General features: G+C 38.4%; 4 protein-coding genes across 9 annotated transcripts in view; 1 reads left to right on the plus strand and 3 right to left on the minus strand.

Annotated features, from left to right (window-relative positions):
* Positions 1-10,757: 10,757 nt before the first annotated feature.
* On the minus strand, positions 10,758-20,446 carry cep57 (centrosomal protein 57). Its single transcript, XM_061720333.1, has 10 exons — positions 20,061-20,446; positions 16,849-17,043; positions 16,617-16,735; positions 14,004-14,132; positions 13,314-13,391; positions 13,058-13,153; positions 11,704-11,784; positions 11,364-11,593; positions 11,146-11,290; positions 10,758-11,052 (listed from the first exon to the last, which is right to left on the minus strand). Exons 1-10 carry the CDS (start codon positions 20,290-20,292, stop codon positions 10,879-10,881), a joined length of 1,479 nt encoding a protein of 492 aa, XP_061576317.1. The 5' UTR covers positions 20,293-20,446; the 3' UTR covers positions 10,758-10,878.
* Positions 20,447-20,979: 533 nt separating this feature from the next.
* Positions 20,980-29,238, plus strand: mre11a (MRE11 homolog A, double strand break repair nuclease). Of its 2 annotated transcripts, XR_009782548.1 has the most exons (21): positions 20,980-21,004; positions 21,408-21,489; positions 22,397-22,529; positions 22,676-22,836; positions 22,946-23,033; positions 23,657-23,798; positions 23,926-24,040; positions 24,548-24,733; positions 24,858-25,029; positions 25,112-25,192; positions 25,277-25,406; positions 25,599-25,699; positions 25,795-25,965; positions 26,046-26,105; positions 26,172-26,349; positions 27,744-27,830; positions 27,907-27,968; positions 28,203-28,264; positions 28,535-28,631; positions 28,934-29,046; positions 29,080-29,238. XR_009782548.1 is itself a non-coding variant. In XM_061720334.1 (20 exons), exons 2-20 carry the CDS (start codon positions 21,470-21,472, stop codon positions 28,973-28,975), a joined length of 2,088 nt encoding a protein of 695 aa, XP_061576318.1. In that variant the 5' UTR covers positions 20,981-21,004; positions 21,408-21,469; the 3' UTR covers positions 28,976-29,238. The 2 variants fall into 2 exon arrangements, 1 of the variants encoding a protein (XP_061576318.1); XM_061720334.1 differs by having other exon boundaries at positions 20,981-21,004; positions 28,934-29,238.
* A 2,302-nt stretch (positions 29,239-31,540) lies between these two features.
* On the minus strand, positions 31,541-49,148 carry tmprss4a (transmembrane serine protease 4a). Of its 5 annotated transcripts, none has more exons than XM_061719372.1 (14): positions 48,973-49,148; positions 42,528-42,629; positions 39,728-39,782; positions 39,328-39,468; positions 39,035-39,187; positions 38,813-38,939; positions 38,587-38,706; positions 35,439-35,482; positions 34,769-34,931; positions 34,491-34,657; positions 34,012-34,107; positions 32,965-33,107; positions 32,703-32,855; positions 31,541-32,492 (listed from the first exon to the last, which is right to left on the minus strand). In XM_061719372.1, exons 2-14 carry the CDS (start codon positions 42,543-42,545, stop codon positions 32,481-32,483), a joined length of 1,392 nt encoding a protein of 463 aa, XP_061575356.1. In that variant the 5' UTR covers positions 42,546-42,629; positions 48,973-49,148; the 3' UTR covers positions 31,541-32,480. The 5 variants fall into 5 exon arrangements, with proteins under 5 accessions (XP_061575356.1, XP_061575355.1, XP_061575358.1 ...); XM_061719371.1 differs by lacking the exon at positions 48,973-49,148 and adding an exon at positions 44,368-44,834; XM_061719374.1 differs by lacking the exon at positions 42,528-42,629 and having other exon boundaries at positions 48,973-49,146.
* Positions 49,149-59,599: 10,451 nt separating this feature from the next.
* il10ra (interleukin 10 receptor, alpha) overlaps positions 59,600-60,177 on the minus strand; it is a 4,327-nt gene continuing 3,749 nt past the window's right edge. The window contains exon 7 of the mRNA XM_061720335.1: positions 59,600-60,177. This exon is cut by the window's right edge and continues 838 nt beyond it. Coding sequence (XP_061576319.1) covers positions 60,098-60,177 — 80 coding nt within the window. The 3' untranslated portion in view covers positions 59,600-60,097.

The following is a 60,177-nucleotide window of genomic DNA, read 5'->3' on the forward strand; positions in this document are numbered from 1 at the left end:
TCTACTGATTGGTCAGATGCCATGATGACACTGCCTGTGACAAAGCATGATCTGTGCTGATTGGCAGGATTAACTCACATGACTTCAAGACCTCACTGAGAAGTTTGGGGAAAGTAGTTTTTCATGTCCACGGAAATTACCGTATATGGTAACTCGCCCTATATATATAGACTTTATTACAGGCTCATGGCCCACATGGTAGGAACAATACAACACATAAGAGAATAAAAAAATAAAAGAATAAAATACAAATGCATATATAGAGAGACAAATATAAAATACAGTTTACAGTTCAAGAGAGACACTCATTCCACCGTCCTCTAATGGTGGACGTGTACCTGACAGAGCTACGGCTGGGGTCCGTCATCAGCCTAATTAGACCATTCAATGACGAGTCCAGTCGGCACATGAACTTATATGTCAGGTTCCTTAAGAGAGCCTTAAAGGTGGTGAGACCCAAGGAGCAGAGGAGCTCACTAGCTCTGGTGCTCCTAGGTTTATGTAACAGGATTCTTAGACAATCGTTGTAGGCTACTTGTAGTTTTTGTAGGCTCCCCCTTTTATAGTTCACCCACAATGGGGCTGTATATAGGGGGGTGCAGTATGTTCTAAACAGGTTTACTTTTACCTCAGTAGTACAATGATGAAATTTTCTAACCAACATATTTGCTTGTATATAAAGCATTCTCCTCTGTCTTAACATATCTTCATCATCCTCAAGGGTATCTGTAATGATGTGACCAAGATATTTTGTACTTTTAGCCACACATACTGTTTGCCCAGACAGGCGAAAGTTTGGGAATCTGAGCTCCCCATCTTCCTTAGCTCTACAGATTAAGACCATGCTCTTCTTAGCATTATACTTGATGTTAAAATCTAAGCCATAGTTCGAACATATATTTAAAAGCTGTTGGAATCCACTGCTACAGGGGGAAATGATGCTAAGGTCATCTGCATACATGAAGTGATTAATTAAAGTATCACCCATCATACAGCCTGTCTTACATTCTCCCAGCTGCTTGGATAGACCATCCATATATAAGTTAAAGAGGGCGGGGCTTAAAATCCCCCCCTGACGGACGCCATTACCCACACGAAAGGGGGTGGATAATGTGCTCCCCCATCTAACTTGCATTTGCTGGTTTGCATACCAGTAGACTAGGATGCGAATTAGCCAGTTAGGTACACCCCTAAGTTTGAGCTTATTGAAAAGCTTATAATGGTGGATGAGATCAAAGGCTCGAGAAGCATCAATGAAACCCACAATCATACTGGAACCTTGACTTCTGTATGTCTCCACTGCCTCTTTCAGAGCGTAGATACATTGGTCGGTACTGTGTTTAGGCTTAAAGCCAAACTGATTATCTGTAGTGGTTATATATACACTTAAATGGTCAAGAAGAAGTCTTTCTAAGACTTTAGACAATATACTTGCGAGAGCTATTGGTCTGTAATTATCAATGCTTCCAACTTTACCTGCTTTGTCTTTTATTACCGGGACCAGCACAACAGACAGCAGGGAGTCTGGAAGGGTACCATGAGTCAGCAGCCCAGAGAAGCAGATAGACAGCAGTACTGCCAATCTGGGCCCAGCTAGCTTTAAATGCTCTGCTGTTAAAGTGTCCAAGCCACTGGATTTTCCATCAGCAAGTTTCCCTATGGCATTAAAAACCTCCTGGGTGTTGAAAAAGACATTGTTTTCTTCTTCAATTATGCCTACTTCATAAGGCTGTCCTTTGACACAATTGAAAAGTGTTGCATAATGCTGCCTCCAGAGGTCGGCGATGTCTACAGGATTTGTTACCCCCTCTACATTGCATGGGAGAGGTGCTTGGGCCCTATTAATAGATTTGACCCCTTTCCAGAAGTTAGTGTTGTCATTGTTAATAAGATTTTCAGCCATAGAGTGGGCACTTAGTGCCTGCTCTTGTTTGTTTATATATCTTATTGCATATTTATACTTAGCATTTGTTTTTTTCTTGTGTTCAAGGGCAGGTCCCTGTCTGGGCCTCCCTGCTGTTACCCAGGCCTTATGGGCTTTATTGGCTTCTTCATGGTGGCCAGCTACGAATTGATTCCACCCAGGCCTAGTGTGCTTGGCCTTCCTATTACGGGTGAATAAAGACCTGCTAGCGTCCTGTAGGGCTCGCACTATTTCATTATACAACACACACAAGTTTTCACCATGGGAGGAGTCAACACAATTTACATTTGTGCAACATATGGCATTCATAGGCATATTCACTTTACACAATAGTTCATTAGAGTAGAATGAGTATTTGAGGATATCATCTTCAGTTACTTTGCTCCAATTTATTTTTGCCTCTCTGTTCTCATTATTCTTAGCAAGTGTGGGAACATTGTTCACATTTAAAACCATAATAATTGGGATGTGGTCAGATGTGGCTAATCCATAACAGATCTCCATACATTCAATTGAGGCATGAGCATCCACAGTTGAGACAACGTGATCTAGCCAAGAGGTGGTGTTCCATGCTTCACTAACGTAAGTAAAGCTCGAGTCTGGCAGGAGCTGCTTGCTAGATATTACTAGGTTGGCATCGTTAGCAAAAGTATTCATGTGATTAGCAAATAGAGATTTTTTGTCTGTCAAGTCAGCATTGTAGTCTCCCAAAATATAAATGCATGAGGAGTTATTCTCTTCAATAAATGATACAATAAATGCAAGTCTGCTCACAAACTCATCAACATGTTCATAAGATTCATATGGTGTATATATATTGAGAATAATAAAATTCTTTCCATCACAGTTGAACTCAAGACCTATTGCCCAGTCAACATTTAAGCGTATAACTTTAACCATTGAGTCATATTTTATATTCCATAGGATGGCGACCCCCCCAGCAATCCTACCTCTGAGTATTCTCGTGCTAAGGTCGGTGGTTGACTCTCCAGCACCATGGAATTCTGAATGCAAGGTGTTCAGGCCATCCAAGTCCTGCTTGGCCAGCCAAGTCTCTTGAATACACAAGAAATCGCAGTCTTCAAGCAGTGAATCAACCACCAGCCGCCTCGCTTTGTCGGCTGCAGTTTGCCCTACTCGTAGGCCCCGAGTGTTGTAGGATACAATCTTCATTATGCACCAGTGTTATTCCCGTCAGGGCTGGTGGTCGCCACGTTGTCCCCCGGCAGGGCTTGCAGCTCTCCTACTCCTGGGAGCGATGACTCCCCTCCGCGCCGGGAAGGGATCCTCTCTGGTAGTCTCTCCACCACCGCCGCTCCTCTTGGTCGTCGAGGCTCGAAATATTGCCTGACCACTGATCCAGCAGGCCAGAACTGGGGGTCATACATATCTTTCCAATCATTCCATTCTGCAGTGATACAGAACGAGCTGAACCTGCTGTAAGGTGTTTCGATTTTTCTGCACTTCACTTCTCTGTTCATCTTAACTTGTAAAAAGTCACGGAGTCTGTCAGCATCTAAATCCAGCGTGAATTTCGTGGCGAATACTCTGACCACCTTTGTATTCACCGTGGACAGTTTGTCGTTGTTAATCACCGCCGTCCCAGTGATGCCGGCTTTTTTCCGTGGATGTTTGGCTGCGTGGTTCCCAGCTGAGCTCTCTAGGGCTGCCGTCCGAGTATATTTGGCTGCGCGGTGACCAGAACTCCCAGGGGCTGCTGTTCGTTTGAGTCCACGCTTCGCCACTGTGCTCCAGCTGCGGGTCTCCGTCGTGCCTGGGGCCGTTTCACTGCCATGAGCGGGGGACACGCCAGGGGGTCCAGAGTCAGACAACGCTGACCACCTCCTTCCTCCCTTCGGGGTTTTTCGGGCAGGGTGGAGCAATACCCGCTGCCCATCCGCCGTCACACCAGCTGTTGCCGAGCTGAGGCTCTGTTCCGACCCGCTGTTTGTGGCGTCTTCAGTCTCAGGTGTAAGAGTAGCATGCGCCACCTGGTTAGCAGCATTAGCCGGGTTAGCAGCCACGGAGGAGCTGACACCACCCCCCGCAGCAGCAGTAGCTGTGTTTTCCACCGCCACCAGTCGCTGGTTAATGGAGCCTGTGGCCTCCAGCAGCGCCTCACAAGCTGTTGCCTGCGACGTGAGCGAACTTTTTAGGAGTTCAATGTCGGCATTAATCTGCAACATTCTCCCAAGTAGGGCAGACACATCCACATGTTTGAATGAGATGGGTGGAAGTTCATCAATGAAGTGGGACACAAATCGTGGTCCAGACTCACTGCTTTTCTCCTTAAACACGGCCAGGCACATTTTGATGTATAGCTCGTCTTTTTTCTCTCCTCGGTGGGAAGACCAGCGTTTTGAGTCAGGGAACAACGTCGCCATTACTTCCTTGGAGGCTTCAATTCTCTGTGAGCTGAAGCTTGTCTTAACCAGCTTGATGATGTTGTCTTGGTCAAGCGTTCTTGATTTAATCAATAAGAAGTTTAGAAGCTCATCTTCAACAATGGTATCACCATCTGTGGTATGATATATAGTAGGTTTGATTCGGGCAAACGCTCCCGCATCACACCGACGCTGCTCACCGTCGGCCATTTTTTTTTTTCTTTTTTTTTTCTTTTATAAAGGGTTAAACTTAAAGAAATGTGAACTTCTGGCTCTCCATGACAGCGATCTAAACAACACCGGTTAAAAATAAGGTAAAATACCCCGGTTTAGTAATAACAAAGAAATGATTTGAATATTACTCCCAGATTGAAAGCTATTCAAAATTTCTTTAACAAAGGTAAACCAAAGCCTTAGCTGCTGCCCAGATTTCAATGTTATATACTGTGTAAGTAAATATATATATATATATATATATATATATATATATATATATATATATATATATATATATATATATATATATATATATATATATATATTTACTATTTACTTTGTGGGTTTTGTTTTTAGAATCTGTCTCTACAAGGTGCCTAAGTCCGGTGAAATCAAAGCAAACCCGGATCATCGAGCAGCCTCAAACTATGGAGAATGCGCTTTTTTGCATGGCCCAATTAAGATTAAACTTTATAAACTCTAGCGTATGTATTATAAATATATCTGTACAGTCCACTGTGCCCACAGTTAATGAATCAGGGGCATGGTCTGCAAAATTGTTGCACATGGTATGAATTGTGAGTTTTGTAGGGTATAGTATATTTAAACATTTCCTTTTTTTTTTGCTGTTGCAAAGTCTTCATCTAAGGTGTTTCTGTTTTAATGTTACCTCATACGGCCGTAACACATCTTTTCATCCATCTGTGAAGTTTAGTGCTGTGGATTATGTTGTTTTTATGAACGTTTCTATCTGGGTGTATATGGAGTTATGACTGTAGGTATTTAATGGGATAAAATGCAAATGTTTGATTTCATCGGTGAAAGTGGCATGTTATTTCTTTTTAATGTACAAATAATGTGATTATTTTGATTTCTGAAATACGACAGCCTTGTGTCACAAGATAACTGTAACTATAACTACAAATAGACAATAAGGTATCTTATATGATCTATGCCAGACAGATGACAGACTGAAAAATGGATTTAGTGACCCTGTGGATGACAAAAAGGTACTTGAGGTGAAAAGTACAAGACTGCACCTACAGAGTCTACCGTTTGTTGGATAGCACAATAGTTTACCAGCTTCACCCATTTCTTGGATCATCATCACTATGTCAAGAGGAGAGAGCCGATCCTAAACCTAAATCTTAATGTCGAGGACAAAATTCCCTTTCCCAAAACTGATATAAAAATATTTGAAATTGATATTTTCTTTTCACTTTTCCATCTGACTTCAATCCTAATTGAAATTTTGATTTATTTTCATAATTCTAGCCCTTTAAGTGGCAATTTATTTTAAAATGTCGCTTTTTTTAATGACATTAAACAGAGCAACATAAAATTTGTTATTTTCCATATAATCCATGATATGGGATGGTATTTTCTTTTTCTTCTTTCTCCATTTTTTTAAACAATCCATTTTCAATATATCAAAGATTAGTAATAAGATTGATTTTGTCACATTAGGTGCTTTTTTCAGTGTCAGACAGAGTTACGTGTACAGTATGTGTTATAATGTTTTTGCACAGGATTATAAGAGAGGCCGTTATGACATGAGGATAAAAATGGAGGCAAAAATGAAGGACTTGGAGGAAAAGATGAGGACCATTGCTAAAGTTATGGTCCTCAAGGAGAGGGATGCCTGGAGAAATAAAAATCTACAGCTTACTCAGGAAAACAAAGCCTTGGAGAAAAAGTTGTTTGTCGCTGAACACGAAAGCAAAGAACTGAGGTTCGATCTCAAAAAAGCAAAAAAGGACATTGAGATAAGAGATGACAAGATCATGTATCTTCGTCATCGTCGGTTTGATCTGGAGGAAAACCGAGCTGAGGGGGTGAGCTCTCGTCAGCAGAGCCGCTTTTCCCACAATCAGACTGAGAGGGCGAGCAACATCACGGAGTCCAGCAGACTCAGTAACACAGAGAAAAGGTGGAAGGATAAAGTTGCTCAAATGCTGCTCCGTGAAAAAGACCAAGAGATAAGCAGGACCATATCAAAGAGGCGTAGACGCTTACAAGCCCATATTGACACCTTGGACCAGCTGAACAAGACGGAGACAGCCCTGAAAAAGAGTGAAGTGGCTTCCAAAGGCCTCACAGAGAGCCTTCAGAAGAAGCAGCAGAGACAGAGGGCTGCTGTCAAAAAGAGCTCAAGATGAAAGAGCAGACGTCCCAGATGGAGTTCTCGGCTGCAGCCCACAATACTGGGAGAGAGCTTTCCATGGACGCAGCAGAGCCACAGCACAGCAACTGGAAGAAATAGAAATAAAAGAGATGCCACTGGCTAAAGAGAAGTGCTGCCTCCGAGGGGAAGGTGAGCCGGTCGGCATCAAGATGCAAAAGCTCCTGCTTCAGGTATTCTCACACTGCTTTGCTGATTCAAATTTTAATTTGACTTTAAACCTCAAGATGTGAAAAACATGTCTCTTTTTTTTTTTTTTTTACTTTTCAGAATCTAGAAACGGGGAAGTTCGTCTACAGGAAGACACTGTTGAGGAACTGTGGTAGCTTGTCTGCCGTTCATCCAGTTTAGGGCGGGAAACATTCGCTCATCAGTCATTTTACCTGATATGTCCAGCCCCTCCATCCCTCCATCCCTCCAAACCTCCCACCTACAAGTTTTTTTATTGTGTAATAGTTCTTCAATAAATTTCATTTTCTTTCATTGATTCTGCATCTTGGCTCTTTGTTTTTGTTTGTTTGGGCTTTTAGTTTTTTTTTAATGAATAATGACGTGTCAGATGTCGTGTTGTTTTTCATCCGAGGCTGTATTCACCCTATATGCCTAATTTTGAAGACGTCAAAACTCCAAACATTTTCTGAGGTATTTAAAAAAAGAATCTTCGACATATTTTGGTAAAGGTCTGCAGTATCAACAGGAATCCAGTACAACAGCTCCGTATACAACCATATCTTCACAGCTCTCCTCGAAGGAGTTGGTTTTGGCCTGTGCGGTCAACAACTCAACTCCAACCGAGGGCCTAAATCCAATTTTCTTTGACTGACTCAAATCTGGAAGTGGAAAAACAGCTGTTCTCCCACTGATCACTGGAGTCCAAAATTGAGTCCATTTCATTTCACCCCCATGTTAAAATATTTACCTTTACAGCAGAAATAAACATATAAATGATTTCGGTCTCCATGGCCAGATTTCACATGCGTGACACCTGTACCTGTACCACATCATTTGAAATGATATAAAGCAGCTAATGTGTGTATAGAGGGCGAGGTCTTGTGATTGGCAGCTGGCTGAGTTTAATGGCTAGTTGTCACCACTTAAGCTAAAGCTTATAAATTGTGAATAATGGTGAATAGTTATTCTGTTAAGACTACAACAATGGTCTCACTTTTGTTTATGATTTACTAAACTAACTATGATGGATTATTGCTGTCCTTCGAATGTTTTAAAAGGAAATTTAACACATCTATTTCAAGAAAAGGATATGACAATATCTGCAAGGCAATTCCCATTCCTTTACTTCACTAAATAAGATTAGCATGCAATATTCTTTTGTCTCTCCTTTTTTTGCCATCCTTAAAAATAGGGGATATAAATCTGTTAGATAAAAAGTCTGACAACAGTATATACTCAAAAAGTATACTTAAGTTCGGCACATTTTTGAGTAAATATCAGTAGTATGCATTAATTTGGACGTACTACTCAGAGCCACACGGCACTTCCTGCCGTTGGGAGGAACCTGCGTTGCTCCTCTCACAGCAGCAGCAGCAGTAGCAGCACACCGCTCCGCTCTTTCCCGTTTATCCTGGCCCAAACAAAATTACATTATATACCAATATTATAATATTAATATTATATAATAATATTATTATACTTCATATTATACTTATGACATATATGTATCTGCGCAGCACTTAGCAACCAAACACCGCTGCATTGCATTGTGGGAAGTTTCTGCTTAGCTAGTGTCCATCAATCCATACTAATACATTTCTCTGGGAATTAGTATGGATAGCGCATACTATTGAGTACGTATTAATGTTTCGGACGCGCTAAAAAATCTCACATACTGTTTTTGCTACTCATTAGGGTGGAAGGATGGACCAAACGCGTGACCAAACGCTATGTCCATTGTTACATACACTGGAAAGTTGGACAGAAATATAACACAACTTGCACTCACGCAGCGTGAGGGTTGCCACCCGTCCCTTAAAATACGGAATCTTTATGTAATTGGGAATTAAAAGTTGCGTTCCATATTGAACCAATACAGACATATATTATGCTCTTATATATTGATGTCATAATAATAATTTTGATGATTATGGCTCAGTTTATGAAAACCCCAAATAAAAAATCTCATAAAATTAGAATATTTTATGAAATCAATAAATAATTAAATCATCAAAATTATAACAAATAAAGGTTTAACATATCTTGCCTTGCATGTAATGAGACTATGTAATGTATTAGTTTAACCTTTTAAGTTGAATTATTGAAATAAATTAACTTTTACACCATATTCTAATTTTCCGACCATCCGTGTAGGCTATATTCTACATCTGGGCTGATGTGGACGTACATAGCACAGGAGCATAGACTATTTCAGTTGCTAGTATGGTTGCCTGTCTGTACAGTCATGCAACTTAACTGTTTCAACTGAAATTTTCAGTTGTGTTTGTGAGACGATTTCACCAGTGTGTGTATGAGGGAAACATTTTCAACTGTATACTGTATATGAGCAGTTTTCACTTTGTGAAAGTGTTTGTGTAAGAGCGTTTCAGTAGTATCTGTCAGCACATTTCAGTTGTATATGTTAGTGGATACATTTCCAGTTGTATGTATAAGAGCATTTCACCTGTGTGTATGAGAGGTTTTCAGTATAGTGTGTAAAAGAGTTGGATTTCATATGTGTTTATGAACGCTAATTCAGAATTATGTCCCTCACGGCACCTCATAGATTTTCAAATTTTTTTTTTCAATTTATATATTATCATTTACCCAATTGAGCTTGGTCCACCTTTCCTCTCCAAATGTTTTGACAAACAAAAATCTCAAACCAGTGTCCTTCTTTTCAAGGGAGGCTCGTAATCAAGGAATGACATTTGACTTGAAAGTTTAAAACAGTTTGCCCACCTGTCAGTTTTGAAACAGATAATACCCATTGACAAAATTAAGCTCTTGGCCAATATTCTGCAAACAGACTTTATTTCTCAATTAAATGCATTTTAACTCCAATCTAATTACTTTTAACTCTGAAAACACTACACACAGTCTCAGCTTTGGAAGACCTCCATTTGTTTGTAATTGAAATTTAAACTCAAGTAGCAGTGTAAAAATGTTCAGTTAAAGCAAAGCAGAAAAAGTGAAAATCAAAAAAGGAGCATCAAATATTCTTTTTAAACTGATATGTTTGTGTCTTAGTCATCAGTCCAACACACTTATGCAATCTCTCTACAACAGAAATTTAAGTGCAATAACTGTCTTAATACAGCTGTAGTTTGCACAGATTTATAAGGTGAACATGCAGCTTCTATCCGAATATTGCCCCCAAAAGGTTCAGTTAATTTGTTTCAACACTGGATTTGTGCAGATAGGGATTTAAGTTGTGCCCTGACATTGGGGTATGTAAACCCATTTGCATTAACTTCCCAAGCTTTATTTTCCTCCACTACAGCAGGAAACATTTCTGAAAGACATGTTTCCTTTGAAATTCACCAAATGGTCCTGGTTTTATTGTAGACTACCTCTTACCTTTGGACCACATGAAGTAATTTTCTTACTTTTCAATGTACACTAAAAATAGGGGCATCTCAAACCTTTGAACTAAGGTGTATAAAGAGATCAAAATGTGTCACATAGTAGCAACTTGCTGATGAGAAACAACAAATGTATACTTTTTTGAAATACTATACATCTCACCATTTCATTTCTGCAGTTTTGTCACACTATAAATTACATCAGCACCCTAACTGATCTTCATTAAAATTAGGAACTGAATGTCAAAGAAACCTAGAATTTTTTTCAGTACCATGTGATTTAAGTTTCTTTAAAAAAATGCTCCTTCTTCAATGAGGAAACAAAAATAGTTTTCAAATTAGCAGAGCAAGAAAACCAAATCAAATGTTATTCTTTTTTAGAGAAAAAATAGGATTTCATAAAACTTACTTTGCTTACTAAAATCAACTTAAATATATTTCAGAATACACTCAATCTCCCAGTTATTAAAATAATAATAATAATAATAATAAAAAATAAAAAATAAAAATCATACAACTGTGGATCATGATCTCATGAACGTCATGCCGTATCCTTCAGTTTGTGGCAGGAGGTAGGTGGATAGCACCAGAAGAGGAAACTTAAGACGATGGTCTGATGAAAGGATGAGCTGAGCTTTACGTCTGCAATGAGGCCTGCAGAGCCTTCATGTCCCTCAGCAGCACCAGATTCCTCTTGCTTCTCTCTCCAGGTTGAGGTCTGATGGCCCCTGCGGAGCACCCTCTGCTTGAAAGTCTCACTTCTTTTCCACTATTTTGCCTAGATTTAGTTTTCTTCCTCAACTTCTTTACCTGGATAAGAGACAATAAAATGGGGGAGGAAAAAAAAAGTATGAAATGAAAGAAAAAGGCTCATCTGTGAAAATACACTTTATGAAAGCCTACCTGTGATTTGTGCTTGTAGAGTTTACTGATCTGCTCTCCTTTCCTCTCCATTTTCAATAACAGCCTTTCCTGTTCTCTCTGAAGCTCTTTCCTTTTCTCTTCAGAGACACTGTGCTCCACTTGCCTCCTCAACTCATCCTGCTCCCTGCCACAAGAGTAAAACTTAACTCTGTCAAAAAACATGACTTGAAATAAACCTCAAGTGTAAGCTCACTCACCCATTCATGAGTTGCAGCTCCTCTTGTAGTCCTCGCAGTAGCTCTGACAGCTCCTCTCCGCTGGCAGACGACAACGAGGAGGAACTATCTGAACGCCTCAGACCACCTGCCTCAGGGCCGTTTGGGCTGCAAGACAGCACACAGCTGTTGCAGAGGTGTGGTTGGTGTTTTTTCAGGAGAGAGATTACTGCTTGAACGTTGGCTCTGACTGAGTGGCTGCCGGCAACTGACTGAAAACCATGAAGAGAGCAGCGTCAAAGACGTTCAGCGTAAGGAAGGTAACATGCATACAATGTTTAGTCGTGTGTTACAACTACGAAAGCACGGATGTCCCAAATACCGTTCCAGCAATAAAAGGTACATCTTTGAGGCTCAGTCTGTAGTGCGGCTCTACGTAGGACGACTGGTGTGGTGAAGATTTCTGGAAAATAACAATTACCAACAATGGTCAGAACCACAAAAACATACTAACTGGAAATGAAGTAGGCCTGTAATAAATAACTGATTTTATTTGTTAATTCAATAAATAAAAAACACAATTTAGTGTACAACATTTGTTGTTACAAAACAACTGTTTTAACATTGTGCAGGGACAAGGAGATGTTGAAAATTTTTTTCAAAACATGCAATAGTGTCAAGAACAACTTTCTTCAAGGTTGTGATCAGATGGATGTTTTAAAAGAGAATAACATTTTATGTTTATTACACAACTGGTGAGTGTCATCACAATCTGAGGATTGAGTGATAAAATAATCCACTCTCTATCTTTATATCCAGATCACACCTCCAATTTGTGTTGTTCAAAACCTGCGAGTTGGAAAAGGATGACTTTGAACCAAAATATCAGGTATACCGTGATCCAATCAGAGGGCTGGATTTAGATTGGTATGAATGAACTAAAGAAAATTAGAACTGATAAACAGTTAATTAGATTGATAAACTGCATATCAACAGCCATTTTCACAATTTTTATTAGGTAGCATATATATATGTAATAACACATTTTACACTTCTTTCACACGTTTTTTAAATGATGCAATGTACAGTATTTCATACATGCAATATTCCAGCCAACATTTGTATGTGGAGCCATCTGAGACACAAATGGGTTAAAAAAAATGGGGTCCAATGTACATGTGCCCATGGGTGCCATGTTTACTACTACTACTACTACTACTACTACTACTGTCATTTAGCCTATGGTTTTATCCAAAGAGACTTACATCTGAGAGAACACAAGCAATCAAGCAAGCAAATCACATAGGTTCCCATTTAAATCTCAGATGGGCCCCACAGACAATTGTTGACTGGGACATATTTAAAAACTTGAGTTTTGTAATTATCTAAAATCCTTAAGAAAAAGAAATATACATTGAAATGTATGCAATCAGATACATTCTTAATGACGGTAGGTCTTACAATTTTCTTTTGTGCACGCGTGCCTACTCCCGCCTACCCCCCTACCACCCCCAAAAAAACAAATACAATGTTTAAGGTATTGCAGATATTCCTCAGACGCCACATAAATATTTGAAGTCCCATTTGAGAAATAACCGAAAAAATTCAAATTATAATCGACTTTAGACAACTTTAACCAAACAACTTTAATAATTGAAAAGAACCTGCACGTCTTAAAGTGCAACAACTCTTGTTTTACATTCTTATTATTAGAACAACTGTATCAAGCTCGTTACCTTTGAATTCACTTTCTTCTCTTTGGTCTGTCGGAGGGACAGGCGAGGTGATACTGACTGCAGCAGAACCCGATTGGCCTCCAAACCGGTCTGAAGCTGCGAAAGAAAAAAAAAAAATAGAGGAAAGAAAAAAAGCTGAAGCCTTCACTTATTAAACAACCAGAAACGAAAACAAATAAAAAAAACACAGAAACATCAGTGGTACGTGCTTGAAAATAGTTGTAGACAAGCAGGAACACCATTGAAGTCTTTCTACCTGGTTGGTTTTATCCTGGATAAGCTTCCTCTGGTGTTCTTCTAACTGTAATTTCCTCTCCAGCTCACAAATCTTAATCTGAAATATTGGAAGACACAATTATCATTAATGTGTTTATCATGAAATAAGCAAGACACATTTACTATCCATTTTATTGCACTTGTCGTCAGTGCTTCTTGGGAACCGAAAAAATTGACTAGTTTTAAAGCGTTCCCACTCTGGAGATATTTCTGAAGTAAACCATGATTTCGTCGATCTTTTGACACGGGATTTAAGTTTTAAAATTAAAACCTCAGCTTTTAAATTGTGAATTTCTCTATGGAGAGAGTGGCTCTATTCACACGTAAGAGCTCTTAATACAGACACACTGTAGAAAAGGTCAAACCATTCCGAGTCTCAGTGGTTTTTCAAATTTTTTTAGAGGAAATGTCTGAAAACTGAGCAGGTAAAAGTATCCAGTATCTCACAGGGAGAAGTGAAGAAAGTTTTATAATGTGCATTTTCTTCTCTTCAGTCAACTTGTAGCATTTTAAATGTATCTTACCAAAGTCATTCAAAACTTAGAAAAAGGTGTGAAAACAATAAATTAATATATACGCATCATTTTGTCTACAAATATGTGTTGACCATATCGACACCAAGTTCGGTTAAAATCTTTTAAACTAACAGTTTATTGATCAATTAACGTACGTCTGCATTTTTCTGTGCGCGTTGAAGCTGGCGATAGCCCTGCTCAAGTTGCTCCAGCTTCTCCAGCTGGACATGATCGGACACTGTGTCAGACTTTTGATCAGCTGAACAAGTTTTCTCCACGGAGCCCTACAGGGGAAAATGCAAAAGAGAAAGAGAGAGGAAAAAATAAATAAATAAAAAAATATCACGACAGTAAATGAGTTTTTTGTGTAATTTCCACCACTTTTGAATGAAAAAAAAAAAAACAATTGGAAAGCCAACATTTAAGTACGGAAGAGTATTAGGGCCACTTAAAAAAAATAAAAAGAATTCTGAGAAAAAAGTCAGAATTCTGACTTTAATCTCAGAATTCTGAGAAAAAAGTCAGAATTCTGAGAAAAAAGTCAGAATTCTGAGAAAAAAGTCAGAATTCTGAGAAAAAAGTCAGAATTCTGACTTTAATCTCAGAATTCTGAGAAATAATAATAATAAAAATAATAAAATAATAATAATAATAATAATAAAAACAGCAAGAAGGTCCCCGGTTCGACTCCCAGGCCCGGCAGGGGCCTTTCTGTGTGGAGTTTGCATGTTCTCCCCGTGCTTGCGTGGGTTTTCTCCGGGTACTCCGGCTTCCTCCCACAGTCCAAAAACATGCACGCTAGGTTAATTGGTGATTCTAAATTGCCCGTAGGTGTGAGCGTGAGTGTGGTTGTGAGCATGGTTTGTGTGTTTATATGTGGCCCTGTGATGGACTGGTGACCTGTCCAGGGTGTAACCCCTGCCTCTCACCTGAAATGAGCTGGGATAGGCTCCAGCAGACCCCCGTTACCCCGCAAGGGATAAAGCGGGTATAGATAATGGATGGATTCTGACTTTTTTCTCAGAATTCTGAGATTAAAGTCAGAATTCTGACTTTTTTCTCAGAATTCTGACTTTTTTCTCAGAATTATTATTTTTTTTTTAGTGGCCCAGAATTCTGACTTTTTTCTCAGAATTCTGAGATTAAAGTCAGAATTCTGACTTTTTTCTCAGAATTCTGAGATTAAAGTCAGAATTCTGACTTTTTTCTCAGAATTCTGACTTTTTTCTCAGAATTTTGACTTTTTTCTCAGAATTCTGAGATTAAAGTCAGAATTCTGACTTTTTTCTCAGAATTCTGAGATTAAAGTCAGAATTCTGACTTTTTTCTCAGAATTCTTTTTATTTTTTTTAAGTGGCCCTAATACTCTTCCGTATTTAAGGTAATAAACGATTGTCTTGCTTATAACTATATGGTCGCCAAAATCATAAGCCATGTCAGATTAACAACTATGTAACTGCTCAGTCTGCCATTGACAAAATGGACAAACAATGCCACCAAGTGCCCTGAAGTGTCATATCCTGAGATCTGCAATTAAATTATTGAATCTCCAGGTGATGCTTAACATCAGAACCAAATACTATTAGTATCTATGTACTATGAGTTATCTGTGAATTAGGGCTGTTCGATTTTGCCCAAAAATAAAATCTCGATTCTTTTCTCTCAAAATCCGATTTTCGATTACGATTATTTTGTGAATTGACAGAAGGCAAAGAAATGATTTCAAATATGCTGTTTTTTTATTGAACATTTGCCCCATTGGGCTTTAAGTGCAAACTTTGCTCTTATTAAACCAAAAATGAATGAATAAAGTGCAAAACTCTGTAAAAAAAGTTGAAAAAAAGTTTTAAAAAATATAACAAAATATAAAGTTTTATCTCAGAAAAAAAATAAATCAGCAAATAAGCACTTGCAAACATACAGTAAGTTATATTTCCAATTAAATAAAACAAGACATTTTCTAATTAAACTAAACTGGGTCTTTGCATGCTAAATAATAATGCAACCCATGAAGGAGGTAGAGGTGTGTAATGTCAGTCATTACATTTGCTGTTCACATTTGCAAGTTTTTTGCAAGGAACACGAGCTGGTCTACCGCATCTGGCTTGAGGGATGCCCGGTGGCATGTTACAACGCCCCCTCCTACACTAAAGAGCCTCTCCGATGGGGCACTTGTGGCAGGTATTGAGAGGTATTTCCATCAATCATTAATATGGTATCAATCATTAATATGTGTGCAGACAAGGGGAAAAAAAAAATAAAAAATGTAAAAAAAAAGAAGTGAAAAATCGATTTTACGAGTTTCACGTTTTAACATCGTTCTAATTACATAATCGCGATTACGATTTAAAATCGATTAATCGAACAGCCCTACTGTGAATAAGTGATTATCATAAATATATATGTTATGACTGACTACCCAAGTCCCAGTTACCTATTGTCATTCTTGCTGTTGACTGCCTGAAGCCATAAATCTCTCATTTTACCATCTTTTCATTCTTCAATTATTTACATAAAAAGAAAAACTGTGATCTTTACTATAAACTGATGAGCAAATACCTACGTAGCAGCTTTTAGGCATGTTACTGCTGGTATTTCCAACTTGCCTGCAGTAGTTTTACAGAGTTTATTTTCCCCTCGAAAGGCGGGGTAGTCATCCCGATAAAAGGGATATTTTGTAATACAAATCCCCTCCACACGTCAGAGTTTTGTGTATTTTTGGACAGGAGGTCTTATTGACTGTTTTCCAACCTCAAACATGAGTTTACCTGCTTATTGAGCAGGCTAGTTCTATCCGTCCTGCGCAACATCCCTCTCATGTGGTCCAGCTGTTGCTCCAGCTTTGCACAGCGAGATTCTGAAGTAGCAAGGTGGGTGACCAAGTCTCCTTATAAAAGTATACATGAATAATTAAACATAAACAAGACAAAAGAATCCCCCCCAAAATATGATGCAATAAATGGGCACATACAATACTGTATAAGTAAGTGATATGCTCACCTTTATTGCATTTAGTCTGGCCACTCGTCTCTTTTTCTGTTTGACTGTTTACTAGTCTCTGTGCAACTCTGTACCCCCGAAGAGGTCTGTGCGATTCATCTTTCCCCAAAGAACGCAAACTACGCTCTGCTTGTTCCTTCTCCAACTCCAGCTTCCTAATTTTCTCCTGGAGGTTCCTCAGAGCAGATAAGATCGCTACACGTGCACACACATAAATCAAGAGTATATTAGAAGTGCAATGCACATGATGAGATACAGATTACATCACATTAAACTACACTTAGCAGACACTTATCCAAAGTGGCTTACAGTAGAGGAAAACGGGTTACAGAACACACAGTAAATTACAGAGTCAGTGCAGTTTAGGGAGCATGGAGGTGTGGGTTGAAAGGACAGTGAGATAGGGTGATTAGGATAGGACGTGGTCCTGGAAGAGAAACAAAACAGAGGGATGACCCTTCTCCTGGAACAACTGTAAGACTGTTTCACCACCGTGGAACCATGACGGAGAACGGTCTCGACAGAGGTCGCTTTGTGTAAGAGAGGACAAGGCCAGTCAATGTTCTTGTGATGAGCACAATGTCCAGGAAGAGGCATAGGCCTTTCCATCTGAGCTGCACAACCTAAAGTCAATTTGTAGATAAACACAACCTGTGTGCATCCTCAGGCGTGACCATCAAAGATTAATGAACAGGTGTGACATGCAACCTTTTAGGTTGACTGAAGACCATACCTGTCAAGTCTCCCGTTTTGGCCAAGAAAGTAAATGTAAATGTTGCACTTGAAAACACTACATTTTTATATAAACTGAAAACATTTCAAATAAATGTGTGTTAATTCCCCTTTGTGTTTTTACTCAGGCTCTATTATGGGAATTGCATACATTGTCCACATCATTTCAGTGTCAACAAAGGTACATAAAGACAAACATAAAGACAGTGTCAACAAAGGCACATAATTGTAGTTTGTAAGTGATTGACAGGTAGATATTTTAGATTTCTTGTAAACCTGTCTTAAAATGTAAGACAGGTTGGACAGCGGGTGGCGGAAGATTTCCCTTATTTTTTAATCCAAAACTTGACAGGTATGTTGAAGACCAGATGTATCAGGGAATTTAGGACCTTTTGTAGAGGTTTTATTAATCAAGCTGGTAGGCCAACTAGGAAGGCATTGCAGTTGTCAAAGTGGGACATAACCAGGGGTGCACACAAGCCGGTACTCCAGGGCTAGTCTACTGCATGTTTTAGATCTGTCCCTGTCTTCAACACACCTGATTCTAACCACTGGTCGTCATCAACATGTCATCAAGGTTTACACAACTCTGTTGGTGACACAGCCTTGTCTATCAGTGTTGTGTTGAGGGAGGGAAACATCTAAAACGTGCAGTAGATTGGCCCTCGAGTCCCGGCTTGTGTGCACCCCTGGACATAACTATGGCCTGCACCAGGAGTTCACTGTAACACGGATACATTTCAAACATAACTGGATTTGTGTCTTAATTATTCAATCAAAAAAAAGATTGCTTCAATCAAAAAATACATTTTCAATTAAAAGGAGCATGAGGCTCCTTTAAAAAAAATTAGACTCTCTAGCGCCACCCTTCGCCACGACGGCCGTCGGGGGTACTGCAGCCAACAGCGAAGCCGGCACGGGAGAACAGGGAGAACGTGCATGCAGCGTTTTATGACCTCACATCCGCAGGACAGCGCAGGAAATTCAGCCCCCGAATTGCAGCACATTAGCTGTGTCCCAATTCAGGGGCTGCGTCCTTCGAGGGCTGGATTTGAAGACCGATTGCGTCACAGCGGCGCGCCGAAGGCTGTCCCATTTCGAAGGTTCCTTCAAATGCAGCCTTCTTTTCCCGCTGTTTTGAAGGATCCATCGGTTGTATCCTCGGCGGCCCACCATATCCCAAGATTCATTGCGCACAGTCAGAAAAATATTTATTTTCAGAAAAATATTTTCAGATTCAAATTTTTTCAGAAAAATATATTATTTCCGCCGGCGCTGGCGGACACGCCTCTCTTCCTCCTCCAACAAAATGAAAAACAAAAAAAACAAAACTTCTGGCTCCATTTCTTTCTTTCTTTCTTTCTTTCTTTCTTTCTTTCTTTCTTTCTTTCTTTCTTTCTTTCTTTCTTTCTTTCTTTCTTTCTTTCTTTCTTTCTTTCTTTCTTTCTTTCTTTCTTTCTTTCTTTCTTTCTTTCTTTCTTTCTTTCTTTCTTTCTTTCTACTTTGTTTAGTGACGTAGGACAAGGGCGGGAACAGCTGGTGACGCAACCAGGAAATCTCCCACAGGCTAGACCGTCTCATTTCACTAGCGTCCGTCCAGCCTTCGGTATGGCCTTCGCGGTCTTCGAAGGCGTGGCCTACGAAGACCGCGTCCTCAGAAGGACCCAGTCCCTGAATTGGGACACAGCTATTTTGCAGCACACAGCCTGTTCAAGGCTACGGAGAGATACGCTAGAGGGCTCATTCTTTTTGGTTTGGAACGCTTCATCTGACATTATTACTACAAAACTTAAAACGTGTACGAATTTTTTTCATAAATCCTGCCTCATGCTCCTTTAAAAAAAAAAATCACTTTGATCAAAAAAAACTTTTTCAATCAAAGAAAAAAAGTGTTTGAATGCAAACAAATATTTGAGACTCAAAAAAATGCATTTGAACAGTGTTTTTCTTTGATTGGAAATGTTCTCTTTGATAGAAGTGAAGTTTGTTTGGTTTGAAGCAACTTTTTTGATTGAAGTAGTGTTTTTTTGTGTTTGGGCCATATTATGGGTAGGACATTTGTGTCTTTATCATTTAATTAAAAAAGAAGTTGCTTCAAAAAAAAAAAAAAAAAAGTGTTTGAATGCAAAAAAATATTTGAGACCCAAAACATTGCATTTGAACACTTTTTTTTTTTGGATTTAAAATATTTTTTTCGATTTGAAGTGATTTTTTTTTTGATTGAAGTGAAAAAAGTTTTGAAGTCTTTTTTTTTTTTGATTGAATCATTTTGACATTTTGACACAAACATCCCGCAGTGAATTGAAGCAAGTAGCTGGTGTGGAAGAACACATAGATAGGCCTATAGGTGCAGCTGAGACATTCAAGTAGTGAGGCATCATGTTGCACGTGTAACCATGGAGCTCTAAAACATCACAGTGTTTGAAAGGAAACTTTATAGTGGGGGAGACGAGCATCTCACACGCTTCAAGGAAGCTCACCTGCACTGCTGGTCTCCGGGAAGGCTTTGCGGGGTGAAAGTGGGAGACATGAGTGCAGGATGCGTGTTTGGGGCGTGTGATGCACTGTTGTGTTGATGAAGGGACGGTGAGCTGGATAGTCTTTATAAGATGGCAGAGACAAGCATTCAGACACTACTCCACTGGCCGGCTCCTGTAGAAAAACAACACTCCAGTGAAAGGAAGCACACACCCAACAAATCCAATAATGCATGTGAAAATTATAGAAATACGGTTGTGAAGTGCTCCCAATGAATATTGAGGTGCAACATTAGTTTTTCTGGACTAAAGTGTACCAGCTGCTGCTAAGTGGCAGCCTATCTAACGTTACAGAACAGTTGGCATTTATTTAAAAAAAATGTTTTCACTTTACTTCACTTTTTTTTCTCACTTTTTTAAATATATATGAGGCAAATTTTGATACTGCTACCTTCTCCCGCGTAGGATGTGATGAGGCTGTTTTTGAGAGAGTCTCCATCGAAACTCAGCCAATCCAGTCTGCTTTCACTCTCACTTCTCAATAAAAGCTGGCACTTTGATATATATAATAAGCCGGTTCACATGCATTTGTCAAGACACATATTCGTTGTGGAAAGAACGCATCACCCTGCAAGACTTTCACATGACAAACACGAAAAAAATGAAGCCCTGGGTTGAATTTCAAAGGGATGAGTATGATCATTAGTCCCGCCCCGCCCGCCGGACACCGAACACGTTCGATTTAATGTTAAATCCGGGAAATATTGAAACCGGTATTTCTTGGTGAGTAAAGCAAACATACCCTGGTAGCCAAGCGGAAATGTAGTCCTCTTATGTGGCTGTTATGCTCTCTTAGAGAGGTGATACTTCAACATAAAACTACAACTACCAGGAGTCTTTTGTGAGGGGCGGGGTGTGACTTTGCAGGAGTTGCCGGGATTTTAAGGGTAAGTTAGTTTGGTGAAAGATTGGAGGTGTGTATCCATATTTATTATTGCTTTTTGTTCCATCTATGTTGTATGTGTGTATTATGCCAGGCACTTAATTACTGTTACAAACGCATATTAAACGTGGGTTAAACACGTGTTGAGCTTGTATTAGTTGTCGTGTTCCGCCCACATGTTTTTAGCTTCAGTAAATGCTAACTCACAGTTACACATTACTCTCTTTAACTCTCTTAAAAACACGCCCAAAATTAAAAAGCATACCAATAAATATTGCTATTGTAACACAACTATATGTAAACAGCTGCCACCACATTTGTTTATATAAAGTGGAGTTTTCATTTTGATACATGGCATTTATATTTTCTATATTTTCTTTTCTGTATGTATGTTGTATTTTCTGCAGGTTTTACCTTTTTGCCGACTGATTGAAAGGTCTAAACAGATCCTGTATTTTCCCACGCCGGCATGTCCTCAGAGAACACATTGTGAGTTTCTGTAAATCTTTAACTCTCCATATCTCCCAGTCAGCAATAAATAATGTCTTTATGTAGAAAATTAACACACAAGTTACAATACAGCTTACAGGTTTACAGGGCTAGAACAATGACATTGATGAGCCCAGGGGCAAAAATCCCGTTTCATAGTTGGGGGGGACAATAAACAGTAAAATTTTAGAGAATAAATCCAGGGTGGGACAAGGAATAAAAGTTTTAGCCTTCCTTTAATACAGCATTTTGACATTTTCATCTCTATCTCGCAAACAGGCAGAAGACCTTTCTTAGAGCAATACAAAACAATGGTATTAGGTGGAAGGTGGCAATAATACAGCACATCTGACATAATACACTGCAAAAACCCAAAATCTTAACAAGAATATTTGTCTTATTTCTAGTTAAAATGTCTCATTTTTAGTTAAAAAAAATCTCATTACACTTAAAACAAGACTCATCACTGGAAAAAAGCAAAAATTTTCACCTGTTTCAAGTAGATTTTCACTTAAAATAAGTAGAAAAATCTGCCAGTGGAACAAGATTGTTTTGCTTATTAGATAAATCTTGTCGCACTGGCAGATTTTTCTAATTATTTCAAGTGAAAATTTACTTGAAACAGGTGAAAATTGTCAAATAACAAGTTATTTTTCTGGTGATGACTCTTGTTTTAAGTGTAATGAGATTTTACTGTTTATTATTATTTTCGATTTCGGTTTCGGTCACAAATTTTCATTTTGGTGTATCACTACTAAATACTACTGCATTGTTCCAAAATTATTAATTCTGTCTCAAATTATTCTAGGGGGGGACAGCTTTACTAATGGGGGGGGACTTGTCCCCCCCGGGATTTTCGCCCCTGGATGAGCCCTATTTTCTTTTTTTTTGCGTACTATTTTTCTAGGGATGATGAGGATACCTTCAAGGTCCTAATTGCCACAGATATTCATCTTGGTTACCTCGAGAAAGATGCTATACGCGGCAATGACACCTTCATCACATTTGATGAAATTTTGCAGTATGCCAAGTCAAAACAGGTACTCCAGATGGATGAGTGTGGTGCTTATACGGACAAACACAATTATATCTCTGTGTGCTTGCATGACCAGAAGTATCGTGTGCCTGCCTTCATTAAATGATTACCCTCTGTTTTCTTTTTACACGCTCGTTTCCTGGTTTCCAGGTAGACTTAATCCTGCTGGGGGGGGATTTGTTTCATGACAATAAACCTTCACGTAGATGCCTCCACAACTGCATCACTTTGCTAAGAAAATACTGCATGGGAGACTCACCTGTAACCTTCAACATCCTTAGTGACCAGACTGTCAACTTCAACACAACCAAGTCAGTTCCTGAATTATTCTGCTCTGCTTTTTTTTTCATTTTTGTTTGTTTGTAACCATCAATAGTGTATTTGTGTTGAATACATTTGTATTTGTATTATGTGTTGTAGGTTCCCCTGGGTGAACTATCAGGATCAAAACCTGAACATCTCTATTCCTGTGTTCAGTGTTCATGGTAATCATGATGACCCAACTGGGGTGAGTTGCTTTTAAAATAACAGAAATTGCAAACAACAACCGCCCACTTTTATATATTAGGGCTGCAACTAATAACTATTTTGATAGTTGATTAGGCATCCACTAATTAAACGATTAGTCGACTAATCACATTATGAATCTCATGATTATTAAATGGCTCTTATTTAGCTCTCAGCTTTTAAATTTTGCATGAGGTTTTTTAAATATTGTGGTAGTTAAAAATAAAAACAAGAAAGATTTACACTTCATTCAAAAACGCATCTTTTAATGAACTTTGCTGCCAGTTGCCGCCATGTTGTTTACCTGGCGATGTACTCAGCAGAGATAGAAAGGGCGGGCGATGCTAGACCCTGTTGAAAAACAAATGTGGTAACAATTGCGACTGAATGCTATTGCGTATCTACAATTCTCCGTAAAGATAGAAGAGAACAAGAGGCCTCCCTCTGTCGTTTTTTTTTATTTATTTTTTTTCTTGTCGACAATAGTTGATTTATTTTATTATCGATTTTTGTTGACAATTTCGTCTAATTGTTGCACCCCTATTATATATTCATATAAGTACACACATTTCTGTATATATGTGGCTGTTTGTGTGTCCTGATGGTTTATTTATTTCTCTCTAGTCCGAAGGTTTGTGCGCATTGGATCTGCTAAGTGCTTCTGGTCTTGTTAATCATTTTGGCCACTCCAACTCCGTGGAAAGGATCGAAATTAGTCCCATTCTGATGCAGAAAGGCAACACCAAGCTGGCCCTTTATGGTCTTGGTGAGTTTGTGCTCTGTGTTTTATGATGGGCTGGTTGCGTCTGTTGTTGAGATAACTTTGGCGTTCTCCCCTTTTTTTTCTCTCTCTCTTTTTTTTTTTTTCTTCTTTTCACTGAATGGGTGTAAAGGTTCTATCCCAGACGAGCGCTTGTACAGAATGTTTGTCAACAACCAGGTTTCAATGCTTCGCCCCAAAGAAGACCAAGATGAATGGTTTAACCTCTTTACAATCCACCAGAACAGGTGCGTGTGCGCTAAAAAATAATCAGTTATATGGACAGAGCTGTATTTTAGTGCTTGTCTAATTTTAAATGCAAGAGGGCTGGTGAAGGAATCACACAATCGTACACACACATGCACGAAAAAAAAACCCAACCCAAAACAAACTGTTGAATGTTGAAAATGCATATATATGTGACTTAAAGGTTTAGTGAAATTTGTTATGAACCATTAATGTATTGCAGACAAAAAAGACATGTGCGAATCATATGTGATTCAAAGAGTCAGTATGCCTCAGTATCCTAATCATGGTAAGACGTTTGAAAGGAATTGATAGAAAACACATTCTTAAAAGTGTGAATAACAAATTGGCTTGGGATGCTTAGTCCATGCATTGACATGTTCTTTGTGTATCGATTTGTTGTATAAATATTTGATGCATTATTTGGGAATGACAGCCCCAATTAGTATTTGAATGAAGTAAGCGGATAATCTCTACATTATAATTGTTCTTTAATTGTTTTTGTGAAGGAGTAAACATGGTCCTACAAACTACATTCCCGAGCAGTTCCTGGATGACTTTCTCGACCTGGTGGTGTGGGGTCACGAGCACGAATGTCTGATTGCACCGAGCAGAAACGAGCAGCAGCTCTTCTATGTGACACAGCCTGGAAGCTCTGTGGCCACCTCCCTATCCCCTGGAGAGGCCGCTAAGAAGTATGCGTACACCCAAAACACAAACACAGGGGACGATGGACTCCAAATTATGAACATATTTCGACAGGCTGAAGTTGTTAATCCCTTGTGTTTTTGTTCTTGTTTCTGTGGGGGGTGTATGCAGGCACATAGGACTGCTGAGAGTGAAAGGTCGAAAGATGAATCTGCAAAAGATCCCCTTAAACACTGTGCGTCAGTTTTTTATTCAGGATGTGGTGCTGGCTGACTTTGAAGACATTTTCACTCCTGACACACCTCAGGTTACAAAGAAGGTGGAGGATTTGTGCTATGCCAAGGTAACCCTCAACAGTCCTCCGACAACTTGCTTTTGCTACCTCTTGTCTCAATGTATCCTTTATCTTTCTCGTCATCCTGTAGGTCACAGAGATGTTGGAAGAAGCTGAGCGGGAAAGACTCGGAAGTCCACTCACTCCGGAGAAACCTTTAATTCGGCTGAGAGTGAGAGCCGCACACATGTAAACTGCGCACACAACTTCATATTAACATTTAAATCTAATTAGCCCTTTCTGATGCCTTCTGTAGGTGGACTACAGCGGGGGCTTTGAGGCGTTCAACACCTCTCGCTTCAGTCAAAAGTTTGTTGAGCGTGTGGCCAACCCAAAAGACGTTATTCACTTCATGAGACGACGTGAGCAAAAGGAGGACATCAAAGGTGTGGCACAGGCTAATTACACTCCCTTTGACCTGGTTACCAGTTAAGATAGCCCTGAACAGACTTAATTAAGAGCATTATGGGTTTTTAGTATTTGCAATTATTTATTCCTAAATTTCATGGAGGCTTTTGAGATAAATGTACATGTAAAAGGATTTCCATGTGAGGAGTTTCCTTTGTTGTACTTTTCAGATGAGGTCAATGTTGACTATGGCAAGTTGATAAAAACCACTGCTGTTGAGGGCCTGAGAGTGGAGGACCTAGTTAAAAAGTACTTTGAAGCAGCTGAGCAGGTGTGTTTCAATAAAAACACATGCTTGCATACTCATGGGACTTATGATCGGCTTGTTTTCATCTGTGTTTCAACTGTTTATGTCCGGCTTCACAGAAGGTGCAGCTGTCTCTGCTGACAGAGCAGGGCATGGGAAAGGCCATCCAGGAGTTTGTGGACAAAGATGAGAAGGATGCCATTGAGGAGCTCATCACCTACCAGTTAGAGAAGACACAGCGCCATCTTCAGGCCAGAGGAATTGCTACAGAGCAGGATATAGATGAAGAGGCAAGAGAATATACCTCTACCAGCTGAGTGTATGTTTATTTTATGTGCTAGGATTACAGTGGATATCTTTATACATTCAGATTCGGCGATTCAGAGATTCTAAAAAGAACACAACTGAAGAGGACAATGAGATTCAAGAAGTAAGTAAAGAATAACAAAGATCTGAAATAGCTTCTGCATTGTATTATTATCTCTCTCCTTCTCAGGCTATCAACAGAGCCAAGGCTCACCGACTGGAACGTGGTGATGTCGATCCTCCAGGTGAATCAGATGATTTTGGAGATGTTGCCATGGATTCTGATGAAGGTTCAATTCCGTTTCCTGCCCCTACACGCGGCAGAGGGCGAGGAAGCAGAGGACGAGGCAGCAGAGGCAGGGGCAGAGGTGAGGGGGGAGGGCTGCAGTATATGGATGTTCTCGTGTTGATTCAAGAATCTATGTTGTGTATGAGACAAGACTGCTAACACACACAAAAAATGGTTTAGTGACTTGAGTGATAAGCTACAAACACACAAAAGACAATCAATATTGTCTGGTTATCAAACTGTTTTGCAAGAATACCGGAAAAATACAGAAATGTACATACAAAACGTCTTACTGTAACGGCTGTGTTTTTTCCGGACTCATGCACCGTCGTGCTTGTAATCAGTTCTCACATTTGCAAATGTGCTATTCTTCAAGATAGCCGAGGAGAGTCCCATTAGATACTCACACTTTCAGTTGAGTTCACATTTACATAAAGATGGTTAAAGGAAAATTCCAGCACAAATGTCAGCCCTGACTGTAATTCAGCACTTGATGCTTAACAGTAAAACATTTCCAGGAAAGGGTGTTCGTGTCTCTCACTATCCATAAATGACCGAACAGATTACAGTCAGTGTAGGTAGGCTTGATAAGAAAAGTTAGATTTAGTGCTGAACGTGTTGGGGAAAATTTCTGAATATTTCGATCAGATATAAAGGTTACAGTTGTATTTGCGATATAATGTTTAACTGTCAAGTTTCGGTTCATTAGTCACTATCATACTTAAAAAACATCACTGAAATATTGTTTCTTAGGCAGGATCAGCACAGTTTCTATTGCCTTTCTTTTTTTTTGTTACTTTCACCTATTTTTTACAGATGTTGGCACATGTTCATCGTGTTTTCCGAGGAAAGACCAAAATAATCCCTTTTGAGCCAAGTAAATAATTGTGACCTTTGCAACTTGCTAATTACATCAAAATTACAGTCAAAATGGAGATTTTGATTAAAAAAAAAAAAACAGATCAGTTAATCCTTCAGCCATAATACATATTTGGGCATTTTGACGATGTAAAAATCTCACAAGCGTGAATTTAGTTGTAGGGAAAAAAGAAGAAGAAAAAGTTATTTTGTTGAATTTAAGCAGGAGTCTGCTGAGCTACCGACATTCCTATATATGATGCTGGCCCCAAAAAACCGTGTAAGAAACCCACACTCTTGGAGCCTCTTACCCTCTGCTCCGTTAGGAACCTCAATATTACAGACAAGCTCCAGAATAGAAATCCCCAAACTGAAAACACCGGCAGCAGGTCCATGGTTTCCATGTAGCTGCTCAGGAGCTGTGTATCTCGTATCTACCTCCGCCTTCCCTCTTCCCTCTGTGGGTTCTGTACTTGTCTGATAGAGCTACAGAAACATCTTATTCCTGTAATATTTCCTGAACACTCTGGTTATTGACAAATTTGGTTAACTGTGGCGGTAAAAAACTTAAGTTGGTTGTAAAATGTGAATTCCACTGTACGTGTTTTTGATCAGGTGCAGCTGCTTCTGAACCAAAACAAGCTGGTCGGGGTCGTTCCCAGAAATCCTCAGCATCAACACAAAGCAGAAGTATTATGCAAGGTAAGGCAACTTTTATTCAGCCCCCTACTTTAACCTTAAATCCACTTTTCTCTGTCACTTATATCTCATTCTTTAGCATTTCAGGCTCCATCCCAGAAATCGCGATATGGAGCCAGCTCATCATCTGCAGCTGATGAAGTATGTCAACCTAGTAAATCAGAACACCTCCTCTGCCAAGACCATTGATGTGTTTCTTAACTTTAACAAATTATGAACCTAATTCAATCTAAAATTAAAACTGTTCCTTGTTTTCCATGTTCCTTGTACTCCAGCTTTGTACCTTCTCTACTAATAAAGTTTGTACACATTTTTTAATTTGCCCATGATCTTCATAATTCTGCAACCTTGTTTCTTCTCTCCAACCATCTCCAGATGATAATTGATGACTCAGATGACGATATTCCTGCAGTGAAAGCTACCAGGCCGCCTCCAAGGTAGGTGTTTGTGCTCTTTGGACTCAAGTGGACTAGATCTCTGTTTGAAGTTAACACAGATATGCAGAAACCTTTTCTTTACCTCCTTCCTTCCTTCCCTGCTCAATCACATCTGATTTCATCACCATCCGTTTGTCATCAAGGTCTTCTCAAATCTTATAAAACATACACTGGTCCTGAGGACCACGGTTGAAGAAAACAGTTCTTGACATTGATATTCAAATGGTGTTTCTTTAAAAATGTACCCGCCCCCCTCCTTTCCCAACACAGACCTTCAGGATCGTCATCCTTCTCCAAGTACAGCTCTCAGAGCCAGAGCCAGTCATCTCGAGGAGTTGCATTTGAGGATAGCGATGATGATGATGAGGTACATTGAAATCTCAGGAAAGGATACTGAGGGCGTTTATATTTCATAAGTTCAGACTGCTTTTTTTTTCCAACTGTGAAAGCAAGCTCGAAATCCAAAGCAGAATTACAATGTGTTCCCAAGGTTTGTCGAAATCAAAAATGACCTGAAACCTTAAATACTTTTTTTCATGCAAAAAAATATATACCTTCCCTTACCTTTTAATTTGACACTTTATTTAAGAACAGTTTAATAGTGTATTTTCCGGTTTTCTTGTTCAAAGTTTTAATACTTTCTCAATCTTTTTTTTTGTCTTTGTACAGGATAACCCTTTCAAAGGCCCCAGCCGTCGTTCAAGAAGATAATTTCAAGTGGGTTTATCAAATCTTAATATTGTTAATTTTCAAAAACATCTGTTATCAAGCTTTTACATTGTTCTGAAGGACTTCGAGTTACATTCATTTATCAGTCTTCTCAGTGTGTGCAAGTAAAATTTACCTTAGTCTGTCATTGTTGCATCCGATCAGTCTGAGTGTTGCTGTTGTACATTAACACTGAACAGTGTTGAATTTCTTTCACTGACCTTTGTAGTACTTCATAGGAATAATAAATGCATTTTTTTTCTAAATCTGGTCCTCTTTGTCTGTTTTAATATTTGTTTTCCTCTCAAAGGTGGAAGTTACCGTTACAAAACCATCCTTAAACTGTGAAATGAAAATGAGATGGAAAAAAATATTTAAAGGTCTTGCTGCCAGCCTTTGGGTTTACATTTTATCTCATGCTGATTCCTTTTTTTTTTTTCTTCTTTTTGTAAAGGTATGAACAACTGATTTGGTGGTTCAAATTATCACATTATTCAACACGGGTGGGAGGATCAGTGGGGCCGGAACGATACTAGTTTGCAAAACACAAACAACAATACCACGCCCTTAGACTGTGGCCATGACCAGGTTACCACAGCAGTTTTGGTAGAAGTGATCTATGCTCAAGAGGCAAAACCAGATTTATACTGCCGTGTTAATGAAAATGCTTGATGGATTAAGAAGTGTTGTATGAATGTGGGTGGGGGAAAAAAAAAAGTATCCTAAATTGCCCTCAGTAGAACGTAACCAAGGAAGTGCTACAGTAGACAGACTGGTCTTCTGTTATCAGGGACCTTCGAGAGGAGGGTCCCCCCTTATGATCCTGGTCCTGCTCAAGGAGTTTTTTTTGCCATTGTTTGGCTTAAGATTTTTCTCCCACTGGGGGAGTTTTTACCTGCCATTGTTTATGTAATAAATGCTCGAGTGTCATGTTCTGGGTCTGGAAAGCACCTAGAGACAACTTGTGTAGTAGTAGATGCTATATAAATAAAATGGAATTGAATTGCTATGGAACCAACTTCCAATTTGGGTTAAGGAGGCTGACACCACCTTCACCTTTAAAACCACAGCTGCAGGGGGACACCAACATGATTCACTGAGCCCCTCACCTTTTTTTCTCTCCTCATCTTCCCTTTCCTTTCTTCAGCTCAATCCACGGTTATTAATTAGAAGTATCTCAATCATAATTGCGCTCCATTGTTTTTGTAGTTTGTCGTGCTGGTCTGCCCCCTCTTCTTCTCTGCTGTACATATTTGCAGGCCAAAGCCTCCAGAGCTGCATGCTGACCTGCAGTGACACCCTCTGACCACCCCAGTGTCTGCTGTCCACCTGTTTATATAGTCGTGTCTGTAGTAAACCAACTGTATCAGTCATATGTACATAGAACTCTTAGTTGTCCAGCTAATGGATAAAGACTACTAACATATTTTGTCTTATGTACAATATACATTTTTGCTGGGCCTCTCCTCTCTCTGTGTTTCATCCTCTCTGTCTTATCCCCCTCCTCTTTTCTTCCTCTACAAAGCTGGTCTTCTGCAATAGGATCCCCCATATGATCTAAGACCTGCTCAAGGTTTCTTCCCTCTTAAAGGAAATTAAAGGAGAGTTTTTCTTTGACACTGTTTGGCTTTGAGGTTTTTCTCCCACTAGGGGGGGTTACCTGCCATTGTTTATGCAGGAATTGCTTGTGGTTCATGCTCACAAGGTCACAAGGTATATATTATACTATTTTCCACAGTGATTTGTTATTTGATGATACGTGAAATGTAAGATCACTATAATTTATATAATTTTCCATTCACAATTTATATAAGGCTGTACAAAAGCCTCCTGTTCCTATACCTTTAGGTCAGAGGGTGTGCCTGCACCCTGCATGAGGTGGACCACTACATGGAGCAGAGAGAGATCCACTTTCAGTACATACAATTACAAAGAATATCACATTATCAGACAGAAGAATATTTAGCCATACCAAGTTAACATTTTTTTTAATTTATACAGTCAAAGTATTTACAGGCACATTTACAAAATGAAAAATAAGCCAGTCATCAGCCACCTTGGCATTTTTACACCGCTGAAACCCTGATACAGTTCCTGTATCGCTATTTTAACTGAAATACATACAATATACAGCATTGTTCAGTTCAAACTGCACACTCATACTTATTTTGAACAGATTTACATAGAAAAGGGTAGACACCTGCATGCCATTTGACTTTGCAGTTTTGGATGAGATCTTCTTCGTTCTTTTTTTGTATACTTCCCCATTTGTTTGAATTAGGAGGTGTGTCCAAACTTTTGTTCTGTACTGTGTGTGTGTGTGCATATATATATATATATATATATATATATATACATACATACATACATACATACATACATACATACATATACAGTGTGTGTGTGTGTGTGTGTGTGTGTGTGTGTATATATATGTATATATATGTATATGTATATATATATATATATATATATGTATATATATATATATATATGTATATATATATGTATATATATATATATATATATATATATGTATATATATATGTATATATATATGTAATATATATAGGGGTGAAGGCAAAAAGTCAGTGACCAGCACTTTCAATTAGGCATAAGGTGTGAGAATGTTGAAAAAACAACTGTTCATGAACATACAACAATACAAAATAATTTTATATATTCAGTGCATTACAACACACGTTACTTGAATCATCTACTGTACATATACAGTATATTAAAGTCAAGTAATTTTCAATTTCCACTTAAAGTGCTCATGTGAATCATTCTGTGGTAGTAAGTACTGTAAGTACTGTAAGTGTACCCTCTGTGCTATAAAGAGATTAATTTCCCCTCACTTGGGCCAACAAATAAAATTAGCACCATAAATTAATTTAACTTTTGAGAGCCGTTGTCAGTTTTACAAAATTGTTGATATTAACCCGATGCTTTCCACTACTCACAGACAGGTTTGTCACCTTTGTTTACATAGCAGTTTAGTATAAGAACCCTCACCTAAAATCATAGCAGATACAGCAGTAATCAAATAAGTCACATGATATCTGACACCATGGTAAAGTCCAATATGTTCACAGCAGCTTATGCAGTTATTGCTTTAATTATGCCAGTACCACAGGTCAAATGCTCTGTTGTCAGTTCATACGATTCTTGTTTTAAAAACTGTTAATGATTGACCTGGGACTGGGTCAAATGACAGTGTATTAAAAACTAAGAACAGCATTTTTAAATGTTTAAACTGCTCAGTGACTGATAACGATACTTTACCCCTGAGATATGGCACAAAAAAACCCTGAAATAAGTTTACATGGAATACGTGTTTGTGTGTGTTTTCACATGCAACCGTCACGTGAGTGGCTGTTAGGCCTTTTGTCTGTTTTGCTGTTGAGAAGCATCTTCAACTTCCCTTTCCTCTCAGCCTGTTTCTCATCACAGTTTCACAGTTGATGACACTCCCTGGGCTGGATTTTTTTTTGGTGGCAGAAAGACATCAAGGGGTTTTCTGGAAAGGCAAAGTAAAATGTATTTTAATGTATTACAATCCTTAATTAATATGCATGATGGTAATCTATTACAGAGAACAAAAGCAAAGAACATTAATATACAATCTATGACAGAATAGTGTTTTTGACAGAAATTTCTTCCCTTGTTCTTTCATTTAGTGGATCTTAATGAAGCATTTACATGTACGAAGCTTTTCCTTTATGCATACCTCAATGACTGTATTTATCCAGTTGAGCATTTCTTCCACTTTGCAGTAGACACCAGGCCTGTTCTCCCGTGCACAGCCAACCCCCCAGCTCACCACTCCAATCAGATTCCACCGAGAGGAGGAGAAGTGGACCAGAGGGCCTCCACTATCCCCCTGGAATTCAGAACAGCCCATAAATCATTCATCGTAACCAATGAAAACTTTAGACAAGTGAAAATTAAAAATAGGTAACCTATTATAACTTCAATTAGGGCTTTGTTACCTGGCAGGCATCCACTCCCCCCTCCAGGTAACCAGCACACAGCATTTTTTTTGTTATGGAGCTGCCGTAGACTGAAGGGCTGGAGCATGTTTTCCGATCTATCAGAGGGATGTGGGCCTTCTGCAGCGTGGGGGAAACATCCCCTGGAGGCAGAACAAGGACAAAAGTTTTTAGTGAGTAGGTGCAACCTCAAAATCAAGGAAAAAAAGTTGTACGCGAGGTATTAAAGGTATTGTGACATCATTTTTAACATGCTTTTAACACTATTAAAAGTCTTGGGCAACATCCCTCAAATGTGTCTAAAAGAGTGTAACAAGAAAAACTTCACTCTAGTAATCTTTCCTGGCTTTTTATTACAGTGTTTTTTTGCGCCGTGAAAAATGCTTCCTTTCCCCCCTTTCCTGTCAGTCATTGCTCCGCTCCTCCTCCAAACCTCCTCCTCCTCCAGCCATACGCTCACAGCGGCGTCGGAGCGACAGGCGAAGCATGCACGGAAAAGCAGGAGGGCGAACCACAGCAAACAATCATAAAAATAAAGGCATGCAAGCAGCACTGTCCCCTTATCTTAAGTCCAGTCAGTGGCCGCGGGTCTTCTTAGCAGTTTTCCTCCGGTGATTAGAACAAAAGAGGCGTGTTAAGCCTCATTTATGGTTCCGCGTTAAATCGACGCAGAGCCTACGCCGTAGGGTTCAGCGTATGACGCGCGTCGCCGCGTAACCCTACGCCGTAGGGTCTGCGTCGGTGTAACGCGGAACCATAAATCAGCCTTTATGGTGCGCTGGAGAGGAGAGGAGACAGGGAGCTGGGTGGAGGGGGCGGTGATTTAGCGGATCGTTACGTAACGATCCGCCACCAAACCACATGCGCCGTTTTTGCACAGTTATGCGGAAAATCCCAGAAAGCACACAATACACTGAATGTTAAAAGTTCGTTGTTTTTTGGGTGTAATTGATGTCAAGACACCCAACAAAACACAAAAAATCAAGAAAAATGTGTTTTTCATGTCACAATCCCTTTAAAGATGAGAGGTAGCATGCAGGTTTTCACCATCTTCCTCCTGGTATCCCCAGCCGGTAACAACCATAGAGGCTCCAGAAGCAAGATCAAGGGCGTTTGGAGGTAGACAAACTGGCTTGGAGGTCTCTGGAGGGAAAGCATTCATTTTGAAAGTTATAAATATGTTGTAATACGAGCAATTAAGAGGTGAAGATTTACAAGAAAAGAGTTCCAGCTGCTTTCTATTATCAGCACTTTAGATTACCATTACCTGGATGATTAAGACAGTACACAGTGCAGGTATTCAGGTACATTACAACTGAAATATGAACTGGCTGAATTTTTTTCATACGAAGACTTTGCCATGTAACATAAACAATATTACCTACTAATGAATATTTTACAATAAGGACCTTATCTAATTTACTGGTGTTTAAATTTCAGCTACAGAGTTTATAATATTAGTTAATTAACATATTGATCAGTGACATGCAGTTCATTTCTGTCTGTGTATTAAATTAAAGACTAACCTCTGACTGTAATTGGGCTGCTGAGCCTAATAAGTGCTATGTCGTAGTCATTTCGTGCTGGATTGTAGTCTCCATTCAGTATGACCCTATCCACATAGGAACCCCCCAGAGTCTTCATATATGTCTGTCCTGACACCACTCTCCATCGACTCAGCTCCTTCTTGCTACTGCAAAACCCACAGCAAGAGAGAAGTTGGAGCATGAATTTATGGGTCAGATATTTGTGACAGAGCAAAATTCAACGAAAATGGTATACGGAAGAATTAAAAGTGTCATACCCAGAAAAGCAGTGGGCAGCAGTGACAACCCAACGATCTGATACCAGTGCACCTCCACATGTATGCTGGCCACCTTGCTGCAGGCTGACTTGCCAGGGCCAGTTCTCGATGGCAGCATCTGTACCCCCAACAATACGGCCCTTAGTGACCACCTCTCCACAGTCTGATGAAAAGAGAATATCAGTTAGACTTCATTTATATAGCAACTCTCATACAAGTAAATGTAGCAGCAGGTGCTTTTTGTATAACTTTAAGTAAATAAATCATTAAAAAAGATAACCAAACAAACCCCTGACTATGTCAGATCAAAATGTGGGTATCATAAATTGGGAATAAATGAGAACAGGAAAAAAACAACAATTAAAGTTATAAAAATAATATCCAAAGGGGTAACTATAGGACAATAAACATAAGTAATGTAGAATAAATTGTCTGAATTGTAAATGTATTTCATTTGTGGCCCACATTACCGTGGAATTGCAGTAGAATTACAGTGGAGTGGAATGTGGTGGCTAAGAAAGGGTTTGGCTCTCATTGTGGACATGTACTGGCCTGTACATGCAAACTACCACAGAGCATTGTCAACTTCTGCCCTACACATCTCCTAATCCCTACGTTTTTTTCTTAATACCAAGTAATGTTTGGATGCTTTTGTAAAAATAAAACTCACCTGAGCAAGTCAAAGAGACCACAGATCCAGATTTGCACACATTGCTGCCAGGAGGAGAAAAACAGGGTTTAAGAGGTACCTAGAGATACTAATGTGCCACAGATGATGTATACATATATATATAAGGTATATATATATATATATATATATATATATATATATATATATATATATATATATATATATATATATATATATATATTGTTTATATATAAACAAAAATAGAAGAAATCGTTAATGGAAAAACACATCTTCACAGCACTACATATAAGTACATCACAAGCTGACCTAAATCCACCCCTTATGAACTCTGTCCCCATTTCAGTTCTGCTTTTACTCGGTAAAGCACCTGCTTTGTTCACTCATGTGAGAGATAACACATAGAGGGAAGAAAAACTACAAACTTTTCTGCCCTTTAGGAATAGAAACCATGAGAAGGCACTGTCTCATACAAGTGATCTCTTAGGGGAATACAACAGAAAGCAAAGGCGAAACCCTAAATAAAAAACAAGAAATTAAGTGAAAATTTCACCAACAAATGCACAGATGAAAACAGATAAGATTATTAAAATGTAGATTATTTTAATCTTTCTTTCTCAAAACCCCTTCACATTTGAGCTTAATGTCACTGCCTTATTCTTAATTAGAGTAAAGCAAGTTAAGAGGGATGAATAACAGTAAGTATTGAAGACAAGCAAAAACACCTCTGCTCGTATCACTGCAGTAATAGGCTGTGCATTACCAGGAGACAAGCCAAGCAGAACATTTTGTTTTCCATGTGTTAACTCGCTAGCTATCTATTCTGCCACGAATGTGTTTGATGCTGAAATTTGCAGGACTCTATCTAGGACTTTCCTAATCTATCTAGGAATTATGCACCTATGGGGAGAGTCATAGTCACACAAGTACCAGCTTAGTGGATTCTTGGATTGATTTCTTTCAGAACCACGGTGACTCTTGAGGACTCTCACCAACAACTGCCTAATTTTTCAACTGATGGTTTCATAAACTTTCATCACAGACAGCTGAGATTAATAGCTAAAATATTCCAAGAGATGGATTGACATCTGCTGCCTCTGTTAGTCTAATTATCTCGTCCCAAATATTATATACATATTTGGTTGAACATGAACCACCATGAGAGTGTAACTTTATCTGTGTTGGTCTACTAAAAAGTGAATATTTAAGCTGACGGGTCTTTTTCATATGATTTTAAAGCTTATTATATGTGCTTTGCAGGCGGTTTAATCATTCATTTTGGCTGCGTAGATTCATAACACATTCTTTGTTATATTTTCTGGGATGAGGAACATGATATGTGCTTCTGCTTTACACTAAAGCCCAAAAGCCTGGTTTATTCTATGCACGTAGGTTACACACGGTGTCAACGCCTTCTCTCGCGTTTATTTACACTTCTGCATTGTCTGCGTTGCTCTGTAATTACATCACCAGCCGCTAGGCGGCAGTGTAGAGGTTCTATTTTTACCCAGTGCCGACTCTCCTTTTATTTAATTCCTGCATGAGCTCACTCCAAAAGCGAGTCAATCTCCATTGAGTCCTATGTTTAAATGTTCAACTTTAGAGCAGACATAAGCATATTCACACTCCGGTTAAAAAAAACGAAACAAACAAAAGTTTTGGTCTCAATCGTTTGACTTCACATCCAAATCTGAGCGAGTCGGCGACTGGTCATGTTTTATTTACGAGTCAACAGTCTGTCGGCAGCACTTAACATATGTTTCAGCGGGGTTCGGTTAAAGGCACAGACATGGGTTAGAGAGTCAACTGACTTTGATGTGGTAGTAGGGTTGCCAACTCCCTGTAAAATAAATAAGGGACACCTCATCTGCAGGGCCGGTGTTCTGAGATTTCCTCCTACCCATAATTTTGTCCTACTCGAGTTGACTGCGCATGCGTATAGCAGCAACTTCAGACTTCAGAAGGCCATAATATCCTGCTACCTGATCGCCGCGGAAGAGAAAAGGTTAGTTTCTTGTATTTTGATACTTTGTATGGACAGTATTTAATGCATATACGTTTGAGGGACAAATCAAATGCATGTCTTTATGCCTGTGTGTGAGTGAATGTGCTTTTCCAGCTGTATTGAACAGCTGAAAAAGTTATTCAGTTTTGTGCCAAAAGCAGTGATGGAAATCAACAGGTAGAGCAGGAAATGGACAGACCACCAAAGGTTAACTGCAGCATCCAGCAAGAAGGTTTGATTGATTTTATTTATTATAATTTTTCGCTACGGTAGTAAAACATTTTAGGTAGGAAAAAATCTCAGAACACCGGCCAACCCGATTATCTTCACCTTTCCTGGAGTGGTGAATTTTTTTTAGCCCCTTTTTTTTGTGAGTGAAACGATTTTTTAACTATTTGACTCAAACCTGAATTGAATAAGATGCATATTTTTGAATGCCATGAACACATGGAAAACCAATTATTATCCAGCAATTCACTTTAATACAAAATAACAAAATGAACTGAATAAAATAAGTATCTTTCTTAAACGGAAACCTGTCCTGCTTAACTTAAAATTGTATAAATTAATATGAAACAATAGAAAGAAAGCAGAACAATCCATTCTGTAATAGTGCACATTTTTAGTTCAATAACAAAAGTGCAAACAGAAAATCTGTAGAAAACTTGTGAACATATTTGTGCCTCAAAGGCCACGACTGTAGGTTACAATTGTAGTAAAACAGAAAAAAATAACTTGTGAACTCAACAGCTCAATGCCATTTTCTATTGGCATTTTATGACTATTTTTTGACTCTCACAGTAATACGGGACAAAGTGTGTCCCTTTTCAGCTCCATACAGGACACGTACTTTAGTTTATAAACACGGGACAATTCCGTTTTTCAAGGGATGGTTGGCAACCCTATGTGGTAGGCATGTTCCCGCCGGCTTCTCAGGCAACATGTCTGCACCCCGTAAGAAGAAGAACAGGCTTCAAAACAGCCATTCACAAACCAGTGGATCATGTGACGTAATGTGTCATTCATTGTTAATTCAAGTGTAAATCAGGTATAAATGTGACGCAAAAAGGGACACATAGTTCCTCAAACATAATTTAGAATCTGTGCAGTAATGGCACTTAATATCATTACAAGTTGTGATGGAGCACGTGTTGCCTCCCTCACCGGTCAGTGGTAGCCTGATGTGTGGGTGTGCTAGCAGTCCCGGCCCTGACAGCTGCAAATGGACCAGATTTCAAGGAGGACATTATGTTGACCACCTGGACGCTTGTGCTGTAAGGTTTACTGGGAGGACAGAAGAGGAAATATGTCAGGCATGCTTTTAAATCAAATAATTCGATATGTGAAAATACAATGATATTAATGAGATTTCTGACAGCTGTAAACTTACTTTGTGTATCCCAGTTGTTTACAAGCTGTCTGTGCGTGCTGTGGGGTCCAGTCATCACTGCACACACTCCGCCAGCCTAGGCCGGGGCTGTATACCTGCAGGATCCGCTGAACTGAAGTGAGCCGCACTGGAGGTAGGGATGCAATCGTAGAAAAAACCGAGTCATTTTTTCCACCTTTGTTTTAATCTTAGAAATACAGCACTTGTCAAGATTTTTGTTACCTGGATGTGTAGTGTTGACTTTAAATTCCGACACACAAGTAATTTCATCCTCTCCTCCAGTACAGTCATTGTTTCCATCACAGGCTTTGTCTATTGGGATAAACCTCACCGAACGTTTGCAGAAAAAGTATTTGCTGTCAATCAGCCTCTTAACTGAGAGAAGAGGGACACAAGTACACAAATTAAACTCAGTTTCGACTTTGGCAAACAGAAAATAATACTCAGTGCTGTAACTGATTTTACACATATGCAGGTTTGCCTCATATAAAAACAGCTGAAGAATTTTGACTTACTAAAATATCCTGCTGTGCACAGGATGCCCGCTATCACAATAACTATCAAAATAGTGAGCAACACGGTTTTCCTCTTTGACCCCTTTTCTCTCTGAGGCTTTGGAGACTTCATGGGCTTTCTGCGTTGGCCTGGTCGTGGACCTTTAAGACAAAGATGGGGGGAGCAAGGGTGGAGTGAAAAAAACAAACAAAAACTGCAGGCACAGGTCTGGAACAGGAACCAAAATGAAGACAAGACAGAAAAGAGGTAGAGAAAATAAAGTAAAGAGAAACAAATATCCTGAACTCAGCAAGCAAGAAGTTCACTTCTCCACTCTATAATGTTTTTTTTAGCATTTCACAAGAAATGTATTAATATCTCCCTATAACGCAGCAAAACTAAGGGTGGCTGATGGGTTACCTGCTGGCCTTGGATTCAAAGGTTTGGAGCTATCCTCAGGCAGCAGAGCGAACGTCTGAGGACAGAATGTCACAAACGTAAGATATGGGGAACACAGGCGTCATAACAACAGTGTTTAATGCAGCAATTGAGTGAACACATGTGAAATAGGAATCTATGTTATGGAAGACATTGAACATTGTGATTCTGTGGGATGTTTTTTTGTTTGCATGTAATTATTTAAGATAACATGCTCGTGTTAAAGTAATTGTGCTACCATGCAGATAATTGTTCAAATATGTATGACAGCAAATAACGTAGATTTGTAACCAAACACTGCTAAACTTTTGAGCCACAAGTAAAACAGGTGTGTAGTACAAATGAGAGGAGTCGCAGTGTTCCAGCATAAATTGAAAACAGAATAAAGTGTTCTCAGAAAATTATCTTCTTACATCCATGTGCCTCTGCAGGGCCAGTATATCTGCCTCTCCAAATGCTGCAGGCAGTTTCTGTTGTGAACTCCCCATTCAACAACCGGTACTCAATGTACTTGTGCCTGGTGAGTCTTACATTCAAACACAACAAATATTTTGGAGGAAGAAGCACATTGCCATGTTGTAAGATGGTGTATATATATGGGTGACTGCCCTTCAACCACAGAAGCCAGGATAAAGCTTAATGCTAGTTACCGGTATTTATGCATGCTTAGACAAGGTACCATATATGCTAAAACTGCTGCACAACTGCGTTGACAGTTCAAGTATGAATTGTGCGTTTGAGAGAAGGAGCAATGCACCTGAGCAATAAAATGGAAGCTAGGTGGCCAACAAACTGCCTTGTTGTTAGAGGTGTAAACGTCCAACAATGGACCAGTCAAACCACGTAAAACAACAGGGAGAGGGGAAAAAGGGAAAAAGAAAATTAAGTATATTTTGCTTTTCAGTACACAGTTTTATTAAGCTAAGGCGTGATTTGTGTCGGTATTTTATTTCTTTTGAAGTGGATCCAAAGCTGATCTCATATGTAAACTACTCTGTCATCTCAACAATGCATTCACACTTTAAAAGAGAACAATTACTGTACTTAATCACCTTCTGCCTTCTGGGTATGCAAAAAGGTTTCTGTGATGTGGCGCTTATATGACACGTTCTCTTTTTTCAGTGCCTCTCCTGCGTGTGTTAGATAAATGTGTGCTGTCTAAATCTGGTTCACCTTGTCTGGTCTGTGTGCTGAAAGAGATCACCAGATGAGAAATGAAATGGGAACTTGTTCTCTAAATTTCACTTCTCTTTCCTTGTATTCCAGAAGTATACGTTAAAGTCCCTTATTTGCATAGCCTTGTGCGACCAGAACCCATGCAGATAGGGGGACAAAGAATGTTGTCAGGCAGGTTTTTGTTTTTCTTTTTGGAGAACAGCTCACTATCCCAGGGCTGAGGCCTGATATGTTCCCTGAAGCCCCTTTCCGTTGGAAATTTGGAGGGTCACGTCCAGACACTGAGAAACACTGAGGCACTTTGTTGTTTATTCTGTAATGTGTGGCTGTCACCTCTTTCTCAGATTTCTCCACATTTAGACAAGAAATTATCCACTTTTGTGCATCAAGTCTCACAGCACTTCAGTGTGTAACACAAAAGCTGTATTCAACTGAGTAAAAATGTGGCTTTGTTCATATGGTTAGTTTATGACCATATACTTTTCCTTTCATATAACAGGGTGTCAAGAGACATACCACACTTGTATGAAGATCTGAGTTTTAGCCTTTTTTTTTCCAAAAGGACTGCAAAATGTGTTTAGTTACACAATATTTGATGATGAGCAAATCAGGTTAGTTGCTAGTTAACAGTTACCTATTGAAAGACTGTTGATCAAACGGTACTAAATAACCAATGAAAATTATTTAAAAAGACTTTTCTTAATTATTCCTAATAGAGGATTGGATAGTAGATGATGATGGGTGATTAGTGAACAGATTGAAATATCATATGTTAATGAATCATTGTGCAATAACTGCTTAATGAACACCTGTGAATCAATTATGTTGACCTCTGTTACCATGGCTACCTCTATGTTAACTCTGAAAAGTTGGAAAATTATAAGAAAACTAGCAACAACTCTTTTATTACCAAGTAGTACCTCATTATTTTATCTGTAAATTCATAAGTGCTGAATGAATTCATCATTGTTCCATGTGTGTTGGTCAACTTTTTTATTATTAGGTAATGGTTAATCGGTAGTCATAATTCCCCATTATCACCCATGTAACTAAGCAAATGTATCATTCCATATTGTAAACACTCCCAAACACTTGTTGGGAGTGTCATGGATGGACAGGATTAAGAACGAGCACTCAACAGAGGAACATATAATTAGTTGCCGAAAAAGTAGGAGAGGCTATAGACAGAGATGGTTTGGACACATAAAGAGAAGAGATAATTAAAGCATTGGTAGAAGTGATTAAAACTTCTTCTTGTTGATGAAACCATTAAAAACCCCTCATAATCAACTGCTGCTGAACTGAAATAATTTATGTTGCAACAAAAACAACAAAAAAGAAAGATAAAGTTCTTAATCATGATCAACTGATGGTAGAAAGTGTGCATCTGCTGAAAGTGAAGGTGAGTACATCATACTGTTAACAAGAGAGATGGCTAAAGGATGTCCTGTTGCTGTGCGTTGATGAAAACACTCAAAAATACAGGTTCTGCATTCTTAATATGGTGATGCATGTGTAATTTGTGCTTGGAAACGCCAGTGTTTATGCTGTAACCATGTTATATTATTTTGTGAGCCAAAGATTTCCAAACGGGTAGGTAGCTAACCTGATTTTGTTGAGTCATATTGAGCCGGTTGTGGACTGCTGCCAGTTAAACTACTGGCAGGAACTACTCCAGCTCCAGCAAGAGAAGTATAACTGGGTCAGCCTGAACAGATAAAATCATTGACCAGGTTAGTTCTTTTGTTTGAAAAATCCTCCTCTGCTTTTCAGCTTTATGGGATTATGTTCTTCTAAACTGAGACAATAACAAAATAGCTTTTTTTCCTGTTGGATGAGTTTAATTTTTATTTATTTATTTATTGATCTTTTACTTTTACTGGCATACACAAATATGCATGCAGTTATCGGAACAATACTATCAGCTGTAGTTAAGGTGGATCTTGTGTAGTACCATTGAGGCACTAATGATGTTTATGATGATATCAGCTGGTTCATTCAACAGACAGTGGAAAGAAAAACACAACCACACCCTCTCGCACATATAGCAACATTTGCGAGCAACTTGTGTCTGAGGACGGTGCGAAGTTTCATTAAACTTTTACATTTTCTTTGCTGTTTTTATGATAGTAGCACCCAAAAGAGAAAACAAGTCTTGTGGGTTAGTTCAAACTCAGCACTACTCACTTGTATCTGCATACTTTGGTTATTCTTTGATATAGAAAAACAAAACAAACAACATCTGTCACTTCAAAAGTAAGTTGCACTTTTATAACTTTTATTTCTTACATTTGTGAAACCAGGGTGCAACCTTCACTTATGCCACATTAACACTATACAGTTCAAATTATGTAATTTATAGTTTTTTTTATCCTACCTGGCACAAACCAGATCTAACTGGCAGACATGTATGAAGTCATAAAGTGCACGGATTCTGATAATTTCAGATTGGTTTCTCTGATATGACTCAGGTAAGTGCATTTGTGTCATCTAAGCGGACAGATCATATTTTGCCAAGTAAATACTGAAAAAAACACAGACTGACAGACTCTGCTGACCTCCAAAAATGCTTTGGAAAGCAACAGCTTGGATAATCTTAATTTTGGTTATATTAATTGGAATTATCTTTTCCCTTTTTCTCTTCCCCTTTTTCTCGGTCAGCGGCCAAGCTAAGCACATTGTTCTTGAAGTTGTTAACCACAATATCTGCAAATATTGGATATGGGTGGCATTAAAATATAATGTAAGCAATTAGTTATTAAAAAAGAAAATAGGCTATCTGCAAGAATTGGCCATCAAGACATCCCGCTGCCGTTTAAACTTGAGCGTTATACCATGTTACCAACATGATATATTTTTAAATCACTCTAGTGTAAAATGGGGAAGATTATGAGCCTCATTTAAATTTTAAGCCAAGTTATGAGTGTACTAAATGTGTATTTATATTTAGAATTAAATCACCAGCCCACATTGTGTGCAGCTGACTTCTACCAAATGTGCTGAAAAGGTTTTCTTCTTCAATCATGGTATAAAAGTATACTCTAGTAATTATCATTATTAATCAATATGAGGAAAAATAGGTAATATATATGCCAATAAGGCCTATTTATACACATCACTAGAGAAACAAATTACAGAAACGATAAACCTTAAGTCTTCTTACCTGCATCTGAAGCTGCCACTGATAATACACCTTTAATGAGCTACTTTGTAAATGGGGACTATGTATTTTCATTTATTGTCAGTGTAACTGCTGCTATAAACCAGTAACCTGCAGTAAACATGGAGGAGCAAATGAAGCAGACAAAGAAACCTTGACTATCACAATGTTTCTTTCCTCCAAGCTTGTTATCAGGATACATTCAAATAGTTTCATCTATGCAAACCAGTGTTGTGCCTGGCCTCCTTCATCACAAAAATGATTATTCTTTTCCTGTTGGACTCACCCACATGATGTAGTTCTCTTTCGTAGTTAGTTAGAAAAGGACCTGAATCCAAAACACAAAACAGGAACGCTGGCCTCCCAAGCTGGAGGTGGGACTCCACCGAGACTCCCAGTCCCCTGTTTGCCCTTCGTCCTCTTGCTTTCACTGTTCTGTTGAACTGGCTCAAAATGCAAACCTGTTGTGATTCTGTTTCCCTCTCTTCCACACTCCCTCTCCTTTTCTTTCTTTGGCTCTGTAACCGAATCCCGCTTGAAGGGTGCCTGATTTGCCTGCTGCTGAAACCCCAAAGCTGTAGTAAAGAATGCCGGTGTGCAGCTTTGTGTTTCCGCGATACACAGATTCAGAAGCAGCTGCTATGAATGACCAAACCCACTGACAAAACAAAACTCAAGTTCAGGTAACCCGACACTTCTACCTTCCCATGTGTTGGGTTGTCTATCTCGTTCTACCTGCGAGCTCCGCATAGATTTTCTTTTTCTTCCTCTCACCTTCCTTGTATTCTCTCTCCAAACTTTTAAAAACCTCTGGCTACAAGGAAGATTTTTTTCTCTTTTTTTGTTCAAACTATTTGCCTTCCTGTCCCTTAACACACACACACACACACACACACACACACACACACGCACACACAGCAGTGCAACTACTTGCATACAAACACACGTCAAAACCCAGATTAAAACATGTAGACTTAGTCATAACCTGAATTTAACCGTGATGTTCGATACCACGTCTTCAGGTTGAGGCGTGAACCTCACAGGTTTTGTTTTGACAGTTGGATTCAAAGTCGGTTGGTATCAGTCAGATGACCATCTGTCACCAACAAATGACTCATGCTACAGTATGTCTGTGACACTTTGGCAGCTGTTCCCAGTGTCAGTTGCAACCAGTGTTGTGCTAGTTACTGAAAAATAGTAACTAGTAGGGCTGGGCGATATGGACCAAAAGTCATATCTCGATATTTTCTAGCTAAATGGCGATACTCGATATATATCTCGATATTTTTTCTGTGCTTTAATTGGGGTTTCCCCCAAAGCATTATAGCATAGCATCTCTGTTAGCTTCATTTTTTTCTGAGGCAAACCCTTAAAAACAGTCAGTTTTAATAGAAAGCCTCGTGCCAAATGTCACACAGGTACCTTTATTAACAGAGGTCTGCACAATATCAAAATGTATAAAACAAATGAAATAAAAATAAACTGCCTGCATATATAGAATAAAAATGCTTCTTGAATAAAATAAAACAAATATCCCTTTCCTGCATAACAATTAAATTAAAATACACTGTGCAATTAATACAGTGTAGACAGTAACAGGCAGACTTTTCCACTGAGGTTGACAGTTGTGTAAATAACAAAACATTTGTGCAAATCTCAAATAAAACATTCAAGTCAATTTGTCACAAAATAAGCTATATCAAAATCATAAAAAAAAAAAAAAAAAAAAAAAAAATATATATATATATTTTTTAAATCGATATAAACGATATTGTCTCGTACCATATCGTGTTTGAAAATATATCGATATATATTAATATCTCGATATATCGCCCAGCCCTAGTAACTAGTTACCGTTATTAGTTACTTCATTAAAAAGTAACTCAGTTAGTAACTCAGTTACTTAGACCAAAAAGTAATGTGTTACTATGAAAAGTAACTTTTTAGTTACTTTAAATAAAAACATTATTTTAAATGCTCCCATTTAATGCCCCTCTAGCCTTCATTTCAGCATGGTACTAGACGCTGAACATGTCAACTAATAGAGACCAATAAAGCTGAATACTTCTGTCTTACATTTTTAAGGGTTTACTTTCCTATTATGGATGCAAATTACTATCCTGGTTACCATCTCAGTGCTTCTATAGATAAATTCACCGTGAACACTGTGGGATACTGAGCATTGACAATGACGGAGGAAAAAAAATTGGAGTGCGAAAGAAAAAACTGATAAGACCAGCTGAAGACAAAAGGTCTTTGTTATAAACAGCAGCTGATTGTTTTGCTTGACCTGAACTATTGGATGAAATCAACCTGAATGCCCATTTTCAAATGTACCTTCCAGTAGCAGTAGTTGTATCTCATTCAAATGGTTTATGTGAAAATATATAGAGGGATAGATCTCTAACTGTGAGTTAATAAGGTTCACTGCTTTCTATTTATCTGGTGGCACATGACATGTCTGAATGGACATCCTGATGCCATCCCCTAACATTAGTGACAGGACTCGGACTAGATTGCACCTACAGTAGTTATCTAAATTCTAGATAACACTGTCAGCATAGAACAGGCCTGAACTGCTGTAGTCACATTAACCTACAGTAGCATTTAGATGCTATATATTCTGTACAGCTGCTCAGAGGAATCTGAACACCTATCACGTGAAAACTTCTCTCCACCGAAATTTTACTTATGCTGATTAGCTGCAACAGTTTCATTTTTGTCCACAGTGTCTGAACCAAATGAACAAGACAGAAATGTTACCGGGACTGCCGCCGAAGACCCATTGGCCCCATTTAACTATTTATCAATCGTTTAAAGATTGATCTATACACAAGGCACCATGCATGCTAGTTTGATGGGAATGTTTGTGGCAGAATTAAATAATTTGTTACAAGAAAAACAATGTTCCCAGAAAAACACATAACAGGCCGCCAGCTATCTCTATAGACAGCTTGGCAACTCTCACACTGTCACGTTGAACATGGTTCTACAACCGCTGGTGTTTCGCAAATGCACATTTACATGTTGTAACATGTTTCTGCCAGTTGGGGCAAGTCTAATAAATAGGTCAAACAGTGGTGTTGGTGTGCCATATCTGTTAGCTTTGCGCTGCTGAGTAAAAGACAAAAGTCACAATGGGCAAGGAATGCTCGGTGGTTGAGTGAAACTAAGTGAAGTTGGTTTTGAAAATAAATAAGATCACCCAAAGCAGCTGTTAATATTACCCCAAAGTGATTTGGTTCAGGTGGTTCAGGTTTACTTTTATGTATCATATTTAACTTTTTACTTTTTTTTCCTCTTGGGGAAATTAAAGCCATGCTACTATTTCTGGATGGGGAACTTGTGATGGGCCAGCCAACACCCTCTGAGTTTGATTGATTTATGTAAATGGGTGTATGGTCAGATATTCCTGCCATACGATGTGCTGGCGACCTGTCCAGGGTTTACCTCTGAGAGCTGCCCCCATGACCCGGAATGGAATAACCAGGTATAGATTATGGTCTTCAGCTGAGATGGTTGCCATACCCATACCAGGCTATAGTGCCAAACCCAACCAATTATTACAAACAATAAAAAATGTAAATAAATATAAAAGCCTCTCTTCGATGATAATTCTTTGTACTGATAGAGGAGTTTTTGGTTCTCATGGTACCACTTCTCTTCCATGGCTACCTCCATGGCTACTTAAGTCAAACGTTTAGGTAATGGAAATAGAAAGTGTAATGAAACTATTACATTCTATAAGTTGCCCTTTCAATTTAATATCAATTGAAACTCTGCTTCCCTGTTGTAAAAATATCCAGTCAGTTCAGTCACAATGTTTGCCTTCTATAGTGGCCCCATAAAGATGCTTGCAAACACTCCGAAGAGTAACCAAGAGACGCATTAAAGCTATTGTCCACTCTTGTTTGACTCTCTGTTTAACCTGTTTTGCATCAACTGCTTCACTAAGTTCATAATTCCATCAGCTCCTATAACACAATAGCCATACAACAAGTCCACACTATTTTCATGTCAATGAAGCCACCTGTTGCAGCCCGGGATCACTGGTGTTTTTAGTTGAATATGAATACAAATACAGCTCAAAGACATCTTAAATGCTGTATGGCATTTAGTTCAAACACATTCATTCAGGGTTATCAATAATAATCTTTGAAGGCTACCAACTCAAGGAACTAATGTTTAACTGCATTTACAGTCATCTAAGATAAGATATATTAATTCTAATATTCTAAGATCTAAGATATATTATTTATTCCGAGCACCTTTAGAATACCCCTATTTCATAGTGACCTTTGAATTAAGCAACATTCGATTCAAACTTTCGAAGTGCCAAGGAAAGAGGTTTCACTTTGAATAACTCAAGCTACAGTAGCTGTCAGTCTTCAACAAAAGGAAAAGGTTTTAGTTCTTCTTGTGTATACATTTGCTCTCTTCTGAAAGAGCTTGTGAATTTCCTCTTGACTGATTTTAATGTATTTTAGCATCTTAAAAAGAATTGGAGGTATTTATAACGCTTGTGATTAATATTTATAAAAAATATTTCATACATTAGCATCTTGATATTGTATGATACAATTCACAAGGGAGGAACAAAAACTATTTTCCTTTAAAATGTATTGAATAACCTGCACTGATTCATTACTTTGCTAACAGTTTAAGTCAGTAATTTTATAAGAGATGAATCAAAGTGCCTGATTTGGCTGAGTTATTAAAACATCTCATTTACAGCATCTCATTCACTCCATTCTTCTAATACAACCATTTGTGGTTGAAAAGTGACATACTGTAGTATACAATTACTCTCACGTTATCAAAGTACCATGATACCATGGTACTTAATTTTGCTAATACAAATATCTTAGCTCATTACTGGACTCTGCCTCACCTGCAAAGTGGATGTCACTCTTTGGCTCCTCGTTTTTGAATCTTCTGAAGGTTAACAAGAAGACTGGTGGAGAGAAGTTATCCCAGTGTGTGAAATAGTGCTTTTTTTTAAACTGAGGAGCTCCTGAACTCGCATTTATTGTTTTAACAAGGAACACCCTTGAGAGTTCCTTCAGCCTTCCTCTCAGCCCTCCACCTATCCCGTAACTCTGTACCTAAAACACACACACCCAAACACACACACACACACACACACACACACACACACACACACACACACACACACACACACACACACACACACACACACACACACACACACACACACACACACACACACACACACACACACACACATACACACTAATCCATCTACATATCCACACCACTGTCATAGTTTCATAAACACAGGTTAATAATCAACTCCCCAGTACTTTGTGTTTTATACAGTTATCTGCTACATCCCTATTGTTTGCACATTTATAATCAAACAAATCAGAAGACTGCTCTTATTTTCTTTCCTACTTTTTCTCATTTGATTAAACATTATGAAAATGGTTATGATTCAAAGTAGCTTAAAATACTGTTATGACGGAATTATATGAAGATCCATTAATTTATTTATTCAATGTTGAATGTCAACATTTTATGCAACATAATAAACTTAGATTAAAGATTGCTGACGATTTGTAAAAAAATACAATGCAAGTCTCATGGGACACTCCTTTGGGAGCACTTTTTACAGTAAAAGCACTGTTGTGTCATCTGTCATCTACTTACTATTCTTTTCAATTCTTTTTTGCCTATTTATTTTGTTTCCCTGCATAAGGAAGTATTTGGGCTCTCTGCTGAGAAACATGAAATATACTGCTTATTTTACGGCCCACATTGGCTGTATATATCAGTTACAATCTGTTTCATGGCACTGATAGATGATCGCATCACAGAAGATTTTCATCTGATAACCTATTATTGCCTTTATAACTGTGAGGAGGATCAGTGACACTTCTCAGCATTATGTTGTGTAACTGTAAAGGTTTTACTGGAATCTTGATAAAAAGTTACCTGAAAATCACAAAAGAAGATTTCTTGAAAATTCTCTTTTTTTTTAGCTTACCGCTACTGCTCATTTGGTAAACTTACAGGTTTTGGTTACATTTGTAAATGTGGAAATGCTTATTAAATATCTGTGGAACATCTGGATAGGAAACAGGCTCTGATTTGTGTAAGAGAATATGTACTGTATATAGAAACAACAACAAAACTTGGCAAAAAAGCTTTGAATGATTTTCTTTAGACAAAGGTAACATTTCAATTACTCAACCATTACATCCATTTACCATTTTTTATTTTTTTTTGTGCGGTGAAGACAACATTTGGAGCAGTTGGGTTCAGCATCTTGTTCAAAGACATCCTGATGCGTGGAACTAGGGAAGTTAGGTATCCATTGATCAATCTATCAGCCTTCATCCATCCAAATTAATATAAACACTGTATTTAACTATTTTAAATGATGAACTAGTATACCTGTTTCAAGTCCAGTCCAAAGTTCCCAGAGTTTAAGTCAAGTCCAAGTTGTTAAAGAAAAATATACCTTCATTGTTGTGAACTATACGGACAACTACTATAGTCAGTTCACTATTGAGACCGTACGGCTGTCAGCTGGATGGTCTCAATCAGACTTACATATGATTCCTTTCATTGTCAAGTCTGGACATAATGTTCAACCTCTATGATAGTCAACATTTTTTTAATTAAACATTTGACTTTTAAACAGGATGGACCCATAGAATAAGTGCTCTAAGTGCATGTTTATGCAGAGACTCTGTGTATGGCTGGTCAATATATTGAGGTTTTGAAGACATGTGTTTTAGCTAAAAGGTAAAATTATATGAATTAAGTTTGCACAAGCCAGGCCCTAATACTGAAAAGAAATCTATTTAACAGGAGGAAACCGTAATATTTTTTCACTCATTTTTGTTTTTGAGGTACCATCATTTTATATCTTTATTTTTTTCAATGATGTTTTCCATGCCATGTTAACACCGTCACCATGAAGCTTCATAAACGTGGCTCCATGAGGCTTTGACTTTGGCTCATGTGGATTTGATTTAGAACTGGCTTTTTTCTTTGTAATTTCTGTACAATAAAACGATAGCAAGACAGACATACTGTATACATATCACTCATGTTTTTGTCCCATATTTTTCTGGTAGACAGTAGGTCAATAAGGGGGGTGGTGGGACTAGCACTTATTTTTTCCACTTAAAGCACTGCATAGAATATTGATCATTTGAACTCCAATATTACTTGGGAAAAATAAGTGAAAAATAAAATAACTTTGTTTATAAATTAGCAAATAAGAGAAGACATGGTTTTCACTTATGTTTTGTTTGAGTCCCGTGCAACTGCTCATTTCACTGTTTGGCAGCTTTAATGTCTTCACTCAGGCAGCCACAACAAAGCAATCCAGAACCACAGGCACCATGTTGGATATGTGAAGCTGGCCTCATACTAAATGGCAGACTACCTGCGATATGCTGTGTTGCTCATACTTGGCAGTTAGTGTATGACTCACTATCACGGCTTAAATAACAGGAAACTCCACCACTTTAAAGTGATAAGGCTCCTTGAATAAGTGCTGTTTCAGACTTACTTTTTTCTGTAGTTTTGGAGTCATTTTGTAGAGATTCTTAATCAGTGCTTGCCTTGTTTACATAGATTATTTTGATTTTTAAATTGGCACAACAGCAGCAGTCTTAGTTCAGCTATTGATTTAGTACGCATTACATGTTCAGAAAAAAACAATTTGAAAACATGTCAAAGAACGGAACTTTCAAAATGAACGTCAAGAAGTTCAGTTTTGATAGATTGCTTTCAAAAGGGCGTTTTTTGTGGCCCTCAGTAAGAAGAAATTGGTATATGGTTTTTTTTTTGACTTGTTTTGTTTTAAAGTAGGGTTTTATGAGTATTTATTAGTAATTTTGGTCTTATCTTCAGCAGGCTGACGCCACAGGATTTTTTGTTAAAGGGATTGTGACATGAAAAACACATTTTTCTTGATTTTTTGTGTTTAGTTGGGCGCCGAATCCCTGTCCGGGCGGCGGGCGTGGGAAATGTGGCGTACGGAAGACCGCTTGCCCGGTGTCGGTCGGGGGCCTGAGTCCTTCTGATCGAGGCTCAGCCCGCGGACGGTGTGCAAGACAAAATCACATACCATTGATCCACTGTCTACTGTGTGCAGGGAGTTTGGGGGAGAGGAGGAGTGGAGGATGGGGGGGGTTTGGGAGGAGGAGCGGGGCAATGATTGACAGGAAAGGGGGAAAAGGAAGCGTTTTTCACTGCGCAAAAACACCGTCATAGAAAAAGCCAGGCATGGAGTACTGGAGTGAAGTTTTTCTTGTTACACCCTTTTAGACACATTTGAGGGATATTGGCCAAGACTTTTAATAGTGTTAAAAGCATGTTAAAAATTATGTCACAATACCTTTAACAAAACCAGGGAGACATTTCTGATGGGGAGATAGAAGTCAAAAGTCAAAGTCAAAGTAGCTTTATTGTCAATACTGTATGTCAATACATACAGAGATCGAGAGGGACGTTTCCCACTTCCCACGGTGAACATGTAAACATATAAACATATAAAAATATAGACATATAAACATATAAACATATAAACATAAAAAGTGCGCAGGCACAGCAGATGGACAGACATTCTTAAAAAGTTTAGAAGCAGCTACTATTATCGCATAAAAAGTGAAAAGGTAATTGTACAAAACTTTTTCAAGTTTGTACAATACATTATCAAGTATCAATACTATTTTCATGTTTTTACAACTTGTTATACAAAAAACCTTTCACATTCCTACAACATATTATTTATACTATAATGACATGATAATATATTGTCTCTTCTGAATGCAACAAAAAAGGAGTAAGTGATCCTCTAGGGGTGGGGATCAATTCTAATGTCAAGAATAGATTCGATTCCGATCCTTAAGATTCAGAATCAATTATCACGATTTGATTCGATCCGATATCGATTTGGGTTAGTGTTATTAGAATTTTTTTTTTAGCTGTTACCTGAATTATATGACTGTGTAGTTATGCAACATATGAATACTAGTATTATATTGAGATTCAACAGCAAGTATCGGCAGCTTGTGATGGCTGTAATGACCAATCAGTATGCTGATATAATTGCTTTCAGAAACAGTGACACTAGTAGTAAATCACTCAAAGGTTTATTTGGCATAACATGGCAAGTCAAATCAGTTGTGTGAGTAAAAGGAAAGTGAAGAGCACACATGACTGACACCAGACAAAACACTGCCCAGGGAAGAGACGTTCTACAGGTTGAAGGCAACTGACCTTGACTCTCTGAACTCTCTTGAATTCAAGTGAAGTAAACCGAGAGTTATTTGATGTGTGGTCGTATTATTAGACTATGTTTAGTTTTGCAATGTGTCATTTCACAATTTAAGTAATCTCAAGGTAGTGAATTCAAGAGATGTTGAATGATAATGGAAACCCAATAGTTTCTTTTAAGAAAGCAGTTTGCTTTTTGCTTTGTTAACACCACTGCTACTCGCTGCCGTCATATTCATTGTTTGATAGTTTCACACCACGCGCATGCGTGAATTAAATTACGTGACTACTGGGACTACATGACTAAAATTCAGTTTGCAAAGGTATTGCAAAGTTATAAAGTCCCTACAAGACTGATGATGACTTCATGCTCCCCTGATGCTATTTGAAAAAAAAAATAATTACCAAATATCATTTTGAATCTTAAAGTGACGCTGAAAATTCTGAGCAGGAGAGATCCAAGAAAGTCAGCAATCCTTTAAACATAACAGCAAAATTATATCAGGCTATTTGTCAAAGTTTTTACTTTATGGGAATAGTTATTTCCCTCTTTCCAGCAGTCACAGACGAAGAACAGTGTAATAACTCAGCCATCCAGCAGGAGTCCCACTGCACCACCTGAATCAGGTGCCAACACTGATGGTAATCTTAGTTGAAAGTTAAATTCCATATGCTTTGCAGGTTGCTAGACCTTTGTTAGATAATCATAGCTGGTGAATGGCTTGTCTCAGTATCACAGTGCTCCATGGTGAGCTTTTAAACATCAATTGTGAGAACGTCACGCAATCAGAATCACTGGGTTTTAATGTTTGCAGATAAAGGGAGCGCCAAAGATAGGCAAGACGGAGAAAGAAGATGGACCAGTTTAAAAGAATGACTGGTATGTGGACGTGGAAGGCAGACAGAAGCAAAGACGGAAGAAGAGAGAGTACCTTGATTTGCTTCGTCTCAGTTAAGAAGAATTATTTTACTAAAACAGACTTCAAGTTAAATAAGTTTCAGAATACCACATCAAAGATAGGGGGTATAGGAGAAGAAAGACAGACGATAATAGTGGGCATCCTGGCTGGTCGGATATGGAGAACGGTGGTAAGAACCTTTCAATTAAAATACTTTCAGATTAGTTAGAGTAAATATGAGACACAAAGCAGCTTCCAAATCTCCTCATGGGACTGATTACAATGTATTTTTCTGCTCAAGTGATCCTTTTACATCACTGTTCAAAATCTGAGTTGTTCTTTGTACGAGTGGGTAATAGTAATCTATCTTTGGTTTATTTCGAATACTTAAAAGAACAAACTATGTTATCTAGAATTGAGCTTTTAAATCTGTATTTTAAATTGCTTGTACATTTAAACAGGTTTTTAATGCATGTATGAATAAAGCTTAGTTCTTTGAAGATGATAATAGTGAATATAACTTAGATAGGTGGGTCTCCATCTGTTGCACAGCTTGTGCAAGAGGACAACTGTCTCTTAAAGTTTTATTTTCACCTGCTGGACTTACTCCAAATTCCCAATTTCTGTCTGTAACCAAGATAACCAGGTACAGCAAATCCAGGATCCGTCCTGGGGATTTACCTTCTGATATAACTTTATCGGATGATTTTACTGTCAATTCAATAAATGAATTGGATATTAATTCAGCTACTGTATTGCCCAAACAATCAGAGACGCTTTTGTTTTTTAATAATTTGCTTGAGAAATACAACATTACCTGGACTTGTATATGAATTGTTCTTATTGTAAGATTATCTGAAAATGTTCTAATCTATAGTTGTTTTTAATGACCTCCCTGTGTTTGCATTTACAGGTAGCAGGGTAAACTCAACAGCAGTTGGGATTGCTGTGGGCTTTGGGATCTTGGCCATTCTTTTCACCATCGGCATTGTGCAGTTTTGCTGCAAGTACAAATGCAAAACTTTGAAAAACTGCTGCAAGAAAAAGAGTGAGTTCATGGTTGACTAAGTAGCATCTAAACTCAATCAAACTGGTGCCACCTGCCATATTCAACAAAGATTAGACCTCAAATTATGTCCACCTCTTTAAAATGAAGCTACAAATCAACGAAACATAATCCTGAGAAACTATAGCATGCATGTCTTTACATGACTCACTGAATGTAATACTGTACAGCTTATCAGTTAAGTTCCCAGTGCATTTAATCTGAACATTTTCAACAAACACAAAGTCATTATGTGTCCCATCTCATTTTTAGAGCCCTCAGTGAAAGACAAAGTGCTTACGTAAGTAATTTTTCCACATTGGCCTTTTAGTGCTGTTCTGAAAGTTTTATTTCCTCTTTCAAAGCTGCTCTATGGTTTCATCTAGTGTTTTTTATTTTACAGCAAGGTTGGCTTAAAGAAGTCTCCTCCTCCTTTCTCCATCAGCGGTTTCACAAAATAACAATTTGGTTGTGAGACTCAAATCTGAAATGACAGACTTTTAAATGAAAATGCCTTAGCAGTACCTTTGCTATGCACCAGTAACCTTATTTTAAGCACCTATATTTATGTACAGTATGTATTTTGCTGCTACTTTATGCTGAATACTATGTTATTCTCAAATCATCTAAAATTTTTCTGCTTATCCAAGTCTTTTTTTTTCATTATCTTAAAACAAAAGCAGCCTTTTTCTTGAAACAAAAATACATTGCATCTCTTTGTATATATATGTATATGTTTATATACAGTACGTGTGTGTGTGTGTGTGTGTATACGGAGGGAGAAGGGGGGGCTTGTATTTTGCCATACTAATGTAACTTTAAAATCCCCATCAGACATTTTAGTAAGTATGTGCCTGCTGCTGATTAGTTTGGCTCAATGTCATGAGAAAATGATAACTCACACCCACGGAGAAAAGTGGGGGAGAAAATTCACCGCGAGTGAGAGCGTAATATATCAATAAATCCGCCACAGCAACCAGGCACATTGGTTTTCTTGTAATCTGCAGGTGACTTCCCTCCAAATTCACATATATGCACACTTTCTGAAACTTTCTATGGTCGGCGGAACTTAAACGTCTCATTGTTCTTCCTCCATCGAAACTTACTCATATTTGTCTGAGAATGTTTTTTTCTTCTATGGGTTTTCTGCACTGGGTTGAAGTAAATGTCACCTTTTGTATTCTTTGAAAAACAGTCATTACTCACCTTGGTGTGCTATAATTGTACTTTCAAATGCTCTCTACTCATAAACATAAACAAATTATTTTGAAATGTTTTGTGACTCGTCCCTTTTTTTGTGCATGTAACATTTCACGGTACAGATGCAGATCCTCTCACTGCTGTGTTTCTTCAGGAAATATGAACCTTAATTTTATTTTCCCAGATACAGAGAGCCCTGCAGTGACAGCTGTGTCAGCTCACTTCTCCTAGACTCATTTCACCATTTCATAGCAAATTTAATAAAAAAAAAATGTTTTTACCGACTTGCACCTGGGCTGATTTGGACAAATATAGTGTGTCTGCATAAACCGTGGGAAGTCAAGCAGAACTAGTCAATGGTAATAAGTTATGCATCAATAGTAAAGCTGAGGTCCAGAGTGAAATAATTTATGAAATCAAGTCAAGAGTAAAGCCTGCTCAATCTTTTTGATCTTGTCGTTAAAACATATAGTTAAATTAATTTTTACGGTTAAAATAGCATGTAAATATATGGCTTAACTATATGCAATAAGTTAAATAATCTAACAACATATCCCATTTCAGGTTGGAAAAGTATAACCCTCAAAATGCCTCATAGACAAAGTCTTTAAAAGAATCTTTATCATCGGTAGCAAGGTCATATCTGTTAAAGGAGAACTGCAGACCCATGCTGAACTCTGGGGTGTCACTGAACTCCTGGTATTTCTATACTTCCACTTTACGCTAAAAATATATTTTGCCTGTATGGGGTCATTTTTAGGGTGTGTTCACAAAGTAGTTTGCTACAAATCAATAATGTGAATTAATCTCTTAATAGGGAGAACCCCTTTTCCACCAAACCAGTTCCAGGGCTGGTTCTGGGCCAGTGGAACCAGGCTTTCTGTTCCCACTGACAAAGAACTGGCTCCAGGCCAGAAAAAACGGTTCCAAGGTAGCACTAACTCTTTGCTGGACTAAAAGAAAGAACCGCTAACCTAAGCGGAGGGGCGGAGTTGTTAAGACCAACAGCAATAGCAAGACCGTGAGACGGCAACGTTTTCAAATAAGGGACAAATTAATATGGATGCAGCAAAGCAGCAGTGGTTTGTGGAGGAGACAACGTGTCTTTTAGCGATATGGCCCACGGAGGATGCTACACTGACCAAGTCCGTATTAGAGCAAATACGCTGTTGTTGCTTCAACTTACGCGCCAATGCAAACGCAGCGACGTAACTGACGTTTGCACTGAGGTAACTGACGTTAACAGTGGCGTAAAAACAAACCGGTTCTCAGCTGGTTCGCAAGTTGAACGAGCTGTGAAGCAGCATCAGCACTGGCCCAGAACCAGCCCTGGAACCGGTTTGGTAGAAAGGGGTAGAGAACAGTCAGATGGTTCATTTATACAGTCTTCAATCATTTGTTGTCTAAATTGACCTTTCAGCAATTGAAAAACCAAAATCTAAAACAGCTTAAAGGAGGAAATGTCACATACTGTGGACCAAGTAGACCAAGACCCACCTTTCCAAGTGGCTCCAGTCCCCTTGGTGTGCCCCAAACAAGATGGCAGAGTTTACTCTTTTTGGAATAAGCCACACTAGCCGAACAAATGCACCAGATCAAACCAAACATGCTAAATGTAAAAACAGCCTTATGTATTTGTTTATCTATTGAAGTGGGGTTCACTGAAGTACTTGGGGGAGTTGCATGGATTCTCCAGCTTTCTCCCATAGTCCAAAAACATGTATGTTAGGTTGATTGATGATTCTAAATTGCAATTGTGTTTTCCACAATAACTGTTTCTTAGACGGTTTCAATGATATTGTTATGCCAGTCAGATAATTTTCTGAAACATAAGGGATGAGCCCATTTAGTTTCATTCAGCGTCACAGAAAGTGGTTGTTGTGATGAACAAAAGATCTGCATGATTGCAATATAAAGACTGAATCTCTAAATCATATTATTGTGTCAGTAGACTCTGAGGAGCTCCAAATAAATGAAATTTCATTTCATATTGATTTATATTTTTTGTTTGTTATTATTTGAGATTTTTTTTCCAAACACAGCTATTATTGTATTTAAAAATCTGTACCATGAGGCACAATGACATCACATCTGGTTTCTGGCTGATTGACTTATTTTATGGTATCCCCCTGCATCAAATGTTTGGAAACTTGTGTTAAATCAATTGACTTGCGTTAAACTCAATTACCTTGAGTTAGGAAAATACCAGTCTTACATGGCAGTTCAGCATGACAGTACTTCAAACACAGGACATGACAAGGACAGTGAACGGCTGCTTACTAAGAAGTCCAAAGCAGGGTAGTCATGATGCAGTTCATATTGTGGTTAATATATATTATATATATTTGGCATTAAGTGGTTGTCAGTGTTTATGTAATGCTATTCCAATAATGTGACATTTTGAATTTCCAAAAAAGTTTTTTGCTCAGATTTCAGGATCTAACATGTTTTCTTTCACACATAGAAACATATGTCATATGACTCACTTGCCACTGTTCCTCTTAAAAAAATTGGGCCATGTTAACTTAATTTGTTCTCTTATCTGTTACTGCGATGTGGGGCTTTTTTTTTTTAGACGGGGTGGAAGTATGACAGAGGAAGTGTTTGTGTCTTAGTTTAGTAGCTCGAAACCACAGCCCTGGTTCCTGTACACAATCTGCATTTGGGGATCCCAAGTACATTCAAGTTTTTTCCAGTTGCCATAAGTTTGTTGTCTCAGGGATTTCCTTGAGCTTGCTTCGGTCATGGTTTTTCAAATAAGTTCATTTGCTGATTGTTTTTTAGAAATGAGAGTGAGTACATAACAGAATATTACAGAAAAGTCCCAAGAGGCAACTTTAAATAGTACCCAAAATAACAAAATCACATAGGGTGACTGCAATATAGAATAAATAAATAGTTTTTATTGCATCTGAAAAATTGTTTGAACACAGAAGCATTAAAAAGATAGCCATGCTAAATCAGGCTTCAATGAAATGAGTAGGAGAAGATGTAAGAGTCCTACCACAGTGCTGTACATAAATAAAGACAAGTTAAGAAATGCTTCCTTGCTGCTTATGCCCTTTTCTGTTCATTCATTTGAAAAGTAAAAAAAAAAACAGTAACATAAAATGTGATCTGATTTTTTTTTTCATGAGGTTTCTTTCACAAGCAAGAACTTTTAACAAAGCTCAGTAAATGGGAAACTTAAAGCAGCAGAGGTGAAATCATGAAATGTCCAAAAGCACAAAGCTGTCAAACCATTTCCTCTCAGTGCTTCCCACACCAGTTTCACTTCTTGCATCTGCATGTCAGTCAGTTGTATGTCAAACTAAGAGAGGCAGGCTCGTGTGAGATTTTCACTGCATTTCCTCTGTCAGTCCAAGCTCCCATGAACTTGGATAACAGTTATCAGTCAGCAGCTGTGAAGTCTAACTTATGTTTCCTTCATTTGAGCAATAACAACTTGTTACATCCTACAAGATCAATTGTCTTTCCGCAGTAGATTTTTCTCGCCTTTTCTTCAGATTTCATAACACATTGGTGCCTCAGTGTCATGATTCAGTTTGTGTGAATCGCAGGACAGGCTGCGACAGCATGGTTTTATAAATAGTGTTGAAACATTCCCCAGTTTATCAGTCAGATGTCAGCTGTACGTCACAGAGAGAGAGTGGCAAGTTGTTCATATTGATATCCTGTCCGCACTTGACTAGAG

This window comes from Cololabis saira, chromosome 4, assembly GCF_033807715.1.
Source record: "Cololabis saira isolate AMF1-May2022 chromosome 4, fColSai1.1, whole genome shotgun sequence".
Lineage (NCBI taxonomy): Eukaryota > Metazoa > Chordata > Actinopteri > Beloniformes > Belonidae > Cololabis > Cololabis saira.

Coding starts and splice junctions, on each gene's coding strand:
- tmprss4a (XM_061719372.1), bottom strand. Junction 38,707..38,812: donor AAACAACTGGGATACACAAA/GTAAGTTTACAG, acceptor CTGTCCTCCCAG/TAAACCTTACAGCACAAGCG. Junction 35,483..38,586: donor CATCAGGCTACCACTGACCG/GTGAGGGAGGCA, acceptor TCCTCCTGGCAG/CAATGTGTGCAAATCTGGAT.
- cep57 (XM_061720333.1), bottom strand. CDS start 20,292: ATGCATTATTGGATTTGTTGGGTGTGTGCTTCCTTTCACTGGAGTGTT. Junction 14,133..16,616: donor CTAGCCTGCTCAATAAGCAG/GTAAACTCATGT, acceptor TTTCCCCTGTAG/GGCTCCGTGGAGAAAACTTG. Junction 11,053..11,145: donor TCTACAAGCACAAATCACAG/GTAGGCTTTCAT, acceptor TCTCTTATCCAG/GTAAAGAAGTTGAGGAAGAA.
- mre11a (XM_061720334.1), top strand. CDS start 21,470: ATGTCCTCAGAGAACACATT. Junction 22,530..22,675: donor AGTATGCCAAGTCAAAACAG/GTACTCCAGATG, acceptor CCTGGTTTCCAG/GTAGACTTAATCCTGCTGGG. Junction 27,831..27,906: donor AAGCAGAAGTATTATGCAAG/GTAAGGCAACTT, acceptor CTCATTCTTTAG/CATTTCAGGCTCCATCCCAG.